Source organism: Arachis ipaensis, chromosome B1 (genome assembly GCF_059453495.1).
Source record: "Arachis ipaensis isolate K30076 ecotype BB chromosome B1, ASM5945349v1, whole genome shotgun sequence".
Lineage (NCBI taxonomy): Eukaryota > Viridiplantae > Streptophyta > Magnoliopsida > Fabales > Fabaceae > Arachis > Arachis ipaensis.
This window is the reverse complement of record NC_142436.1, coordinates 151,577,560-151,635,019: the sequence shown is the minus strand read 5'-3', so window position 1 is coordinate 151,635,019 and position 57,460 is coordinate 151,577,560. Positions and strand designations below refer to the sequence as shown.

General features: G+C 33.0%; 6 protein-coding genes across 13 annotated transcripts; 3 read left to right on the top strand and 3 right to left on the bottom strand.

Annotated features, from left to right (window-relative positions):
• The first annotated feature begins 3,617 nt into the window (after positions 1 to 3,617).
• LOC107615733 (ENTH/ANTH/VHS superfamily protein) lies at positions 3,618 to 7,379 on the top strand. Its single transcript, XM_021107061.2, has 14 exons — positions 3,618 to 3,816; positions 3,936 to 4,005; positions 4,238 to 4,335; positions 4,436 to 4,574; positions 4,679 to 4,812; positions 4,922 to 5,014; positions 5,228 to 5,344; positions 5,436 to 5,501; positions 5,587 to 5,667; positions 5,755 to 5,832; positions 6,002 to 6,187; positions 6,271 to 6,349; positions 6,482 to 6,597; positions 6,806 to 7,379. Exons 1-14 carry the CDS (start codon positions 3,727 to 3,729, stop codon positions 7,262 to 7,264), a joined length of 1,806 nt encoding a protein of 601 aa, XP_020962720.1. The 5' UTR covers positions 3,618 to 3,726; the 3' UTR covers positions 7,265 to 7,379.
• Positions 7,380 to 8,096: 717 nt separating this feature from the next.
• LOC107642761 (uncharacterized) lies at positions 8,097 to 10,105 on the bottom strand. Of its 3 annotated transcripts, none has more exons than XR_015902638.1 (4): positions 9,514 to 10,007; positions 9,064 to 9,223; positions 8,500 to 8,955; positions 8,097 to 8,422 (listed from the first exon to the last, which is right to left on the bottom strand). XR_015902638.1 is itself a non-coding variant. In XM_016346234.3 (3 exons), the coding sequence occupies exons 1-2, from the start codon at positions 9,941 to 9,943 to the stop codon at positions 9,093 to 9,095; spliced, it is 561 nt and encodes a 186-aa protein (XP_016201720.1). In that variant the 5' UTR covers positions 9,944 to 10,105; the 3' UTR covers positions 8,097 to 8,422; positions 9,064 to 9,092. The 3 variants fall into 3 exon arrangements, 1 of the variants encoding a protein (XP_016201720.1); XR_001620692.3 differs by having other exon boundaries at positions 8,914 to 8,955; XM_016346234.3 differs by lacking the exon at positions 8,500 to 8,955 and having other exon boundaries at positions 9,514 to 10,105.
• Positions 10,106 to 12,766: 2,661 nt separating this feature from the next.
• LOC107642752 (uncharacterized) lies at positions 12,767 to 17,690 on the bottom strand. Its single transcript, XM_088502288.1, has 6 exons — positions 17,592 to 17,690; positions 16,880 to 17,442; positions 16,221 to 16,324; positions 15,739 to 15,915; positions 13,199 to 15,045; positions 12,767 to 13,102 (listed from the first exon to the last, which is right to left on the bottom strand). The coding sequence occupies exons 2-6, from the start codon at positions 17,065 to 17,067 to the stop codon at positions 12,971 to 12,973; spliced, it is 2,448 nt and encodes an 815-aa protein (XP_088358414.1). The 5' UTR covers positions 17,068 to 17,442; positions 17,592 to 17,690; the 3' UTR covers positions 12,767 to 12,970.
• A 23,032-nt stretch (positions 17,691 to 40,722) lies between these two features.
• LOC107642738 (subtilisin-like protease SBT2.6) lies at positions 40,723 to 45,947 on the top strand. Of its 5 annotated transcripts, none has more exons than XM_016346210.3 (12): positions 40,723 to 41,143; positions 41,296 to 41,377; positions 41,509 to 41,717; positions 42,063 to 42,207; positions 42,311 to 42,705; positions 42,971 to 43,066; positions 43,152 to 43,224; positions 43,410 to 43,695; positions 44,147 to 44,472; positions 44,585 to 44,852; positions 44,932 to 45,213; positions 45,327 to 45,947. In XM_016346210.3, the coding sequence occupies exons 3-12, from the start codon at positions 41,542 to 41,544 to the stop codon at positions 45,731 to 45,733; spliced, it is 2,454 nt and encodes an 817-aa protein (XP_016201696.1). In that variant the 5' UTR covers positions 40,723 to 41,143; positions 41,296 to 41,377; positions 41,509 to 41,541; the 3' UTR covers positions 45,734 to 45,947. The 5 variants fall into 5 exon arrangements, with proteins under 5 accessions (XP_016201696.1, XP_020962710.1, XP_020962716.1 ...); XM_021107051.2 differs by having other exon boundaries at positions 40,805 to 41,223; XM_021107057.2 differs by having other exon boundaries at positions 40,991 to 41,223; positions 41,471 to 41,717.
• A 1,001-nt stretch (positions 45,948 to 46,948) lies between these two features.
• LOC107642706 (oxysterol-binding protein-related protein 4B) lies at positions 46,949 to 50,065 on the top strand. 2 transcript variants are annotated; one of them, XM_021107040.2, is made up of 8 exons: positions 46,949 to 47,005; positions 47,074 to 47,147; positions 47,744 to 47,902; positions 48,133 to 48,378; positions 48,723 to 48,819; positions 48,961 to 49,243; positions 49,319 to 49,421; positions 49,731 to 50,065. In XM_021107040.2, the coding sequence occupies exons 4-8, from the start codon at positions 48,142 to 48,144 to the stop codon at positions 49,983 to 49,985; spliced, it is 975 nt and encodes a 324-aa protein (XP_020962699.1). In that variant the 5' UTR covers positions 46,949 to 47,005; positions 47,074 to 47,147; positions 47,744 to 47,902; positions 48,133 to 48,141; the 3' UTR covers positions 49,986 to 50,065. The 2 variants fall into 2 exon arrangements, with proteins under 2 accessions (XP_020962699.1, XP_088358412.1); XM_088502286.1 differs by lacking the exons at positions 46,949 to 47,005; positions 47,074 to 47,147 and having other exon boundaries at positions 47,738 to 47,902.
• Positions 50,066 to 50,412: 347 nt separating this feature from the next.
• On the bottom strand, positions 50,413 to 51,447 carry LOC107642728 (uncharacterized). Its single transcript, XM_016346191.3, has one exon. The coding sequence runs from the start codon at positions 51,343 to 51,345 to the stop codon at positions 50,638 to 50,640; it is 708 nt and encodes a 235-aa protein (XP_016201677.1). The 5' UTR covers positions 51,346 to 51,447; the 3' UTR covers positions 50,413 to 50,637.
• Positions 51,448 to 57,460: the final 6,013 nt, after the last annotated feature.

Sequence of the window (57,460 nt, the reverse complement as noted above, 5' to 3'; positions counted from 1 at the left end):
AATTAATGCTTTTTTATTCTTCTATGAATAATGGACATATATTCACATATTATTGAAATAAAATCCACATTTTTGTTTTATCTAGTGATATGGAGATCATGTGAATTAATTAACATAAACCGTATTCTATCTAATACGAGAGATATAGCTACATATACATCAGAATATAATATATAAGAGTTTTTTTTTTACGGTATTCTGTACACAAAATAAAATTTAAATATTTAATATTTATTTAAATAAATTAATAAATTAATTATTAGACGAATTTAATAAATTAGTTTATATATATATATATATATATGATTTATCTACAATATATATTAATCAATTTGGATTAATTTAGATTTGATTTGATAATTTTTTTTTTAATTTTTAAAAATTATTTTTAAAAGATATTTTTTTTTAAAGAAAAAGTTTAACACTCATGTAGAATAAAGAAAGAAAAGACAAAAACTGTAAAAGACAAAATAACTTCTATGTCATTTTCGGCATAACCATCAACAACATGAGTTATTTATCACACCATTCAGTAACATATGAAAATGATTGATTTACACAATTTATGATCCCTGTTGTCTTGTTTTGAAATATGACATCATTCCGTCATAGCCAAATAATCCATATAATTGAGAAGAACCCAACTTGCCAATATTTGTACAGTTCTTTTTTCATCGGCATGGATCTCCAACTCTCAAAGTACCGGGAGCAATCCACGCCTGTCCAAATGCCAAGATCCATGCACACCACACCTACCAAGAGTACTCACAAGTAACAAATAAGATAGTTTTTTAAAAGTTATAGTATTTATATTTGCTAAATTAAATTAGGGGTAAGTATTGATTTGGTTCCTAACGTTTAGGGTCGGAATCAAATTCGTCCCTAATGTTATTTTAGATTTAAAATTGTCCCCAACGTTTTATTTGGTATTAAAATCATCCTTTTTGGACGATTTTACCCTTGGGTGTATCACAAGATAGAGAGAGAAGCAATACTCTTTTTCGTTCTTCACTTCTTCTCACTCACATTCAGATAAGAGAGAAGCAGAAACTTAGAGAGAGAAGGAGAGAAGAAAGTCTCGCCGTCGCCGTCGTGGTCGCCGACGCCTTCCCCCTCGACCTCGCCTCGCCTTCCCCTTCGCCCCTGCTTCACCGTGCCTCGCCCTCGCCTCTTGTTCCTCGTTGTCGTCGGGGAGGTGGTGGTGGTGGTCGTCGTCGTGTTCCTCGCGCTTCCAGCATCACCGCCGCACCTCTCTTCCCCTTCCCTCCCTACTCTCCGCTATCCAGATTCATTGCCACCACCACCACGCAGCTCCACCGTCACTGCCATCACAGGTAAATTAAGATTCAAGTTCCTAATTCCTGTTTTTATTCATCACAATTCCTAATTTTCAAATTCATCACAATTCCTAATTTTCAAACCCTGCAATGGTTTTTGTTGAGGCTGAAGGAGGTTGTCGTCGAGCTGCTCCCCTCTCTACGTTGTTGCTGCTACTGCAACCACCTTCTCTCTAATCTTTGTTCTTGTTTCTAGATTGCTGCTGCTTTTTTTATTTTCTATTTTTTTTTAAATCTAAATCTGTTGTTATTGTTGTTGTTGTTGTTGGATTTAAAGAATAATTTTTGTTTTTGTTTTTATTTTGTTGTTGTTTTTGGATTGTTTTTGGATGCTGTTGTTTTTTCATTCTTTTTGTTTTTTTTTAAATCTGAATCTGTTGTTGTTGGATTTGAGAATTTGATGTTATTAATCTCTAATTTCTTACTTTTTGTTCTTGTTTTTGTTCATCACAATCTATAATTTTGTTAATTGTATTTAAGAATTTGTAATTTTAAATGTTGTTAATGGAAGAAGAAAGATTTGTAGTTTGAATTTTGTTAATAGAAAAGTAGTAAACTGGTGAAAAGGGGTATTTTTGTCATTTAGAAAAAAATTATTAAAAAGGACGATTTTAATACCGTTTTAAAATGTTGGGGACAATTTTAAATCCAAAATAACGTTGAGGACGAATTTGATTCCAACCCTAAACGTTAGGAACTAAAACAATACTTACTCCATTAAATTAAAAATGACTTTTAATAAACATAAATAACAACAAATATATTTGTTAAAATAACTTTTAAAAATTTAAAATATTATAATAGATATTAATTAATGTAAAAATTAAATTTGGATATTAATTAATATATGATGTTATATTAGATTTCTTTTAATTTTTATAAGCATATGTCATTATTGAAAAGCTCCACTTTAAGGTTTAATTTGGTAAAATTTTTATTTTTTAAAAGTAGCTTGTAAAAGTTACTTTTTAAAATATGACTTTTTAAGAAGTGTAGCATTTATATTTGGTAAATTAAATTAAAAATGACTTTCAATAAACACAAGCAACAACAATTATGTTTTATAAAATAGCTTTTAAAATTTAAAAATACTATAAGAGACATAAATTTAAGCGTTAAATTTGAAAATTAATTAATATATGATATTATATTAGACTTTTAAATTTTTAAAAGTACAAGCCAACTTTGAAAAGCTTCACCTTAGGTGCTTTCAAAAGTACCCGATCTTTTAAAAGCACAAGGTCTTTTTTATTTACCAAATACAAAATAAGAAATTTGTGCTTTTACACTTCTGACGGCAACACCACCGGAACCCGTGGGTTCTTGGGCGGGCACGGAATGGGTCGGGTTTAGGTAATATCCGCCCTTACCCGCGCCGGTATATATATAATATATATAATTTTAATATATAATATATGTAAAATAATTAGTAAAATGATTAATAATATTGTATTATATTTAAATTTTTACTTTAATTTATGTTATGTACGTGATGATGGTTATATAAATTTTAAAATTTAATTTTATTTATTGAATTTTAATAATTATAGGGATGGATAGGGATAGAGCGGATTAGGATTCAACTTTTTATTACCTGCAAATAGGAGTGGGACGGGTTCTATGAGGGTTATTGTAGGGCGAGGTGGGGTCAGGTAGAGCAAAAATCTGCCTCTACCCTTTTCTGTTGCAACCCCTATCGAAAAATTTTACCAAACTAAGCCTAATTATTTTAAAAAATATTCATATTTTTCAAAAGTTACAAATATAAGTATATAATTTCTTTTATTTATCAAATACAAAATGATAAATTGTTCTTTTGAAAAACACATACATTTTTTTAAAAAAATTTTATCAAACTAAATTTTAATAGTTAATTTATTAATCCATTTAAGTAAAGTAAGAGTCAACAATTCAAAATTCGCTTTATATATACCACAATCCATTGTGTAAAACCAAAAAAAACTACCATATATGTTCTTCAATATTATAAATTGATTTTTTTAATAAAATAGTTATTAAATTTAGAAGTTTTTACTAGTATCTTATTAAAAGCACGAAGAGCTTATATTAGCTGAATAGCTGTATCCTATTATACATATTGTAAGCACGTTGAGAGAGAATGGGCATTTTGGGAATTATGTGAAAGCTAAGAGAACCCGCCTTTTGCTATTTATCGATAATGGAAAAAACAGAAAGCAGTCAAATAATTCATAAATTAGTTATTTGGGAGATGAGTTGAAACTACCAAAATACCCTTTTTTGATGGTAGCAATGGATTGTTTGCGAATTGTTCCCAGAGATTGAAGGAAGAACAAGCACGTTGCTGTTCCTTCTTTCTTACCTCCTTTCCTTCCAAAATCCAAGAAAGCAAATATATAATTGTTCATGAATGGGAACGTTTCAGAGTTGGAGAAGAGCCTACGGTGCTCTCAAGGATTCCACCAAGGTTGGCTTAGCCAAGGTCAATAGCGAATACAAGGTACGTTAATCATTCCAAATTATGCATGGATTTCATTTTCTATCTTAATTGCATTGCATGAATGTTTTGACGTTGATAAATTGTTAATTAATTGCATGCATGCATGCATTTGATTCAAGGAATTGGATATTGCAATTGTAAAAGCTACCAGTCACGTAGAATATCCCCCCAAGGAACGTCATGTTCGAAGTGAGTTCTTCTCAATTCGTTCATTTTTCATTTTCATATGATATATATAATCATCATCGTACCATTGTTTGAAATGAAATTGTTATGGCGCGCCGAATTTGAGGTATTATATAGATAACAGAGTGTTAGAGATATAATTATTGATACGTCTTTTCGTATTAGTTTAAGCTTTTGGGATAAGTGATTTCATAAGACGGATTTAATTTGGTTTTTCGTTGGATTATTAATGCAGAAATATTCTATGCCACAGCAGCACATCAACCACGGGCAGATGTGGCATACTGCATACACACACTCGCCAAGAGACTTTCCAAGACAAGAAATTGGATAGTGCGTTCTTTCATTTTTCATACTTAATAATAATTATTCGTTGGTAGTGCACTCAAGATGTTTGATTGTTTGACAGCCGCACTCATGCTTATAATTACAGGTTGCCATAAAGACATTGATAGTTATCCATAGGATTTTGAGAGAGGGTGATCCTACTTTCAAAGAAGACCTTGTCAACTATTCAAGAAGGGGACACATTCTCCAAATATCCAATTTCAAAGATGACTCAAGCACCCTAGGTAACTTATGTTTGTTTGGTACTATTTGATCATTATGTTGTGTCATCTTAACAAATGTTATATGTATTATTTCTCCTATTTCATGGCTACATCTCTCTGTGCAGCTTGGGACTGTTCTGCATGGGTTAGAACCTATGCACTGTTTTTAGAAGAAAGGCTTGAATGTTATAGAGTCCTTAAGTATGACATAGAGTCAGATCGTTTAAAAAAACCGACACAAGGGCAGGGTTTAGCTAAGGTGTGTGTCTATATATAGTTTGGTTTTATTCATAAACTAAAACTTCCATGCGGCTTTTACTGTTACTATATGTTTACAGAATATCAGTAACTACTTTCAGCTTTGACAGGTACAAAGCAGAACACGGTCATTGCCTACTGAAGATCTATTGGAGCAACTGCCTGCACTGCAGCAACTTCTATACCGCCTTATTAATTGTCGGGTAACAATTTGATGTGAAAACTCATATTCCCTCCATTCCCTTCTATTCTGTTAACTTTTTTAGTGCATTGACAGTGACAAATAAAATAGAACGGAATAGAGGGGGTATTCAGGATTTCTATGTTCCTAATTTGTTATGACATATATGTTACCATTGAAATTGGCGCTTTTGCTGTCCCTTAGACAACATTTGATTTGATTTAATATCTTGCAGCCTGATGGAGGAGCTTACAGCAATTACCTAGTGCAATATGCTTTGGCCCTGGTATTGAAAGAGAGCTTCAAAATATATTGTGCAGTCAATGATGGAATCATCAATCTTGTGGATGTGGTAATTGTCTATCTTAATATTTAATTTCTTGTTTTGATAACTTCACTTTAGCTTTAGTTTTTAAATTTATGCTAACCCATGAAATTTTCAGTTCTTTGATATGCAAAAACATGATGCCAGGAAGGCTTTGCTTATTTACAAAAGAGCTGGCCATCAGGTATACAATGATGCTTTTTTCAAATTGGAATTTAGCTTTTGTTCTCAAAAAACATGTCCATGTGATCATTGTTGCTATTATGTAGTGCGATCAACTTGCTAATTTCTATGAATACTGCAAGGGCTTGGATCTTGCTAGGAACTTCCAATTCCCAACTCTGAGACAGGTTCTTTCTTGCTTCTCAAGTAACCAACATTTCCTTTGATATCGTAAATGGTTTCTCACTAATTTATTCACTGCAACAAAACAACAGCCACCTTCCACTTTTCTTGGTACAATGGAAGAGTACATCAAGGAAGCACCAGAGGCAGGCATGCCTAGAAAGAACCTGGTAAGAAAGAATGAAAACACAAATTAAGCAGAGGTTGCATTATATACTATGTTTAGGTTTATTAGTTATGTGATATTACATATGACCCTGCCTCTGAAGTTTCTGCATTTGTTGTAACTGCAATGAGTTTATATCTTATGGTTGATTAATAATTGTGATGCAATGTCAGGAGCCTAAGGAAAAGGAGGAATCATCCAAAGAAGAAGAACCAGAAACCGAAGAGCACGAAGAGGACGAAGAGCCTCAAGAAAATGAGAAACAAGAAGAAGAAATCCAGGAAGAACCTGAACCACAGCCGGAGGAACTAGAGAAGGCCGAACCCGCTCCTCTGATATCAACTGGTGATGATTTGCTGGTATGTTTATTTGCTTAAATGATCTCAATCTTATGCAACATCATGAATGCTTGATTTGGCTCATACATTGTGCAACATTGAAGGGTCTACATGAAATAAATCCAAAAGCTAGAGAACTAGAGGAGACCAATGCTTTGGCACTTGCAATTGTACAACCTGGTGGTAAGGCCAAAGAAATAATATCTTTCTTCTTTTCTTCTTCTTTTTCCTTTTGCATCTCTGTCGTGCCGAACTGCCTATTAAGTCGATTTATTTGATGCTTATGAAGCTCTAAGATCTGCAAATTTTATGTAGGAAACAACATTCCGAGGGATCTTGCATTGAGTAACATTGGTGGGACTACAGGTTGGGAACTTGCACTGGTTACGGCACCAAGTAACCATACCAGCCAAGCAATAGACCGAAAAATGGTTTGTTTTCTCCGCGCTATCACTTGCTTATAATCAAACAGCGCAATGCTACCACATTATTCTGAAATCTATTTTCTAGCGAAAATTCTGGCTCTCTACTTTCAATCAAATCAGGACTAGTTAAGATTGTCACTGTGTTGTTTCATTCAATTCATGATGGTGATGGATTAATCTCTTACTGATCTATTAATCTAATATGCTGAGGCAGGCTGGTGGATTTGATAGGCTACTACTAGAAAGCTTGTATGAAGATGAAAACTCCAGAAGACAACTTCAGCTCCAAAATGCAGGTTATGGATACGGAGGAACAGCTATTCATAATCCATTTGATCAATATAATAGTAATCAGTATGATCCATTTGCAGTGTCCAACAACATAGCACCTCCAACCAATGTGCAATTGTCATTGATGGCTCAGCAACATCAACAGCAGCAAATGATGTTCCAACAGCAACAAATGATGTATCCACAACAACAACAACAACAACAACAACAACAACAGCAACAACAAATGATGTACCATCAAAATAACATGATGATGGTCCCATATCAGTCTCAATACCCTCAACAGATGCAATTTATGGACTCTTCTAATCCATTTGGAGATCCCTTACCTGTTCCCACCTATAAGCACACTTCCATGCAAGGAAATTACAATTTGTTGTAGAGTCCAACTATCTTTTAAGTAGGGTTAACATGAATTTTCTTCTCTTTGTTGGCCAGTGAATTGTAACGTGCCGTTTTGTTTTGTAATTATCACGGATCCATTGTTCTTCAAACGCACTCATGGAAAACTAATTTTGCTCAAGTATCAGTATAAAGTCTGAGATTTAAGTTTAAATGGGTTGACGTTGAACACATACATGTTAGTACTACGCCTTTGTTGTTGTCACATAATACTGCCACAAACTAGATACAGTTCACAGATTCTCCCTTGAAATTCATATCATGAACACCAGAACAACAGTAAGAATGCTACTGCTGATTATCTCTGTTTTTTCATCATATTTTAATCTTCCTACAAGAGTCTCGAGCCATTGTTTATCTTTTATTGTGGCCTCTACTTCTATAAATACAAAAACGCGTCCTTAAGAGCAATACTAAATGACAAGTTGACCAATTCGAACAAAGATTTGGGTTATCTAATTTTCATTCAGAAATAGCGAGGAAACAGTCATGTTAAATATATAAATACATAATATGGTTTGAATAGACAAAAAAAAGATGGACAAATCATGTCACTTTCTCCTGTTTAAATAACATGAAAAATCAAAATGAATGAAAAAGGAGTCACGAGCAAAAGGTGGCAACTTGCATCTAGATTCCTTGGCTGTCTCTAAACGAATGGAAAGTAGAGAGAAGAAAAGAGTTTATTGGGATTCATGCACCGCTAAAAACATAAGCCAGTGTGTAATTTCAGAGGCAAAAGATGAAGGTGTTTCCCCTTAAATATCAAGTTTACTACAGTCGTGTATACATCACTAAATATATGCACTGGGTTGAGGAATGCTCAAATAAGCTTTTCTTTAATAGTTTTCGACTTTTCATGAATACATACATAACCCATGTAAATAGGTTCAAAGTGACAAGCATTGAAATTATTCAACATATACTGGTTATTTAATTAACCTGTTCACTAACCAACTATGTACAAAACATTGAGACTAAGTAGAGAAGGTTAATCCCAAACCACCAGTACTGCACCTCAGCACCTGTACGATTTCCCAGTTGCATGCATTATCCTTGCTTCTCAATCTCTATCTTCAAATAGTTCAGAGTCCCCTCACTCCCATCTTGGCCTTCTCCATGAGATCAGGTTTTGACCCTGAAAATCGTATATAATTGAGCTCAGCTTGCTAGAAAGATATGACAAAGATTCTCCACACACACACACAATTTGACCTTTGCCTCTCAGATGAACCCAGATGGCAGATACCCAAACAGAAATCTGGGAGCAAAGTTAAAATCAAACAACTCTGAACATTTGCCAACATAAATCCACAAGTCAGGGTTGGTTGGCCACACATGTTTATGTTGTCCTCCTGTACAAATACTACATGCATATGAACTTTTCAGAATCTTCTAGGCTTTTCAAAGGGGGAAAAAATCCTATCCAATTGGTATGTCAACTTCTGTTTCCCAAGATGCAGATGCACAAACCAGCCGAAAACATTCTTTTGAATAGTTAAATCTCATTCAGAAACAACATGGGTGAAGTGAATTACTGAAAGCAGAAGCACAAAAAGCCAAACAATAGAAGAAGAAAGAAGAAAGAGTTTACAACAAATGTTAAAACCAACACTGTTAAGAACTAACATCTTGACAAATGCTGTTTCTGTTTCCATATCTCATCAGTCCCTATTTGGATAAAAAAGGAGGATGAGTAAAAATCCGGAAAACTTACAATACCAATATCAACAAATGTTAGAAAGGTAGCATGAAAAGTTGGAAAATTAAATATATTACCAGAGCAACGGGCTAAGGTGAATCAGAGATCATCCTTCCTCATCTTCTGAGAGAGTTATGTTCTCCGGAAATGTGAGAACCTTGACTTGCACTGACATGTCCATGGTTTCCGGGCTATTCAACTCCAACCCAGTATCCCCACCATGAGGAGATGCATTCTCTGAAAGTCATACGATCATATAAGTTTTTAAATATTTTTAAGAATCCATATACAATTAAAGAAAAAAATGTTGTGGTAATAGAAACTATTGAATGCTGCAATTAATATTCCCAAATTTCAAGTATTCAATTTAAGTCAGAAAAGCATCAATTTTGTGTTGATATATCATGAATTAATTCGAGCTACATGATGGATGCACAACACTAAGGTCAAAATGAGAATTAGATCTAGTCAATTTATTGAAAAGAATGAAAATTCAGAAAGAGTTAGGGTGAGCGAAAAGGGGGAACCTTGAATGAAGAAATGCTGAGAGGAGGGCCAACCACGGATGGTGGAGACGGAAAGAGGCTGCTTCTGAAGCTGCTTCTGCTGAAGATGCTGATTGGTGAGGTGGTTGGTGAAATTGTGAACGAACGTTGCGACGTTGGAAGCTGAAGGCGCCGGTGGGACCCAAAACGAGGATCCCGGAAGAAAAGGGAGCCAATCGGGCGTTGCCTTCTTCACCAGAATCCGGTGTATGTGATCGTCTAGAAGCTTCAGAGCCACATCGTATTCCTCTCCCTCTTTCTCCTTCTTCGATGATTGGGGTTTCAATTTCGTGGCTTGGGACGATCGGTGCCGCTGGTGGGTCACCGCCACGCGGGGGGCGGAGCTGCCGTCTTTCAGGGAGTGGGCGCCGGTGGCTTGACGGAGGAGCGTCCTGCCGATGAACCTTGCCATTTGATTCTCTCTCTCAACACAGGAATCCAGAGATAACGAAAGATGAGAAGAACTGAAGAACCTTAATATATGAATTATGAAATAAAAAATAGAAAAAACAAAAAAGCTAAATGGATAATAACTATTAGTTACTTTTTTAGAATTACGGGGTGGTTACCTAACATATTTTTCTATTTTTAGAAGTAGGCAGTAGGGCTGGTAATTTATATTTTATTTGCGAATATTTAATCCGGTCCAATTCGTTTGGGTTGGGTAGAGTACAGGTTTAGGGTGTACCCTATCCTACTTTATAACCTTCCTTATGTAATGACTTATAATAAATAAATAACCACTAAAATTAGTTAATTAATTTAGTAATCTAGAGCATTAATTTTTTATTTTTTATGTTATTAATATGTATAAAATTTGAAATGATTGAATTTTATATTTACTTTAAAAAAATTTAATATTTCTGCGAGTATGATAGGGTAAGATTTAAAATTTTAGAGTGCGAGTAGGGTTAGAGTTAAGAGATTCTCAACCCACAAATAAGATAGAATATAATTTTAATAAAATTTTTAACTTACGGGTAAAGTTAGGGTAGGATTACCAGCCTTAGTAAGCGGCACTTTTTTAATTACTAACTCCGTCTCTTTTTACTGAGAATAAATTGGTCTAATTTTTTTTAACCATTTACGTTAGTATTTAATGTCTATCTCACCAATTTAACAAATTCATTGAAGGATTGCTTTGTCTCATGAAAATTAAAAACAGAGATAGAAATAACTCTTTTTTCATCAGAAATCATATTATTTTTTATAAAAAAAAAGACAGAAATTAAATTGATAATTCACTCATTTTTAGAAATAGACAATACCTGATAATTGTATATAGTATATACTATACAAAAACTATGTAAATGTTTTTATTTCATTTATGGGATTAATTAGTATTTAATTGATTGTTAATTTATTTTAGTAAAGCATTCATATAAGAGGTGAGATCTGTATGAAGTTATAATTTGTTGACGTTGACCTTGACTATTACGATATAATGTGAATGGATTAAAATGGAAGGTGGAGTGTTTTCCTTAACCCTGTTTATAACAAGGGAATAGTATATACAACCGTCTCAGCAGTTCACCGAATTTTATGTTGATTGAAATTCATCAAAACTGCTCAGATTGCGCCGCCACATGTTGATAACTTGTGTCTATCTCTGCTTTGTTTGGTTGAAGAAAAGAAAATGGAAAGAAAGAAAAAGAAAGAGAATGAATAGAAGGGAAAATAAGGAGAGAAATATATTTTTTTGTTTACATTATAAAAGAAAAGAGAATATAAATTTAAAAGGAGAAAATTAAAACTATGTAAAGCGATACATAATCTTATTGTATCATAAAATATAGATGCTATATTTATTTATATTTTAATTCCATGTCAAATATGTAATTTAATATCCAAATTAAAAATCTAATTTCTTGTCATTTTTTCTTGGAATTTCTTTCCTTCGATTTTCTCCTAAACCAAAAGTATAATATGTCTACCTTCTTGGGTTTCTCATGTCTATTCATTTGGATTTTCCCAATTAGAAAGGGTGAGGTGGTACAATGTTGTTCTATATTATTGTATAGAGTAAAGTTTTGTTTTTGTTCTCAATATTTGGAGTAAGTATTAAAGTTGTCCATAACGTTTGAATCATTCTATTTAAGTCCTTAACGTTTTAAAATTGACTCAATGTTGTCTGTTAGAAATCTGTTAACGGAATTGACGGCGGAATAAAATTGAGACGATTTTAAAATGTTAGGAACTTAAATAAGACGAAAACGTTGGGGGCAAAAATGATATATAGAAATAAATTTTTTTATTCTTCACTAATATCAATCTTTTACGGTACATAATTATTCAATTATTTTTTAATCATATTTAAATAAATTACACTTAATCACATTACTTTGATTCTAAATAAATTTATTTTTTTATAATTTTACTCTTAAAAATTTTACTCATCATGAAATATTTGTAAAATGACTAGAATCACATTACTTTATTGTATATGTATCATTTTTTTCCCATAAATTTATGTACTAGTCATTCTACAAACACTTTATGATGAGTAAACATTTCTAAGAGTAAAATTAAAAAAAAATAAATTTTTTTAGAATAAAATTAATGTGATTAAGTGTAATTTACTTAGATGTGATTAAAAAATAATTGAATAACTATGTACCGTAAAAAATTGATATTATTGAAGGATAAAATTAAAATTTAGTTCTATGTATCGTTTTTGTCCCCAACATATTCGTCCTATTTAAGTCCCTAACGTTTCAAAATTGTCTCAATTTTGTCCCGCCGTCAATTCCGTTCACAGATTCCTAATGGCAGGACAACATTGAGTCAATTTTGAAACGTTAGAGACTTAAATAGGACGATTCAAATGTTAGGAACAACTTTAAGACTTACCCAAATGCTAGGGACAAAAACAATACTTTACTCTTCTTGTATATTATCTACGAAACATATACATTAGGTTTTACGTTTTAAATATATACAAATTAATCCCTTAACCTTTTTATTATGACAGTTAAATAGTTAAATATAAAGTAAAAACTTACGTTCATTGTTTTCATGTGAAATTAATAATTAAAAATTTTTAAATAAAAATTTAGTCCAACATGTCAAATCATTTAATAGTTTTTAACTATTAATTTCATATGAAAACAACTCCATATAAGTATTTAGCTAAAGAGCTAGATCTGTACAATAAAAAGAAAATTCAAAAATGTAAAAGTCAAAGTAAACATAAAGTTTACAAGTAAAATGTTATATTTCCTTTGCTGAACCAAAATACTCAAAGAAGGATAACTCAACCATTAATAATATGAATCATCACATAATTTAAGTGATGTTGGTGTGTATTTACATAATCATCTCGCTCATAATCTCTAACACTCTGGAACTAATGAGCTGTGAAAGAGAATCAAAAGAAACTCAGCCTAAAGAATTGTAATTACAAATTACAAAATATATGTACAGCTCAACCTCAATGTCCTCACATCTCAGACAAAAGATTACTAATTTTCCGAAGTTCATCCAGAGCTGCTGTCATGGCAGCAAGCTGCCCTTTACCAACCACAACATCTTTCGAAGCTCCCTGTTCTTGTTGGAAAGAAGACTCAATCACCTGCCACATACAAATACATAATTCAGTTTCAGGTGGTCACAGCATTTCATGCACAAACACTATTGAAAATTCGAGAATGGTAAGAAAGAACTTTACCTGAATATGCTCAAGCATAGACTGCCCAATATTCCTAATAGTTCCGACCATATTCTGGTCTATCGGAGAATCCCCTTGGCTTCTAACAGGACTACAATGCCCATTTGCTATAGAAGAAGAGGGTATCATTACATGACTTTGATTTTTGCATTTGGCAGGTTTTGCATCTTGAGAAGGACTTCCACCCTTGACAGATGTACGTTCATCACTGTTTCGTCCAAGCCTTGAAAAAAACCACTGGAATTTATTCAGCTTTCCCCACTTCTGATGTGAGGCTGAATTTCCCATGGGATCATTGTTGAAGGAGGATGTGTGAGATAAGTTCTCAGGACAATCAGAGACTGGAAGAGGTGAACCAGTTTCATTGATTTCAGTTTCAAGAAAGGACAAATTATAATTATACGGAATGCTACTTTTCTCAGAATAGTTTCGACGATTGACATCCAAACGAGGACTAGCTAGGCCAGAAAATATAGGTGAATTTCCCTCACTTCTAGTACTTACACTTAGACCTCTAACATCCGCAAAGTAATTGTTGCAGCATTCAGAGCCGTCATCTTGTTGTTCCCTTTCAACTACTACAGGACGATTATCCTGCTCGAATACATACAGGTTTTCTGTGTCTACCTCTGAGCCAAGTTCCTTACAAAGATCTTCTAACAAACTGCGTCTAACAGCTTCCTTACTTTCCTTTTTTCCATCATTAGTCGTGGATGGAGAAGGGGCAGATTCTGTTCTCTTTAAACTGACATTTACCTTTTCTGTCCATTTCTTTTTCTGAGCTGGAACCTGATTTTCAGCTCCATCTTGCTTAAGTTCTTCAGTACTGTGGGCAACTCTCCACTTTTCTTCCCAGTAGCTATCAGTCAACAGTTTCAGAGGAGTTCTCGGAGAATCTGAGTCAGATGGATGAGTAGTAGATCTTGCACTAATTGATTTTGCTTGGTTATGAAACCACACAAATGAAGGTATTGATGATGAAATTTCAGTACTTAATGCAATAGCCTGCAAGGATTTAGCCTTTGCTAGTAGTTTATCGATATCTGTGTCCTCGGGGAAGTTTAATAACCTCTGGAGACAGATTGTGGGATTTTCAGTTGCCAGTAGTGAAGATCTTAATCGAAGTAACATTGCTACAGCCATAGCCGTGATAAAGGCTCCACGAGGTGATTGTAATATCATAAAACCAGATTCTGTATTGTCCTCCGCAAGCTTCTGCTTTTTACCATTATCTGATAAAAATATCTCATCCCAGATGATCAAGAGGTTGTCGAGTGAAAATTCCCGTCCAAATAAAACTCGGAACCAGCGGAGAGCAAAGTACTGGGGTTCAACCCCAAGATCAACAAGATGACTGTGTAGAGATGAATCAACGTGATACAACAAATGATACAATGCATTTGAAGCTTCAATTACAGGAGGCAAGCCGGTATTGGACCCAGCCACAGGTGAATAAGAGAAGAAATCAGCCATTGCAACTGAACCATGAGCACCACTCATTAATGCCTCAAACATGCAGTAAGCATCATGTTCCATGAATTTATCGGACAAAACAACACCAAGTTCACCTTCAGCCCCATAAGCATCACCTAGCAATACAAGCGCTCGTATACTAGGATCAAGCTCATCGAGACTCTGGATTTTCAATGCATCTCCACAGGAACCAATATCATCCTCTGAGTCTGTAGATTTTCTCATATCAAAGCTGTAACGATGATCATTCTCCTGACAGAAAAGGCCATCAAATCTGTCTGTGAAGTGATCTTCATAAAGCTTTCGTATTGCGGAAAGATGTTCCACATCAACTTGGAGAACATATAGCAGCGGGGCAAGTAACTCATGCATTCCTATAAAATAGATGAATGAAACTCAATAATGTGAAGTCAACTATTTCATAACTTATTTTATTAGTAGAAAACAAATTACAAGGGAACCTGGAAGCTAAAGTAAGGGAATTTGTTTTTTGCCAAGTAAAAGGTTTCCAAACAATGATTGATTAATCAGGAGGAATGCTAATAATTTTCTCATAGAATATGCACAATTTAGATGATGTGACAAAAGGAAAATAATTAATGATAGAAACATTAATTAAAGTCCGTTGCTCATAACATGAGATTGGCTATTAATAAGCACATGATGAACCTTCATGTGAGATGGTGGTAATTTTTTTTTTCATATTAAATTAGATGCACTGTAGTTTATTATAGATATATGGCAGGAAAAACAAGACACCTGTCATAAACAAGAAGCTTACTAAACTATAGATCATCCTATAGTTTCATATATGTAGTTAGAAAGAAAAACAATGCAACCATACAAAAGGATAAAAACATACATAAGACGAAATAACCAAGGTATATTTCCTCAGAGAGTGCCTTTTTTAGTTTCATTTTGGAAGGGGCGGGAATTTGAAGAGTAAACTGGACTTACAACTACTCTTCAAATCCCTTATCTTCCATCCCTTCTCCAAAATAGAACTCACAAACACACCCATAAGTGATTGTCTGCATCTACAGATATTGCTTGGATGAACAACTTACCTTGTCTATAACCACATTCTGGGTGTTTGAGACACCACAGCAATAAAATCCGTCTCAATAAGCCTTGGAATCCTGGTGTCTGGAAGTAGCCCCCATGTTCTGGGTATAAACGTGATAAATCCTGATCAACCATCCTCTCCAACTCAGCATTGCGGAAAAAGCGACTCCATGTACTATCTGTATATAAAAGGCCATACTCTTGTCATCAGAGATAAAGTTTGCAAGATGGAGAACATTTCGTAGACTAACTAGAAATCTACTTGACGGAAGTCCAAAGTCTAGGGACAATACAATACTATTACAAGATATGCAACAATTTACTTGCTTTCTTTTACATATGCTACGATTTCCACGCATGTTCTTATTTCTGTTAACTCTTTGCTTAAACTTCTTATCAGTTGAGTTGCCACAAAATGAGCAGGAAGCATGGCTATATTGAGGCAGAAGGAAATGGTGTAATATGAAAACAAACTTAGATTTACCTGGATTTTGTGAAAGTGGATTGTCCATGATAAGATTGGGTGGACTACCTCCATCTTTTGGAAGATGGGGATCAACCAGGAGGCGACCTCTCAAATTGGCATATCTGACATAAAAAACAGAGGTCATGTTTACCAAGCAAAACATGGGGAAAAAATATATGAGAAGACAAAGCCACTGGCAGAATAAATATCCAACTGCATATTTTAGTTCAAAATAATAATGAATGCCAATGCCAAATCCAAAACCAATGCCAACAATTTGAATTAACCTTCAATGCAATTGAAGAAACAACTATTTTTCCCCAAAATAAAAACAGAGAAGATATAGAATAGTAATCACTTTCTCGAATTAAAATTCAAAAATCCTCTTTTATTTTCGTATCACTATATCCATTCCCATATATTGAGAATTGAGAAACAAAACCACTAGCATTGTTACAATGTTACGTATGTAGAATTGTTACTTTTATCATCAATACCAAGGATTCAATCTAGAACTTGAGATAACATAAACACAACATTCATATTCTCGAAAGGATCAAAAGAGCGTAAATTGGAATTGAATTTTAAAGAAAAACAAAATTTAATTTATATCCACACCAACAAACAATAATTAAAAAGAGAGTATATAAGGCATGATAATTGAGCATGGTTATTACCTCCTTCTAGAATTAGCGGTGGCACGACGAAGATCATCAATGGAATTCGAAGAAGGCAAAACCCCGAGACTGATACGCCACTGCAAACCTCTGATATCTCCGAATCGACGAGTCTCCGGCGGAGATTCCGGAACTGAAAGCACCGACGGGGATTCCGGCAATGGCGAAAGCACCATAGCTGGTGGCATGGTTATGCCGGAAAAAATTCCTCAACGAACAAGATGATCAAACGCAAAGAGAATCGAGAAAAATTTCCGAAGCTCAACCCCGAGAAACGAAATGAATTAGATGAATCGTTTTTTGAGTCGGAGAATTAAAAATCTGAGCTATATAACACTGAATTCACGAAGAATGAAGAGAATTTGATTAATGCGCAGGGGCAAAGAGAGAACAAAAAGGAGGGAAAGGGAAATTGAAGGAGAAGAAGCTGAATTGAAGGAAAAAAATGATGAAATTACGTGAAAAATTGAGAGTTTGGGGAAAGAAATGGAATGATTTGGTGGGAAGTTGCTTTTCTTCTTCTTCTTCTTCTCCTCCTTCTCTTCTGTTCTGTCTCTGCGTTTCTTCAACAACAGAGACAGAAAGAAGAGAGAAAAATTAAAAAAAATAAGAAAGAAAATGTTATGAAAAAGGAGAATTAAATAACAGAGGATTGTGACTTGTGACAATTATAATGTGTGAATTATAAAATAGATTAGAATTGAGTTGTCACCTTCTTCAAATTTCTACCACTCCTCTCATTTCTGCCATTTTCTCCTGTGGAATATTCTGCTATGTGACGTTGACCTTCAGGTTTATTTTGACTCAATTCATTTCTTTTGTTTCTATTATTATCCATTTAAAACAATAACTCTCCTAATTTTCATTGTTGGTTCAATTGTTATTAATTAATTAATTAATTAAGGTAAAGATTTAGGTGAAGTCGACTTCACGTGAAATTGATATTCGAGAGCCGTTAGATGAAAATTTAGTCAAATCATTTAACTGCTCTCAGGTATCAACTTCACGTAAAATCTGCATCTGAATTTTCACTATTAATTAATTGCTGTAAAGAAACGTTACTATTTTTGTGATAAATATTAAATGAAAGAGTATATATTCAAATATGTTGCTATAAAATTTTGCTGTACAAAGTTTGGTTCTCAACAAAATTTTATTATATTAAAATTTTTTTATTTTTATAAAAATAAGATATATATATCTTTTTGTTATACTTTTAAAAATTTATTTATCCAAACAAAAATAATAAATTTAACTAAAAATAAAAATTTATATATCTTATTTTTATAAAATTCAAAAACTTTAATATAATAAATTTTTTTAGAAACAAAAATGGCCGAAGCAAAATTTTTTAAAGACGTATTTAAATATATATTCTAAATTAAATATATATACATTCATAAACTTTTCTAATTTTCTATACTTTCTCTATTAGCTAGTAGTTATTACTTATTACCAATATTTTGTTTACACGTGTTATAGAAAAGGAATAAAGCTACCACCACCTTAGGCAAATCATTTTCACATGGACTTTTATAAAATACATTTGACATAAATTTTATTTGACATGCCTAAATTTTCTTATGTCGTTTAACCCTATCATGATGTGACATGTTTTTGTACTCAAGCATGTATGCTTTCTGTGAAGGATTATTATTGTTACATTTTGTACACCAAACTCATGGTAGAATAACTATGAAGAGAGTATCATATGATTATGACATCGGAAGAGTTTTAAGTATATCGGAAACACCGGTGTTTCTATTATTTTAACCGTTGATTTAAATTATAAAAAATATATATAATATATATTAATTAAAATCAACGGTTAAAACAACTGAAACACTGTTATTTTCTGGTACACTTGAAATTTTTCAACATCTCCTTGGTCATCAAATCATCTTTGCTAAGTTCCAATATTCAAATATCAGCAATACATATAGGTCTGCTCTCTCATTTTCATTTGCTTTCCATCAAATATTGTCAATTGTGACTTAAAAAAAAACTAACTGTGTCTTGCTGAGTTTTAAGTTTTTTATGGCCCAAATTATTTTGTGGTTTTAAGGCCCAATAATTTATTTGAGCCTGACCCAATTTCATGTTTTGGCCATAGCCGATATATTGGATCAAAATGGTAGGATTTAGTTTCATATTTTAGTGTATTCTTTTTTGGTTAGAGTATAAATTTTTTAAAATCAATTTAAAGAAAAAAAAATATGCATATCAAAGCAGTGAAAGTTGATCATTTAAATAAACAAAAACATAAAATATAAAATCGGAGTTAATACTCTTGTTTGTATCATCCAAACAATTCAATTATTAAAAGTACTTCATTCCAAACTTTTCAACTTCAACTAAGTCATTTAAAATATGCTATGTAATATATTTTTGTTAAGGTCCAACAGTTAATTTAAGCTTGACCCAAGTCCAAGTTATTCCCCAAGCCGCAGCTATCTTGTTTGATTATTGGAAATTTTAGTGTGTAGCTCTCTTAACATATTAACAAATAGGGTTCAAAACAAGGTGTTTTCCACTGGAAGAAAGAAAATATAAATAGTTACTGTCAATAACATTTTTGACTATGATACCAGTCATTTTTCATTTTCTTCTTGAAAATATTTTTCATCAACATAGTTAAATCCATTTTTAAAAATGAAGTTTCGACTGTTTTTTCCTTAAAAAGACAATTTAATTTAAAGGAAAAGATTTTGCTCTTCATCGGAAATTTAGAGGAACACCAGTATTAACTCGACGCAATTGTCGACTACTTTGGTTATCACTCATTCGATCTTGAAAAATGATATTTCTATCACGGCCTCGAGCAAAATAACTGTATCGAGTCTGTTGCTGTTGATATTCTCTCATCTTCTCAATCACCAAACTCTTGCCAATTCTTGATCTATCCAATTCCAATAGCTCTTTTTTGTCGAAATTGATCTTCAATGGCTTGATCAATTTGAAACTGACCCCAATAATTATTTGATCAATTTCATATATTGTACAAATTTTTACAAATATTTTTTCGTAGTGCATGACAAAATATTAGTGAAGTATCATGCCATTCTTGAAGAGCCAAGGATAATAATTTTTTTTTCAATTTATCAAAAAAAAATTATCTTCGATATAAGAAATGTCCCAAGTATTTGTTTTCGACCTCTTGAGGCAAAGTGGCTGTTTGTCGAACTATTGGATCTTCGACATTTTGTTGAATATTTTCAGCCGTATTCATTTTCGATATCTCATCAAATTTTTTATGACAACATATTACCCAAATTATGGTAATTTTCCTTTTCCTTCTCGAATCATTGTGGTCAAAGAGTTGTCATATTTGATGATTCGAAAATATCATAATCAAATTTTTTTTTTTTCAAATTTTCAACTTCACAATTTTCAAAGTGAATAAAGAAGCTTTTTTGTTTATCTGAAATTAGATCAACTTTATAGAGTTTCAAAGTTGAATAAAGATTTTTTCTCTTTTCCACATTTATATCTAACAACTGCCAATAATCGTTACTTAAGAACTTCTTTTTACAGACATACTTGTACATACCTTAATAGAGTACGCAACTTCTTCCAAAGTGTTCCAATATGCACCTGTAACTTGATAAAGTTCGAATTTGTCGAGCATTGGCTTGTCGAAAATATTATTTTTGATGATTTTTTTTTTGCTAGATGGACAAAAGCAAAAATACTTATCATCATTGAATATTATTTTCGACAAACTCATATTCAACCATTTCTCTTTCTTTCTCCTTTTCTTCTTTTATTTTTTCAACTTGTCAAACTCTCTCAATCAAATAGGCTAAATCAAGAATATGCATATTGAGTAATTTTCGACGCATATACAAGCCAAGACCTTTGATGGCTATTTTGATGATCTCGCTTTCAGGGATCGACACATAACATCGATTGCGAGCATTTTTTAATCGAATTATATAGTCATCTATCGATTCTCCATCGTCTCGTTCTATTGCAAGCAAATCTATCAACGAGACATTTAATTCTACCCTATAAAATTGAGCATGAAAATCATTTTCCAATTGTGCCCACGTTAAAATCGAACTGGGTCTCAGATTTGAAAACCAAGTGAAAGCATTTTTTGTTAATGAAGTAGGAAAAAACTTCATTCTCAAATTTTTATTATTTGCCAAATTTCCTAATTCGACCATATAGCGAGCTATATGCTCGACAGTTGACTCTCCAGCCTCTCCTGCAAATTTTATAATTATTTTGAAATCTTTTACACCCATTGGCACTTCTATCATTTGCACTGCAGAAGGCAAAGCAGAAATAAAATATGGTCGATGCATGAGAGCCACATTGATACCCATTCTATTGAGGACATCCTTGACAATTCTTGTTACCTGGTAATGATATCCACGCTGTGTGTGAAGTCTATTCAAAACTTCACCAGCATTTTGATCTCCTCGAACGAGATAAGGGATATTTTTTTCGCTTTCAGGATTGTTAAATACATTCTCCTCATTATATCCTATGTTCTCCCGGTCTACTACCAAATCTTGCGGAATAGGCTGTCCCTCATCATAATCGACAATTCGAGCAATTCTCTCGACTTGTTTAATTAGTCGATCATATTTTGACTCATTGTCAGCCAGGATAGGATTCAAAATAGTAGTTATCCGGTGAGTCAACAGGTTGACTAAATCATGGTAACTTTCATCAATATATTGTTGAAATTCAACAATCAATCCTGAATTATTTGACGAAGAGCCCACTTGATAATGACTAACGTCAGAATATGAAAAAGAAGGTTGGTTAGAAACCATACCTGGCACATTTCATATCTGACTGGAAATGTTAACTGCTCATAGGAGGCGTACAACCAGGAAGAAGGACAAATGGAGGCCAACCTGCAGTTATTTATGGTTTATTTTGCACTGGGGTGATCCTAGGGCGTGAATTTTTTCCACTACCATCAACACTTGCATCAATAACTGCAATATTCTCCGTAGAATTATACTCTGCATGTGGAATCAAATTTGCAGAAGTTTGTGTAGTAATTATTAGGGTATTATTACTTGTTTCTGCATTGCCATTTGAAACTTCGTCAAACATGGTAACAATTCTACCACTTCTTGATCGCATGCACCAAATATCAACACTGCATGCACAATGCAACAGTTGAAAGCAACAAATTTTAACATAATTAAATTTTAAAACAGTCTCACCAGGCGTGCCAATTTGTTTTGTCGATTTTTAGCAAATCGATGGTGGTTCGATCCTAATGGGTTGGGAGCGAAACCTACTCCTCTTTGTGAGTACCAGTTTTATTTGCATCAAAATCCATGCCTTTAACAATGACGAAGAAGAAGAAACTAAACTTTGCAGAAATTCGAAATGAAAATTAAAACATAAAAGATTTGAATAAAAGGAAAATCAAATTGCAGAAAGAAAAAGTGTTTGAAAAAGTAAAGGACAAATTAAAAGGTAAATACTGGAAAGGATAAAAGTTGCTGAATTTAAAGGAATTGAAAATGACATTGCAAAGAAGATAAATTACATGAAAAAAAAGTGACAGGAAATTTAAACGAAAAGTAAAGACATGGAAGGAACCCTTCAAAAAAAGACTCTTGACTGACTCAGAAAATCGCTGGGAATGTAAGTGAGTGTGAGTGTTTTCTCTGAAAAGATTCCAACTCTTCTTCCTTCGAGTCTTCTCCTATTTATAAGACTCTTCAACCAATCCGATTGAAATGTAACTTCCACGTACATTAATCTATGAGTAACCGTTTTTGCTGTTTGAGTGCTGTCTGTAACTGCCACCAACTATCTTCACCTATTAACTTCCTTCGATTGTTTCACTCTCTCTCGATGAGTCATAGTCGATCAACATTCTCTCTTTTATCGATTGACCATCCTCGATGACTCCACCTCGAAGTTCACAACTTGTTATTTTTCGACTAACAAATTACATTGCTGACCTCTTCTTCGACACAGTTGACCACTCAAGTATGTCACTTCGACTTCTATATTTGTATCAATCAATTAATAGAAAGTACATAATAAACTATGTAATTGACTTCAATCCAAAATTAATTGTAACACATATTTAAAAATTGATCGAAATATTATTTTAGCACTTGACAATGATCAAAGTCTAAATTTATCAAATATTAACTTGTTAAAAAATTCAATAACATTTTTATCGAAAATAATATTTTTCGATATAAGACAAGGAATATTAACTAAGGCTAATATATCGTCTGTTACTCTAACTATTGCTCATATGTGTCGAGATGAAGCCTTCATATTTGTTAACAATTTACTTCAAATATGAGAAAAAGAGACCAAATTTACACATACATTAAAGCATATCATTATTATCATTATCATTATGCTGATTTTGTCAATATATGTTAGGCTGATTTTGTGTTTTGCAAAGAACGATTAAACAAAAAGTAAATCGTAGTTCGAATTCTAATATTTTGAGAGTAAAACTTTTTTTTATATATAAATATTAATTTTATGTGCATCAAAATTTATGTTTTGTCAATAAAAAATATGATAACATGCAGAATGGTAGACAAGCAAACAAACAAAAGCTACTTATAGAATTTAGAACACATTTGCAGAAATTTAAAGTATTCAAACATACAAAAAAAAATTGCACATAATTTCAAAAAGTTCAAAAGTAATCGGTACAAGACTTGACAAAATAATAAAAGAAAGTTATAAATAAAATTGAAAACAAATAAAGATGGCATAAATATAAAGTACAAAATAACAAAGAATAATAGAAAGAAAAATAAAAGAAAACGTATAAAAAATTAATTTACGATTCTATTTTATGGGGAATTTTAATGAGATTGTTCAAGTGGAAGAACGACTGGGGGCCATGTCTCTGCCAAGGTCTGCAGCAGAGTTGGATTCATGATATGGAGTTGATGGATCTAGTTTTATCTGATAGGCGGTTCACATGGTTCCGGGGCCAATCATGTAGTCGTATTGACAGGGTCTTGGTTAGTTTGGAATGGTTGGAAGAATTTCCTGAAACAAGGTTACGAGGAGGCCCAAGAGGGCTGTCAGACCATTGTCCAATGATTATGAACGTAACTAGGTTGGGAGGGGAGCCGAGACCGTTTCGGAGCCTGGATTCATGGTTTACTCACGATGGGTTTTTGAGAATGGTAAAGGAGGAATGGAGGAGCCGAGATTCAGTTCATGGATAAATTGAAGGCTATGACAATCCCACTGGGGAGATGGCATAGAGAGCAGTTTGGTGATCTGGACATGAAGATTAACAAGTTTGAGGAGGAGATCAGGAAGGTAGATGATATGGTGAGTCATGGAGTATATGATGGAACAATGGAGGCGAGAAGGAAGGCGCTTGTGAGCTCTTGTAAGAAATGGTATATTAGAAAAGAAATCCATTGGAAGTAGATGTCACGGTCTAGGCATGCTAAGGAGATGGATAAAAACACTAGATACTTCCACAATCTCGCCTCAGCTCGTAGGAGAAGCAATCGGATTGAAGCCTTACGGATCCAGGGGAGAGTAGTAAGGAATCAAGCGCGGATCAAGGTATAAGAGATTTCTATAAAGAGTTGTATCACCAGGAACCTTCACCTAATATTGGAATCCGGGATGGGCTGGTTAGGCGAATAACTAGGGAGGAGGCAGCAGAGCTAGAGGTGATGCCAAGTGCAGAAGAAATAAAGGCTACAGTGTGGGATTGTGAGTCTTCAAAAGCTCCTGGAAGTGATGGGTATAATATGAATTTCATTAAGAAGTGTTGGGCAGAGATTGGGAGGGAATTCACAGAAGCAGTGTTGGGATTCTTCCAATCAGCTATGCTACCTAGGGGCTCGAATGTCACTTGGGTGGCGCTGGCACCGAAGTTCGTTGGAGCTACAGAGATAAAAGATCTTCGGCCGATTAGTATGGTGGGGTGCGTTTATAAGGTCATATCTAAGGTCATGGTTCGAAGGATGCGGCATGTGATGCCAGGTTTAGTGGGCGAGACCCAGAGTGCTTTTGTGCAGGGTAGGAAAATCCATGACGGGGCTCTGATAGCGTGTGAAACTGTGCATTGGCTAAAATCCAGAAGACGTAGCTCAGCACTTATTAAACTGGATTTTCAGAAAGCGTATGATCTGGTCAAATGGAGCTTTGTCGACATCGTTCTGCAGAAGATGGGTTTTGGAAATCGTTGGCGGAGGTGGATCAAGGAGTGTGTATGTTCTGCGTCCATGTCAGTTCTAATCAATGGAGCTCCAACTAAGCCCTTCAAAATGGAAAGGGGGCTACGACAAGGAGACCCTTTTATCTCCATTCCTGTTTGTGTTAGTTGTTGATGTTCTTCATCGAATGATAGGAGAGGCGGTGAGGAATGGCCGCATACTTCCGCTATTGGTTGGACGGGATAACATTGAGTTGTCACACTTACAGTTTGCAGACGATACTATTCTTTTTTGTCCTCCAGAGGAAGAGACCATTAAGAATTACAAGCGTCTACTGCGGTGCTTTGAGCTGATGTCGGGGTTGAGCATTAATTTTGAGAAGTCAAGTTTCATTCCGGTTAACTGTGAACAGCGATGGACGCGGAAGATGTGTTGCTTGCTGGAGTGTAAGGAGGCAGCCCTCCCTGTTCGATACCTGGGCATCTCATTGGGAGCAAATCCGAGGCTTGTGAAAACATGGCAACCAGTGATTGACAAGGTGGAAGACAAGCTGGGCCTGTGGAAAGCAAAGACACTCAATAAGGCGGGTAAGCTGGTACTCATAAAATCTGTCCTTAATAGCTTGCCTATATACTATCTGAGCTTGTACAAGATGCCAAAGGCAGTAGCAGAGAAGTTGATCTCCCTACAACGTCGTTTCTTGTGGAGTAAAGAGGATGGGAGGATGGGGATGCCACTAGTGAGGTGGGAGGTAGTGATGGCACCTAAAAAGGTGGGTGGTTTGGGAGTTGGAGATGCAGTGCTTCGGAATCGAATCTTAAAGGATCTGTCATAGGGGATTGCGGGTTTTGTGATGGGTTGGAGTGGATATGGAGCTTCCAGTGGAGGAGACAGCTATTTCAGTGGGAGCTAGACCTTTTGAATCACCTCCACGAGATACTACGATCGGTTAAGCTAACAATGGAGAGAGAGGATAAGGTGATTTGGAAATTTGACAGAACTGGTATTTTTTCAACTAACTCCTTTGTGAAGGGGTTGCAGGAAGCAGTACTCCCGGAGGAAATAACTAGCTATAGCTTCACTAGTGTTATTTGGAGGGGATTCGTCCCGCAAAGGATTGAACTGTTCGCTTGGTTTGTCTTGATTGGGAGCGTGAATACTAAAGAAAGGCTTTCCAGGCTAGGGGTGATTGGTCAGCTCGATAATATGTGTCCTTTATGTTGCAAGGCTGTTGAGTCGGTTGTCCATCCGTTTATTGGCTGTGAGCTCACTTGGCAGGTGTGGTGTGCATGGTTGTTCGCCCTTGGAAGGTCCTGGACCGTACCAGGAACACTGAAGCAACATTTTGAGAGCTGGACGCATGCTTCACATAGAAAGGTTGAGAGAAAGAGGTGGTTGATTGGATTCTTTGCTGTAATATGGGCAATTTGGCTAGAAAGGAATGATCGTGTCTTCAATAATCATGGCTCAGGAGTAGTGGAAGTCATCATCAGATCCTTTTCGCTATCCGACGAGTGGCTTGGTGGTACTTCCTTTGGTTATTAATGGCAATGCCAAAAATGTTGAGGGGTTGATGGCTCTGTATTTACGTTGTCTTATGTTTTTTATCTCTGTTTGTTCCACTTTATTGTATTGAGCACTTTTTAATTCAAAAAAAAAAATTAATTTATGATTAAATCTCAGAAAGTCGCTGAAGATGTGATAAGTGTGTAAGACTGTTTTTGAAAAGAATTTTCAACCTTCATTCTTTCGTAGAACTTTAATTTATAATCATAAATGACACGTTATTACTCGATGATTATCAAGATGTAACTCTTTGCGATTTAGTGTCTCTTCAAGCACTATTTCAATAGCTTTTTTTCCCATCACATCCAAACTATCATCAATTCTGGCTCATCGATGCCAATAGCTATATCAATCGAGTAAGAATATGTCACAAGTCACTACATTAAAACATATATATTTTTCATTTTTTCCGTGATTTATTCAAATTAGAATAATGAAATTCAGAGCCCACCTCACATGTTTGATAGATTGTTTATAACTTTATATCACAACTCTCTAAGCATGGACCAAATTTTAAAAAATTAACATGTTACTAGTAGGGACTAACCAGGGATTGCATTTACTATAATTCAGTGAATGACGGTCAAAAAGGGGGAAAGAAAAATCCAATTCAACTATATATATATTATGGCCAACCAATTTATTATAGTCAATATATAGAAAATTAATTAAATCAAATGCGCTTACTTTCTTTTCTTTGCAATAAAAATAGTAAAAAGAAATTATTTAATATATATTGGGTAAAAAATTATTAATCACTTAAATTTCTTTTACACATATAAGTTGGGTGGTTAATGTAGCAACGATGAAAATTCAGAAATCAAAATGATTAGTGAATAATATTCCTAAAAAGAATAAATAGATAGCTAAGAATTTAGATACAGTTAATTTTATATAAAATTAATAATTAAAATTATTAAATAATTTAATTAAATTTTTATTTAACGATTAACTACACTTGAATGGATACAAATGAATACATTTGTAGAATTAATTAGGATGATTATGTGCTCTTAATTGGCATAAAAAAAGCATATTGCCTTTTGTCACATTTGCAACCACTTTTGTCCCCATTTATAATAACCGAAGATGAACGAGTGGACATCAATTATTTATTTATTTATTAGTTTTTATAAATCCATGAACTATGAGTGTCCTATTACACACGGGAATAAACAATATAAAAGGGGAAAGAGGTGGACAAGTAAAACATATTTAACCAGAGTAATCTATTATATATTTTTTATTTTATAATTAAAATGTATATTGTAATTAGAATCAAATTTTTTTTTTCAAAATTAAAGAGTTTTTCTCTACTTCTTACTAATTTTACAATCAAAATGTACCACATGTCACTTCTTTATTATAATTGAAATTAAATCTTTCTCTCCAAAATTAAAAAAAAAAATTCTTCCCTCTTCCATACTAATTTTACAATCAAAATATGTCACATGTCACTTTCTCATTACAATAGAACTTAAATATTTCTCTCTAAAATTAAAGAATTCTCCCCTCCTCCTTCTTCCTTTCTCTATCTCTCTCATTTCTTTGACCACTCTATCTATTTTATATATCATTATCAATATCAATTACTAATTACTAATTTGAAAATCAAAATGTACAACATGACATTCTTTAATTGCATTAAAATTAAAATTGAAATATACCTATATTACGTATCATATATAACTATCTAATTTAATAATCAAATGTGTCACATGACACTCTCTTATTAAAATTAAGAGAACATATTTTTCTCCAAAATTAATAAACTCCCTTCCTAAATTCTCTCATCTACCTCTCCCTATTTTCTATTTCTCTCTACTATTTTTACTCTATATATAATTTATATTTTATATTAGTAATTTAACAAATCAAAATATGTCATCTAATATATTTTTATTATAATTAAAATATTTTTTTCCAAAATTAACAAACTCTCTCACTCTCACTCTCACTGTCACTCTCATTCTTTATCTTTATTTTTTTCTCTCTTTTTTCTCATTCTCTATTTTTTTACCTTTTTGTTCTACAGAAAACAAAATTAACAAAATAATATAATTCAAATAAAAAATTAGACTTTTTCATATTAAAATAATAACTAAAAAATTTGTTATTTGATTTTTTATCTATAGAGACCTTGTGTAACACCCTACCACATAGAGCATTACACCTAGGATGTAACACATAGGTGGTGAGGCGCTACGACCTCTAAAATAAAATGTGTACATATAATAGTAGAAGAAATATAATAAACTATGAGTCTTGAAAAAAATGGGTAAAACAAAATCGTGAAATAAAAAGCGCAACGCTCTGGAAACAGAATAACTTGTGTGTAAAGAAAACTATATCTATCAAACATAAAATAATAAAAGTAGGAATAGAGAGTCAAAGATACAAAACAGCAAGCTCCTAACTCAACATGCGAAGTCAAGACTGGCCGGAGAATACTTACACACACACATACACACACACGCAAAACCCAAATGTACATAAACAAAATCATGTTTCTCCATAAACCTCTAAGAGGATAAAAGGATACATATACATCACTGTACAACAAAATAACCCAATAACCACTTCGCTTCAGGAGCTTAAACGCCTAACGAGACATCTATCGACCTGCATTTGAAAAACAACAATATAGTATGGAATGAGAACCGGAGGTTCTCAGTATGGTAAAGGTGCCACACACATAATAGATAAGGTCCTAGGAATGCCAATCCTAGAACGGCGACACTCAGATTATAGAGTTTAAAGTATTAAACAGAAGCCATAAAAGGTGGTTTTCTAGAAGTATTAAAGTCTAACTTAACTTAACCTTAAATCTAAGTCCCATACTATCATTCCTCCATACCTCCAACTCCGTCATGCATTTCACAGACAAATAAACAGATAAAGGCAAGTACAAGAAGATCACAAATACTACAGGTAACAAATATACATTTAGCATAGCAAGTACACTTAGGCACACCCAGTTAATGCACAACAAGTAATTCAAGTAAAATGCATATGATGCATGCCTGTCCTATAGCTGATGAGACTCATCTGTCGGTTATCCAGCCAACTCGACAAGTCCAAAAATCTTAGACTGTCCCCCGACGTGCATCCCCAAGAGTCTATGCATAGATTTTTCTCAAATAATCAATATTGCTCAATGGGGGTTACATTCCCGGAAATTTATAGTGCCCGATCACACTTACGTCATATGATCAATAGAGTATCAAGTTTTCAACCTGGTACACGTGGTGGCAAGTCACGGCACTTTATCCAGGGAATCTCGTATCTCAGATCATTTAAATTCATAAGCCATATAAATAATTCAATTATAATTCATCAAAATTCACATCATTCTCAATCACATCTCATTCATCATCATACATCAATCATGCTCAATCATTATTTTTTATTATCACACCTCCCATTCCGTTCGTCAATAGTTCTAATTCAAAACATAATTCATTCTTTTCTAAATAAATCAAACTTAAAACATACTCATCTTTTTAATAACTCAAAATCAAACCATATAACCTTTGAATCTAAATATTTTTAAATAATCATCTAAACAAAATCTCTAATTTTTATAAAATTTCGTCAACATCTCTTCTAAAACTCGGACTTTGCCACCCTTTTCGAGTCCAAACCTGCATTCTTTTCAATTCAACATACCCTTCCTTATCATCATAACAATCACCATAATAAATCTACCTCAGATCAATAATTATACTCATACAATATTCAAATCCAACAATCAAAATTCAACTAAGAATCATAGTTCACAAATTCTAGGCTCATAACACAAAATACCTCATTATCACAACAACCTCCACAATAGTTATACCTCAAATCAATAATTCACCAAATCACCAGTTAGTCAACAAGTACCAAACCAACTATGTTCATCAATAGGATACTAAGTATTAAATATACACATGTAATCCAACTTATCCTATGGTCATCTAGCTAAGTTTTCACAGAACATTATATATTAAATGCAAGAAACCTAAACCATACCTTAGCCGATTTCCACGTAGCGACCAAAGTAATTTAATTAAAATCAAACACAGCCCCAAAACCTCCACTACACAGCTTCCTCCGAGTTCTGGTATTTCCAATTTCAAGTTCCAATTATTTATTCACAACCTAATACACATTTATAACACATATATACCCAATTTAATACTCAAAGCTCAAATTCAATGAAATTAAAATGGAATTATGGCTTCCTCACCTTACCCAAGCTTCACATAAGTAAGAGTGAACGTTTTCCTCAAGTTAATTGGATACTAAAACATCAGAAATTAAATAAATTTAACATTCCTACTCAAAATTCAAAAATTGGGGGAAGAGGAGGCTGAGTGTGAAATAACAAGTTACCTATGAAATTGTTCCGGTAGAAATGTAGAGGTCGACGCGGTGGACGCGTGGCCGCAAACGGCAGCGATCGGAGCTCGGACGGAGAAGCTACGGTGAATTGAATTTTGCCGACGGTTTTCGGCGTTCCTTTCTCTCCCTGTATGCTTCATGTTGCTGCAGCCAAAACGAGGAAGAAAAGGAACGTGAGCTCATTTAAAGGCTGGCCTGGTTGGGCCTACGGGTCCGGTTTAGGTTCGGTTCGGCCCATTCAGTCCAATCTTGGACTGTTTTCTTTGAAATTAGTGTCAAAATTCTTGTTTCGACGAGTTCTATCATAATCTAATATAATATTCGTATTTCTAATCTTCTTTATTAAAAACTAATTTATTGGCTAATTATCTACTAATTTAACGGGGTTTACACCTTGGTTTTCTTAACCAGAGACTTTTGTCAATTTACGACTTTTTTTTGTAAAAGTAGTTTAATTTTATAAATCTTTTGCGACATGCATAATCTATACTATTAGAACAAAGTGGACCGTAATTTTAAAAAATTTATATTTCTGTAATATTATTACAGGTAAAAATACTAATTTATAATATTTTTTAAATATTTAGGATGTGAAATGAAAAGTTTTAGGATTGAATTTTGTTTGAGTTTTATTATTAGAAAAGTAAAATTTTAAAATTTGTTATTGATTAACCAAAGCTCTCTCCTCCAATTCAAATTCTCTAAAATTGAGAGATTTTATCATATTTTAATTTCATTTATATTTTTAACTTCAATAATTAAATTATTCTAATAAAATAACAAAACTAAAGAATTAAATTCTTCGTCCTTCATCTTGTTACAAAATTTTCTATTTTCTTAGCTTCAAAACATGTATATGTATCACATGATAGAATGATTGGCATGAAAACTATTTAAACTTTTGTGAAATAAAAAGGATAATATAAAGCGAGGGGGAAAAAGGTAATCCATTCACAGAGATGAAAGTAGTATTGCACTTATGTTTGTTAATCATGGTACTTTGAATTCTAATCACTAATAATAGATTTTTCAACCAGACAGCTATCGTCAACTGCCAATGAAAGTAGATTTTCTTTTCGGGGAAATAAAAAAAAAAATTTGTTTTTGCCCTTTTTCCATGCTTTTTGACAGAGGTCATAAGACCATCTCCAGTAGGGAACTCATCCCAGTTTCTGTTTATGGCCCACCTGTCATAAAAAGTAACTCCACATCAGCTTTTGCGTCATAAACAGTAAATAGGAACTCAAAATATCTCTCTCTTCTCCATTAGGAGGAACTGACTTTAGTCCCTGTTGTGGTCCCACCTAATTAATTAATTAATTAAAATACTTGAAATTAATGTAATTAATTTTTTTAATAATATAATTTAAATATTTAAATTTAAAAATAATTCACTATTAAAAGATATTAATATTAAATAAATTTATACATAACAACAATACACAATATATAATTCGGGATTACACAAATTTGTAAAATTACTTAATACAAAAAAAACATAATTAAATTCTACAGTTGACGACAAGCATTGTAAAATTGCCATATGTGTTCAATCAAGTCCTCTTTCAATTGTCTATGCTGCTGCCTATTTTGAAGTTGGGCATTTCTTTGGAGAAATTGATGGTATGGTGCAAAATCTTCTTCTCCCAGCTGAGGTTGTGATAATCCATTTTCAACATCATCATACTCTAAGCCTTGAGCAAAATTTCCTGCATAAGTGTCTCTTTCATCCTCAACAATCATATTATGCAATATAATACAAGCTCTCATTATGTTGGCAAGCTTCTTCTTTTCCCAAAAACGAGCTGGACCACGTATAATTGCAAAGCGTGCTTGCAACACTCCGAATGCTCGTTCCACATCTTTTCTTTGCCCTTCTTGGTATTGTGCAAATAACTTGCGTTTCTCCCCTTGTGGCTTTGAGATTGATTTGACAAATGTGGCCCATTCAGGATAAATACCATCTGCTAAGTAGTATCCCATTGTATAATTATTACCATTAATAGTATAATTTACCTCCGGAGCACGATCATTTAGAATGTCATCAAATACTGGAGAACGATCTAACACGTTGATATCGTTGTTTGAACCAGAAACTCCAAAGAACGCATGCCATATCCAAAGGTCTGAAGATGCTACAACCTCAAGTACAATGGTTGCAACCCCACGATAACCACTCATGTACATACCTTTCCACGCCTTTGGACAATTTTTCCATTGCCAATGCATGCAGTCAATACTACCCAACATGCCAGGGAAGCCACGACCCTCCGCCATTTGTAGCAGGCGGTGTACGTCATTTGGATTGGGTTTTCGCAAGTATTCATCCTGGAACACAGAAATGACACCTTCAACAAATTTTTTCAAGCATTCAATTGTAGTGCTCTCGCCTATGCGCACATAATCATCAACAGCATCAGCTGCTACGCCGTATGCTAACATCCGTATCGCAGCGGTACATTTCTGAAGTGGCGACAAGCCTCTTCTTCCAGTTGCATCAACCCTCTGGTGGAAATACGGATAGACGTTTGAGAGAGCGTCTACTATCCGAAGAAACACATCTCTTCTCATTCGAAATCTCCGTCGAAAAATGTCAGCATTATACACCGGTTCATCTGCAAAGTAATCTTGAAAAAGGCGATCATGTCCTGCTTCTCGATCTCTGTTGATCCATCTACGAGTAATTGGGATAGGGCTTCTATCGATATCTTCTTCTTCTGAATCTTCGAGTAAATACTCATCGATCCAATTATCTATCAGTGTGTTATCTTGCCGTCTTCTTTTGCCATACAAAGCCTCATTAAACATATCATCAAAATTTTTAGCCATATGGAGAAATGTAATTTTTAGTTCTCTGTCGAGGTGAGAAAGAAGAGTTGAAGTGGAGTTGTGAAGTCATTGATAGTTGATATTTATAAGTGGAGAAACTAGTTTTGTAACGGCTAGTTTTGCAACGGCTAGTTTTGCAACGGCTACTTTTGCAACGGCTAGTTTTTCTTAACGGCTACTTTTGCAACGGCTACTTAACGGCTAGTTTTGCAACGGTCACTTTCATGAACAATAACGACACAATAATATTGACTAATTTAAAAACTTACATCAAAAGTAAATAAAACAAACTACATCACATAGCAGTAATACGCAATAAATAAATAAGAACATACTACATAACACTACGAATACAAGGAACCATTAAGTAAACCACTTGGCCATTATTTTCTCACATGCAATCTCATGAAGAGCTCGTCGTTTCTCACTCATTGTAGACGTGTCAGCATTAAGTATTTGCATATCCATTTCCCTTTCTTTTGCTTTTATCTCCATTTCTTTAATATACCTCTGAGTTTGTAATTCTTGTTCTTTCATTGCCGCTTGAATTTGTATCTCCTTCTCTTTGATTGCCATCATCTTTGCTCTATGTTCCTTCTCCTCTTCTCTTTCTTTTTCCCTTTCCATTAGTTCCTTTTCTCTAACATTCTTAATATCTTCCATGAGAGATAATTTTTTGACAACCGATGATTTTCTTTCGCTAAAATCTTCAGACATCTGTGCTTTTCCCTTACCTCTTCGCTTGCTCTTCTTTGATCCTTGTGGGCGAACGGGAGAGTCCACACCGGGTTCGTCAGCCAACGGTGTTTCTGGGTTTGATGAGGATGAGTATGCTCCAGTTGCACTAACCTTGGTTCTCTTTGAGCCGCCACTCTGTGTAGGTAGTTGGCTTCTCCATTTTTGCTCCAACCGAAGCATGTTCCAATGCCTCTCAAAAGTGAACTTTTGACCATAATTTGTGGAATAAAGTTTATAAGCCAACTCCTTTATATCATCAGCGTTCGAACCACTCCTTATGTTTCGACTAGCTTGATCGTAGCAACCAGCAAATTGTGCAACAGCCTTGTTGATCTTATACCATCGTTTCTTACATGCAACTACCCCCCTTGTCATGTCGGTGCAAAATTCTACACAGTAGCTATGAATTCGACTCCAAAATGTTTCTCCCTTTTGATCGGTACCAACTATAGGGTCAGTTGAAACATTTAACCACGCACTGATCAACATCTCATCCTCTTCCCAATGCCAGTGTTGAATACTATCTTGCCTCCGATCTTCAATATCATCATCATTGAGGTCGATAGCATCTAATCCACGAGGGTTGGCAAAATCGGAATATTGCGAATTTGGACTAGATTGTATAGGAGTCTGAGAAGATGGGTTAGAAGAGCCACCAACACCAGATGAGTTATGTCTTGATGCACTGAATTGAGTTGGAAACGGCAAGGAAGTTGGAGTAACATTTCCGATAGAAGGGTTAAATATGGATGAAAATGGAAAATGAGGTGTTTGTAAATTTTGATTTTGCGGTTGGAATATAGGAAACTGATTATTATATGGAGCTTGAAAATTGAAATTAGAAAGATTTTGTGGATTTGGATTTTGAAATGTATTTGGTAGTGTGATGTTTTGATTTGGAACTTGAGTGTTTGAGGTTTGAGATTGTTGGGTATTTGGAATTTGAGGAAAGTTTTGTAAGTAATTGAAGAAAGAGTTGAGTTGGTTTGGATCCATTTTTTCGAAAAAAAATAATTGTAGTAGAACTTTGATTTTGTAAACTTGGAAGAAGATGATGAAGAGTAGTAGAGAGTGTGAGAATAGAAGTGTATCTAAGTGGTATATATAGAGTAACAAAATATTAATTTATTAATAATAACAGTAACATAGTAACGGCTAGTTTCCAACAGCTAATTTTACAACAGCTAATTTAATGTAATAATATAAATTATTAATTAAATAAAAATTTAATCATTTAATTAATTAATTATTATAATTATTAATAATTATAATAATTAATTAATATAACGTTAATATGTATGATATATATGAAATATACTATATGTAACGGTTCAATACATATATATATATATATATAAAGTTTTAAACTTTTAATTTTATTAATAAAATATCATTTTTTTTGGAGAGAGACCGAGTCCCTCTGAGCAGGGCTTCACCTGCTTTGAAATTTGTGAAGGTCCTCATTTGATATTTGCTCCAACGGTAAAGCCTCTTTTTTTACTGACACACAGAAAATGGGGTTCATAATTTTTGAACCGTTGGAGTTGTTCTAATATTGCTCATTTTTTCGGTTATGAAAATCACGAATGTGTTGTGTTTGGTTATGAAATTTTGGGGTGCTAGACTAATGTGTGAGACAGTTTTTTTTGAGCTGCAGTTTGAAGAATTTGGACCATACGAATTGTGTATATGGAAAAGATGATGATCAAGTCGGAGGGTCCGAGTTGTGAGTAGAAAAATTTTGAATCTTCGACAAAGCAAATTAGACCATCGGTGTATAGTTAATTTTTTTTTTAGAAATCCGTGTTATTGGAGCAAATCGGACCGTCCGACAAGGCTCCTCCCACTCACACAGTTTGATTTCTCTCCTGTTGACACCATATGCATGTAAAGCACACCTAAACTCCATAACAACTCCATAACGAAATCCTACCCCATCCTTACCTCTATAATAAAATTAAAAAGTGAGTGAATAATGTTCAACCTTATTCATCTGTATAAAAAGAAAAAAAAAATCAATTATACAAAGTATATGCACGAGATGGGATTATAATCCTACTTATAAAGTCACAAATAAAAAATAAAAATAAGAACATTGTAGGGTAGAATGGATGCAAGTATATTTTTAATATAAATTATACTATATATGCACTGAAAATCAATATTTATATAAATATATATTAAAATACATTAAATAATATATATATAAATATACAAAAAATACATAATAATTAATTTATATTGGTAGTAATTAATTTTTAGTATGTATATAATATTTTTATTTTATTTTATAATGTGTATGAGATTATATAATATATTTTTCAATATTTAGTTATTTCTTGTATTATTTATCCTTCGCTTCATCATATTGTTTTGCAAACATTTAAGTTTAATATATAATTGTTATTGACAATACAAGTAAAGCAGTTAATGCAAGTTATAAAATTAATTTGCATGACATGTCGCATAAGCTAATTAAGCATAATAATACGCGAATTTTTCTTTTGGATTTAGTTAAATTATATTTTAAGAGTATATATTAAGATTATAAATTTAAATTTTTTTTTAAAATATAAAAAATTAAAAGTTTAAAGTATTTGTTTTACATTTATTAAAACAAAATTCACTTACATAATGTGAGAGAAAAATCAGAAAGAGAGGCCATACTTGCATTGCAACATCTACATGTTCTGTTTCATATATATAAATATTTAATTGCTTTCGTGATATATCTATAATATATATAACTATTATATAAAGGAATATAGGATGTTTTTAGTATACAATTTTTTTTTTGAGATCCCTTTAGTTATATATAATTTTTAAAAAATATATTTTTATTATCTCAAAAATTCAAATTCAAAAACTCATAATCATAATATTAGATATTTATCATCTTAATTATCGTCACGTTTATTATTATTATTATTTAATTTATATAAAAGAGAGTTGGTGTATAATAAATTTTTCTAAAATATCCATGATCTTATATATGATTTATAAAAAATATTTTGTTATATATATATATTATTAATAGTAGTAATAGTATAATAGTATTATCTATGTCTAATTTATAAAAAAAAAGTTTGTTATTAAATAGGTTAATATCCATTAATATATTATATATAACCTTAGTAGTTAGAACCATCCATATAAATGTGTTTTCTTTTATTTTATCTTAAGGAGGATAAGGGGGCACCTTAGGTTATTTGATCACATGTGGTGTTATAGGCATAAAGACAAGGATGGTAGGTCTCTCTCACATGTGCTACCCTCACAAAAATGATATCAATATCAAGAAAGAGAACCCCCTTTGTCTATTGCAACCAAACTTAATTAGTGAATATTTATCTACATCTTACAATGTTCCAAGTTACATGAACCTAGAAGTGGAGGTGGGCCGGATTATTTAACGGAGACTTAGGTAGTATTTGGTGGAGAGATAGAGACGGAAAGATCGAGACTGAGAGACAGAGATTAAGAGACAGAGATTGAAATAAATTTCAGTATTCTGTTTGGTGTAAAATGGGAGACATAAATTGAAACAAAAATGAAACCCTAATTTAATTTGTACAAATGGTAAAATTGAAATTAACTAATTAAAATGAGGATATTTTAGGTATAAAATGTTATTAAAGTTTCAGTTTCTATTTCTAAAAATTTTAGTCCCTTATGTCCCTACTTTTTAGAAGTACTGAAATACTGAAATTTTAGAGACAGAAACAGAGACAGAAATTTTAGTACTAGTTTCTGAACCAACAAACATGATACTGAGTCTCAGTCTTTCAGTCTTTGTCTCAATACCTCAAAACAAACGCTATGGCACGATTCGTTTTAGATTAGGTTCGACTCAACTCATTTTATTAAATAAGTTAGATTTGAGTTTTTTAAAAAATTTATTAGCTAAAAAAAATCATATTATAAGTTTAAAAAAAAACTTACTAAGTTTGTTAGATCGACTCGTTAAAATATTTCTTTTCCAAAAATAAATTATTCTTAGTTTGAATTTTTAATTATTCACTCGTATAAAACAAAACAAAAAGAAATTAATAGTCAATACTAATTAAGATTGTAATTTATTTTTAAAAAAAAAATATTTAAGATTATGAGTTATAAGTATGATTATGATATATGATTAACGATTGATATATAAATGAATTATATTTTACAAATGATAAATTATAAATTCTAAAATATATTTAATATTAATTTAGATTTTTAAATTTATTATTTTAAATTATAATTCACAAAATAGGTTTTTAAACTAAATTCGTAGACTTGTCAACTTTTTAAACAACTGAATTTGAACTTAAAAAGAGTCTAAAAAAATTTAATAAACCTAAATTTAGGCTATTTTTCTAAGCCAAAATTCAACTCGGCTCAACTCATTTTCACCCCCAATATACACCATATGACAATGAATCATAAATCCATTTTCATGTGTTGGCTCATGTATGTTGTTCTTGTCGTGGGGCATATATACATGTTCATCAATTTGCATTTGATAGTGATTTTCTGAAAATGGACTTCGCCAAATTAAATGTCTTTTACTAGTCTTAGACCACTTTCCGAAAGTATGAATATTATAATTATATTCCATTTTTCGCAACTTTCATGTTTTAGTTCCTTTTTTTTATTCATTTATATGCATATTTTTAAATGCACATACACCAACTAATATTATTGCGGATAAAGTATTAAATTAGTTTGGGCGTTATCCTGTTTTGGTCCTTAAGGTTTAAAGTGTCCTATTTGAATCTAAAAAAGTTTTATTTAACTTCGATTTAGTCCCACCGTGAGGTCAAAGATAAATAATTAACGAAATGTCCTATATGACAACAATATAAAAACAAGGTCGATAATTTGGAGAATAGGTACAAGCTCCAGAGGCACAAAATCAACCGTAGATGCATCAATACATGTATTTAACATTTTTTTTAGTTTTATAGAAAATATTTCATTTTAATTATAAGAAAAATGATAAATAAATGTATTGATGCATCCACGATTGATTTTGTGCCTCTGGAACTTGTACTTATTCTCTAAATTATCGACCTTATTTTTATACTGCTGTCATGTAGGACATTTTGTTAATTATTTATCTTTGACCTCCGGTGGGACTAAATTAAAACTAAATGAATTTTTTTTTAATTTAAATAAGACACTTTAAACCTTAAGAATCAAAACAGAATTATGCCCAAATATTATTTTCGTCCACTTTGAAGAACATTAATATTTCAGTCTACTCACCTAAAGGGTCCTTTTTTAACTATCAATACTATGAAATCATTTCTCAGCAGAAAGTTCACATGAACAAAAGTTAGATATTACCACTAATTTTTTTTAACAAGATCTTAAAGGCCAAATTTGTAAATCAACATGCAAAAATTAACGTTGAAATAGTTCATCTCATGCTTTAGTAGGAGAATTAAAACATTTTTATTTTGGAATAAAATACATTCTTTTTTTTATTCAGAAGAATGAGTTGAATAACTCTCAATTTTAAATATTATAACATCATAATACTCATCACACTAATAGTTTTTTTTATCATTGTTACCTTCAATCAAATTTTAAATCCAAATATATTTATGTAAGATAAAAATTCTCACCGCTAGACTAAGACTTTATATGCAAATCAAACAAATTTTTACTAAATCAATTTTTATTTATGATAAAGACTCAAAGACAGTTATTTCATATAAAATTAATAATTAAAAATGAATAAATAATAATTTAGTTAAATTTATTAAATTATTTAATAATTTTTAAATATTAACTTCACATAAAAATAATTAGCATTCTAGTTTTACTTTTATTTATAGATAAAACAATAAATAGGTCTTTAATTTTTTATCTCAAAGACACATAAATTTTTAACTAATTAAAATTATAAAAATGTTTTTCATTTTCTAAAAAACGAAACATTTAAATCTCTCTAAAAGACTTATTTGTTTTTATATATTTTAGACAAAAAAAATTTAAATATCTCACATTTTAAAAAATAAATGATATTATTATATTTTTAATTACTTACAAATTTATGTATCTTTAAATTAAAAAGTAAGTTTTAACCTGATATTAATTAATTAATAATAAAGGAATATTGATTTTCTCCAGCCCTATGATTTCGGACACGCGTTAACTCCACCAACCGGGGAAGAGGGGCATTAGCGTCTTTTCACCTCAACTGTCTCCGACAGCCTGCGCGCGAATGTCACCTTTCCATCGCCATATATTAATTCTCCGAGATGCAACGAAAACCACAGCCTCCGAATTTTGATTCATTTGAGTAAAAATAAAAAGTAACAATGATTTGATTAATTAATAAAATGCGAACATCGCAAACAAAATGATATCCATAATGATGATAAATAATGAATAATTATTTAATTAATTAACTTTAATTTAATCTAATATTTCTCTGCATCAGCATCATGTTCGGGTCATTGTCTGCTCTATGATCTTGCTTTACTCACTCACTCACTCCCAAACTCATACTTTAATCAAACCCTAAGTTAACACTCTCACTCTCTGCCATTGTTTTCTTCTTCATGCTCATCTTTCACCGTTAGATCTCTCAAGATCAGTGTTTTATTGCAATGTGAGTGAGTCAACTCGTTGCAATTAGCGTGTGTGTTAATCATCAAACTTTTTGGATTTCACTCTTTTTCTGCTTTTTTGGTACGATCTTATGCTTTGATTCTTTGCTTCGCCTTCGTCATTACTTAACTGTTTGGTTGTGTCTATTTTCAGCTTCACGTGCTTCTGTTTTTTGTTCCTTTTTGTTTGGAGTAGATGTGAGCTGGAGCTTGTTACTCGGATCAGTGTCACATTGGTAAAGTTTGTTTCTTTAACTGATTTACTCAAATGTGGTGTTTCTATTTTCAGCTTCAGATATGGAACTAACCTTCTTTCTTTGTTTTTTCAGTCTAACTCAACTGTGTCATTATTTGGATTGTGAAACAGATCTCGTGGATGTGAAGTATTGGAGTTGGCACAATGAGGTTGTTGGAGTTTGGGTGTCTGGTTGCAGTTCTATGTGGTCTTCTTGTGTCTGTGAAAGCTGAGATTTACATCGTAACTGTTGAAGGTGAACCTGTTATTAGTTATGGAGGTGGAATTGATGGTTTTGAAGCTACTGCTGTTGAATCTGATGAGAAGATTGATACCAATAGGTAGGTACTTGCAATTACATTTCCTATGAATTTTCCACTTTTTGTTTTTTCCAATGACATGTAAATATGTTTTGAGGAGGCTAATTAATATGATGAATTCTCCTTGGTGAAATTAACCTTCCAAATCTAAATTATATGGAGAGTTTAGATAATTATTATTTATATGTAACTCGTGAACAATTTATTTGCAGCTGATGCTCTCTCTTATCTTTAAGGAAAGTAATACAATAATCACCTAGCACTCTGTTATGAACCAAGATCAATTATGTTTTTAATGAATTTGTTTCCAATGCTATTTTCTCCTCTAGTATGTGATGAACCAATAATATTATAAACTTCTTCCAGTGAATTGGTTACTTCATATGCTCACCATCTTGAGAAAAAACATGATATGCTTCTGGGGATGCTGTTTGAACCTGGGACGTACAAGAAACTCTATAGCTATCGGCATCTGATAAATGGGTTTGCTGTTCATATTTCCCCAGAACAGGTGAAGTCTTGTCTTATCTTTTTACTAATGTAAGTCAAAAGTAAGATATTTTAAATTTGTTTCCTCACTCTAATTTCCTTGTTTTTTCCCTGGATATTAGTAGGCAGAAACTCTAAGACATGCACCTGGAGTGAAATCTGTTGAGAGGGACTGGAAAGTGAAGAGACTCACAACACATACGCCGCAGTTTCTTGGGCTTCCAACTGGAGTGTGGCCAACAGGAGGTGGCTTTGACCGGGCCGGAGAAGACATTGTGATTGGATTTGTGGATTCAGGGATCTATCCTCACCATCCAAGCTTTGCAACTCATAACACAGAACCATATGAGCCAGTTCCAAAGTACAGAGGAAAATGTGAAATTGATCCAGATACTAAAAAAAACTACTGTAACGGGAAGATTGTTGGAGCACAACATTTTGCTCAAGCTGCAATAGCTGCCGGGGCATTTAACCCTTCGATGGATCTTGCATCTCCTCTAGATGGAGATGGACATGGAAGGTTAGGCCTTGCTACCTTCTTTAAAATTACTAACTTGTTTCCTTGGAATCCCTCCGACCTTACCATGCCTACAGCATGCATTGAAAGAGAACATAATGTGTCATTTCCAGCTTATGAGCAAATCATGAAATCAACTTACTGTAGTCCTTCTTGAAGTTGATGGTTTTGTTGTATTAACATTCATGGAGTTGTGCTTAAAGCCATATATTCTTTGATAGCATTTTCTTAACAATTCCTGTGTTTTCCTTGCATCTTAATCTGGCAGTCATACAGCCTCTATAGCTGCTGGAAATAATGGAATTCCTGTGAGGATGCATGGCCACGAATTTGGTAGAGCAAGTGGAATGGCTCCTCGTGCCAGGTGAGGAATAATGCCCCTAACTGATTAAAAATCAGGAACTACACTCCTTCCTGTTTCACTAGAGACTTGGTGTGTTTGTGTTCAGAATTGCTGTGTACAAGGCACTCTACAGATTATTTGGAGGATTTATTGCAGACGTAGTTGCTGCAATCGATCAGGTATATAAGTATTTTCCTCCTTTAATTAAGAAATCTGGATTATTTATTAAGAACTCTATCACATAAGCACTTTTAAAAGGCTGTAAATAAATATAAGATTAAAAGCTTTCATTATTGGATTATCTTGTACTTTTTGTGTTATTCTATCTCAGCATTCCTAATTAAAAAGTTTGGAGAGTCAACAGGCTGTATACGATGGAGTGGATATACTCAGCCTTTCAGTTGGACCGAACAGTCCTCCAGCAGCCACCAAAACCACATTTTTGAACCCTTTTGATGCTACACTTCTTGGAGCTGTGAAAGCTGGTGTATTTGTTGCACAGGCTGCTGGAAATGGTGGTCCTTTTCCTAAAACAATGGTTTCATATAGCCCATGGATAGCCTCTGTAGCAGCTGCAATTGATGATCGTAGATACAAAAACCATTTGACCCTTGGAAATGGAAAAGTCTTAGCTGGAATTGGGTTATCACGTAAGTTCTCTATGCTTCTCTGCTTATCTGATCACACTAACTTGTATTGTTGTGTACCACACAAGAATACAAAACCAAAAGAAATAGTATATACATTATCATTGTAAGTAGATTTTACAGGCAAAGTTGTATCAAACTAGTTACCATAATATATATCTTCTGGAGATTTATGATCAATATATACATTTTTCACAATTTGCAAAATCATGCACAAAGTGCTATGAAATGTTAGCAAGTAGGGATTTCCTGATTTAGCTATGAATTATATGTTGCTTGCAAAGTAAATTCTTTAGTTCCCCCTCAAGTGTTTAGGCCACTTCAATATTATAGCTGCTAACACCCCAAAGCATAATTACATGGCTGTAAACAGTTCTCTTGTTGGTAGTTAGTTTCCCTTATACTCTCACTAGTTAATCACTACTCAATCTGTCACCTGTATTGGCTTGTGCAGCTGCTACACATTTAAACGAATCGTACACATTGGTTGCTGCAAATGATGTGCTGCTAGATTCTTCAGTGATGAAGTTCAGCCCCACAGATTGCCAGAGACCAGAACTTCTAAACAAGAGACTGATAGAGGGCAAAATTCTTCTCTGTGGATACTCTTTCAACTTCATTTCTGGTTCAGCATCAATAAAGAAAGTCTCAGAAACAGCAAAGGCCCTTGGTGCAGTTGGATTTGTTCTTTGTGTTGAAAACGTTTCCCCAGAAACAAGATTTGACCCAGTTCCTGTTGGCCTTCCTGGGATTGTTATCGTAGATGTCAGAAACTCAAAGGTCCCCCTATATTTAGTTCTCCTTGTTCCACTTTTTAATCAGCAATTTCGGTTTTGTTTTGATCACCAAGTATACCTCATTGATAATGTGATTTGCTATTTGCAACTTTCAGGAACTTGTTGATTATTATAATATTTCTACACCAAGAGATTGGACCGGACGAGTTAAGAGTTTCACAGGGAAAGGTAAAATTGGAGATGGTTTGATGCCTATCCTCCATAAATCTGCACCACAGGTAGCTTTATTCTCGGCTCGAGGACCGAATATAAAGGACTTCAGCTTCCAAGAGGCAGATCTCCTCAAACCAGATATATTAGCTCCCGGTTCATTGATTTGGGCTGCTTGGAGTCCAAATGGTACCGATGAGCCAAATTATGTTGGTAAGTATGGATGAAAATCAAGAGAAAAACTAAATTTAAATGATTTTATTTCTTTAAGCACTTTTTGTGGTTTGAGCAGGTGAGGGATTTGCCATGATATCCGGAACTAGTATGTCTGCGCCGCATATAGCTGGCATTGCTGCTCTTATAAAGCAGAAGCATCCACATTGGAGCCCTGCTGCCATTAAATCAGCCTTGATGACGACAACATCGACATTAGATAGAGCAGGGAATCCTCTTCTAGCTCAACAAGCTTCTGAAACAGGAACTACAAAGCTTGTTAAAGCTACTCCATTTGATTATGGAAGTGGACATGTTGATCCAAGAGCTGCATTGGACCCTGGGCTGATCTTTGATGCAGGTTTGATTTCTTCTTCTGTAAGTTAACTAATTTCTTTTGCTTTTAGAGCAAGGAGGAAAGCTAAAACAATGTTAAATGCTTCATCAATTTGGCTGTTCATATTCATTTTGCAGGATATGAGGATTATCTAGGCTTTTTGTGCACAACACCAGGCATTGATGTTCATGAGATAAGGAACTACACTCACACACCATGTAACAAAACAATGGGCAAACCATCAAACTTAAACACCCCATCAATAACAATTTCCCATCTTGTGAGAACTCAAACCGTCACTCGAACTGTCACGAATGTTGCCGAGGAAGAAACCTACGTGATCACAGCCAGAATGGATCCGGCTGTTGCCATTGATGTCAACCCTCCTGCAATGACCGTCAGAGCAGGCGCATCGCGCAAGTTCTCCGTGACGCTCACCGTTCGAAGAGTGACCGGAACCTATAGTTTCGGAGAGGTTCTAATGAAAGGTAGCAGAGGTCACAAAGTAAGGATCCCAGTTCTGGCAAATGGATACCCTCGATAGCTTGGTTCCATCATCAAGGAAAAGCAATGTTTGTAATATTCTTTATAACTTGTGGGGAATAAGGTGTGGTGCTATATTTATTCTTCTACATATAACATAATATCATGTAATATTTAATAGATGTAAAGGGTAAGAAGGGGTGAGGGGGGTGGCTCCTAGTTTCTTCCACATATAAAGTTTTGCTTATATATCATTGTCTAGTGATTTGTTGCAATGCTTCTTGATGATTCCCCCATAGTTTCTTACTTGCTGCAGAATAATAAAGTATCAAATGAGGTATAAATGGCTATTCCTAACATGAAAACCTCTTCCAAAGTTTATAGTGAGTTAAAGTGATGGTTGTTGAAATCCATGGCAACTAAGCCAAAAACAGCACTAGGAATTTGTAGTTCACATGTAATTTATAGAAGTCTGTAATAAAATGAACATAATCTTGCTTAACACTCAATCAACATCCAATAATCTGTTATGAAGTGTTCACTGTTTTACTGAAGAATTTTGAGGTTAACCAGCTAAAACTGCTTAAAAATCCACTATTTATTTGATGAGAATTGAAATTGTAATGTGAAAGCCATCCACGTGAAAAGATACTATTAAAAAGCAAATCACTTGTTTTTTTTAATCAAGACAAATTACCTTTTATACTATTAAAAATAGAATTTAATTTTAATGTACTATCAATATAAATTTTTTTTTTATGTACAATCAATTACGTATTTAAATAATTAATTTTTTAATTTTGTTACTTAAAAATTCGTTAAAATTCATGAATATGATATAATTATTATGTAAAATTCTTGGCGTGTATTAAAATTAAACTCTTAAAAAGAATTTAAAAGTATGAATCCACGCTTAGGTAGGTAGAAGCTATACTTTTTTTTTTTTAATCAAAGATATGAGACTCGAACCCGCAACCTCTTAATTGAGTATGGAGAGACTATACCATTTGAGCTATTACTCATTGGCAGGTAGAAGCTATACTTATAGTATAAGAAAAATTTTAAATGTATCGGGAATACCGGTATTCTAATTATTTTAACCGTTGATTTCAATTAATATATATTATATATATTTTTTATAATTCAGATCAACAATTAAAACAACTGAAACACCGATGTTCTCGATACACTTAAAACTCTTCCTATAATATAAAATAGTGGAGCTTTAATCTCACACTTCAGTTTCTGTCTCAATTTGGTGACAGAACAGAACAGAACAAACCTGCTTCTTCTCCTTGTTCTCCTCCTTAGCTTCTCCAATAATTTTGAGATGGTATGTCCTCTTCCTTTCTTTCAGTTTCCATGTCTCTTAACTTATGCATACATGTTTACGTATATCAGATTTGGATCAGAATAAGTTATGTGAATGAATTAGTGGCGGTTTTCACTTTTCCGGCAGTCAGCTAATCAACAAGGTTGTTTTCCTTTTGAAATTCGATTATTGCTAATGATGATGAGTTGTATAACTTTGTATTTCAATGTATGATTAATTAGTTAAAGAAAAAGCATAGAAAGCAACTTTTAGTTAGTCAACTTTAGAGTTTAGAATTTATGATTTAGGGTATAGGATGAAGCGTTTATAATTTAAAATCTAGAATTTAAGAGAAAATATGATTACTTAGTATTACTGTTAATTAAACAAAAATATAATGTAGTGCACGATGGACACGTGCAACTGCAAGCTTAGTTGTTTAATTAATGATTAATGCAATATAATATAATATATATGTGTTAGTTCAGTGAAAGGCACACCTACAATGTAAAACTTGTTTAGTTTAATCTCCATTCTCCAATTAACCATTTTCACTTCATGTTTAAATAATATTGTTGAAGAATGTAAGTAATTCTATAAGGTCAAACTTTGATTTCATGGAATTTACTTTTGTTATCTAACATAATCTAATTATAAATATGGTATAGCAAGTGTAACATGTCTGCAGTTTGTGAAACTGCAGAATCCATATTTGTTGAGAACTATGAATAGGTAACATTTGTAGTGGTGGGGATGCAGGTTGCAGAACAGAAGGACACAAAAGTTGTTCTGACTAAGCCATTCTCATTAGGAAGTGGATCAGTTTCAGACCCAGCTTATGGAGCCCCTAATCTCCTAAAACATGTCTTAACCCTTCTTAAAAATGTGAGGCTAGGATCAGATCTCACAAAATTCCAGGCAAGTTCTCTCATGCATTTTTACTTTAACTAAAAAACAATGCATATTGTGTTTCTGTAATTGTTAACAACTAACACTGTCTCAAGATGATAGTATTTCTATCTTTCTCTTGCATCTTACAATTTTCACTGCTTGCCATGTTTCTTTTGGTGATTTTGGCAACTTACATTTGGCACTGTAAACAACACTTAAGTGTAATTGTGTCACATGTTGGCTTGTGTATAATGCAGCTGCCACCTATGTTTAATATCCCAAAGTCTCAACTTCAGTGCTATGGTGAATCAGTGTATAGCACAGGTTTGGATATGCTGAGCAGATGCAACAGTGGGGAGAGTCCTCTGGAGAGGTTCACCTCTGTGGTGGCATGGAGCATATCCACCACACGCCCTTCTCCTTTTGGGATTGCACCCTATAATCCTATTCTTGGAGAGACTCACCATGTCTCAAAAGGAAATCTTCATGTCCTACTAGAGCAGGTACATTGCATTTATCTCTCCTCGAGTTTGGCTATATTGCACACTACTTTTCTGAGATTTAGATCGTATGACAGTTGAAAATCGTTAGATTGTAATTTAGTCAAGCATGTCAAATCATCTGACGATTTTCAACTATTAACTTTACATTAAGACAATTGCTTGTGTGAGTCTCTAGTCTCCACCTTGTATGACGCTACACTCTATTAGGTCTAACAAATGAAGGAATGTTGTGTGTATTATTACTGAAAATCTTAGAGAAGATCGATGTATAATCTGCTGAGCTTATCTTTAATTAATGAGAAGTTTAGATATGGTAGGATTCTTACATTTCCATCTCTTTTAAGGTTTCACACAACCCTCCTGTATCAGCCCTCCATGCAACAGATGAGAAGGAAAACATTGAAATGATATGGTGCCAGCAATCCGTTCCAAGGTTTCGTGGTAATCTTATTCCCTTTCAATTTTCTAGGAACATATCTAAAATCTGCAGAAGCTCATTATCAGAAATATGTAGTGAGTAAAATTTCATAATCTGAATGTAGCAGTTAATTAATCAGAAATGTTCTCAAACTAACTATGCAGGTACATCAGTTGAAGCTCAAGTTCTTGGTAAAAGGCAGCTGAAGCTCCTAAACCATGGTGAAACATATGAAATGAATTCTCCTAATCTTTTCATTAGAATTCTTCCGGTTCCTGGTGTTGATTGGGTCGGCAATGTTAACATAAAGTGCCTAGAGAATGGCCTAGTGGCTAAGTTATCTTACAGATCAAGTTTATTTGGTGGACATGGTAGATACATCAGAGGCCAAATCCTTGATTCTTCATCAACAAAAGTTTTGTATGAAGTTCATGGTCATTGGGATAGGTATATTTTTTTTTCTTAATGTCACAAACTTGGTTTGATTTTTCTGTACTTATGCTAAATTTCAGTACTATGCAGTATTGTACAAGTGAAGGATACTAATAATGGGAAGGAGAGAGAGATATATAATGCAAAAGAAGTCATTTCAGGGCTCCAAGCTCCTATTGTCAAAGATGCTAAGGTAATTAACTTCTATTCTAAAGATATATTAGCATATTATTATTTTAATGATGAATGTACTCACAAGTCAGAAAATGATGTTTCTTTCTCTTTGAACATTTTCAAACTCACGTGCTGACATATCAAGACAATTAAAATGAAAATAGGCAACTTCTATTTTAAATATTCAGCATACATTTGAAGTTGGACTGGTAGCTGCATGTATAGTCTGTCACAGAAACACCAAACAACTCAGTGTTAGAGATTTAGGTGTACATATCATGGTGTCTTGAATGTGACATGAGATGTTTGTGCTGTGTTGATCTATCAGAGTGTGTGGCCAACAGAATCAGGAGTTGTTTGGGGTGAATTGAGCCAAGCAATTCTAAACAAAGAGTGGGAGAAAGCAAGGGAAGCAAAACAAGCTGTGGAAGAAAGACAGAGGAACATGTCCAGAGAAAGAGAGACACAAGGATTGTACACTTGGACTCCTAAGAACTTTGTGGTGTCTTACAGTAAAGAAGCTGGTTGGGAATGTTCACCAATTCATAAATTGGTCCCTCCTGCTCCCATCATAGCACAATAATTATTCTCCTTCATTATATGTATTATCATATGATATCATTTTTTTTTAAATTATACTGTGATATCTTTAATTAGCCAAAATTCCATATGATAGCTCAAAATTTGAAGATGTCTTTAGTTTTTGCTCAAACACCAAAAATGAATTATTAAAATATACAAAGATGAAAGTGGGGCATCTTTGTTAATTAGCAGTATATGTTAGCTGCAAAATTACAAACTACAAATGGAATATAACTTTGATATTGTCAAATTTCATCAACAACTAACCGAGTTGTTTTGTTGCAAAATGGAACAATTCTGCCTGATATGTATATATTATGCATGTTTATCAAATAAAAAAAATTGAATAATAATTTAAAACACCATAATTTCTCATTGAGTTCATCATGTTCAACAAGACATTATTGAACTCATCAAGCAGCTAGCAGGATAAACAATAACAGCAGCAGCATCATACTACTCCTTCAATTCCATATTGATATTAGTTTTGAAATGTTTTATTACATTCATAAATCAATACATTTGTAAGACTCTAAGACATTAACCAATATATTGGTAGCAAATACATTGATTTATGAATGTATTAAAAAATGTCAAAATGATTACAAGGAATATATAGAAAGAGTGAACAAGGAAATTTATAGTATTATATATCATGACATGTACTTTATGCACCTCTTCCTATCTGGTTGTCTTGATCCATTAATCTCTTGCAGAAACAAATCATTCTCTTGCAAATCAGATTCACTTCTCCATGTAAAAGATGATATCAGAGAACCATTCTCTTGCAAATCTGATTCACTTCTCTTTGTAAATGATTTCTCCTTTATAGTGTCCAAGATAGGCTTCCATGGCTGCTGCATCACCCTATAAACACTCCCTTTTTCTTCACCCATCACCCCAACAACACTATTTGAAGGAGAAGAAGTAATAATAGGATTCCAAACCTGTGTTTGGCAAGACAAAAAACCATCTTTCATGGACTTATGATTATTATTATTATTATTATTACTATAATCCAAACATGGTCTTGTTCTGGCAATTGCATTGAGCCTCTTAGCAAGTGAAGCCAAGTCAACAGGGGAAACATCAGCATGAAGAATTGAATATGGAAGCATGAAATAAATTTGACCAGGTTGAAGTTGTGCATCTTCCTTCAATGACATTGAAGATGAACAAGAAGATAGAAGCTGAATTGCTGTGCAAACAAAGTACTGCTTTGTGCTGCTGCCTACACCAAAAATAACTTGTCCTGCTGAGATTGGTTCATCAAATTCTTCAACATGTCCATTCAGATGAACCACACGGATGCTCTTGAAATTTGAGGATGATCTTGCTCCACAAGAAAAATAAGCCCCCATTTTTTTTCCTTTCTTCTCTCGGATAAACTGATATGATGAATTGATGATTCTTTAATTTCACAAAAAAGTTCTATTGAGTGTTGAGTTTTATAGTGATGCCTATTCGGCTTACATATGATAGAAAACTATGGAGGCCGTTGACTTTTTAAACTGAAAATATATACTTATCAACATGTTACGTGTATAAAAAATATTAACTATCGAATAAAATACGGTGAAAACTCACGTGCAGTTGTCTTCATGTGAAGTTGATAGTTAAGAATCGTTAGATTACAATTTAACTAAATCTATCAAATTATTTAACCGTTCTTAGTTACTAACTTCACATGAAAATAAATGTACGGGAATCTCTGTCATAAAATATATATTAGTATGTATATAATATTTTTGTAAATTTTGATGCACTGACCATCTACATCGTCGTGCAATCACAACCATTTTTTTGAATAATCATTCATGCGGTTAATATAAAAAGTAATTATTTTTATTAATGTAACGTTATATAATTGGTTGTACGTGTTGCAGTACATCAAAATTAAATTCAAATTTTATACTCAAGGTAAAATTCGGATGAATAATACTAAATGTACAATAATAAAATTAGTTACTAATATAGAATATATCTTAAAATATAAAATATATATTAAAAATAAATTAAATAATATATATTTATATATAAATATATAATAACTAGTATAATTGGTTGATTTTAGTATGCATTTCATTTTTGGATTTGAATTCTTGATATTATACTCTTTTACCATTTAAATACTATTAAAATTTAAATATGAGGCTTATTTTTAGATATACAAACAGTAGGTTTAGTGTTATTAATTATTTGATATTTTGAATGGACAGATAAAGTGGATAAAATTTTCCTTTTTGGAAAATGAAATGGATGGCTTTTTCTTCTGACTTTGTCAGTGTATGTATATCTACCTCCATGCACCAATCAGTGACACGAAAGGCTACCTTTCTTTTTGTGCAACTTGCATGTCAACATGTGGTTCGTTTTTGACTATGCTATGTGTATACTAAAAATAACTATTAAAATTAATTATTAATATAAAATATATATTAAAATATAAATATATATTACAAATAAATTAAATTATATATATATTTATATATAAATATATAAATGACTGATTTTAATGATTGATTTTGATATACAAATAATATTTTTGTTAGGCTTTATATGATTATTATTATTGTGCATTATTTTATTAATAGAATAAGAAAGCTTAGCTTGTTGCCAAAAGGGAAATGGAGAATAAGCAACGACATGATCTCTAGGTTACTTGTTTAATTTACTAGTGAAGTTGACATCTTATCTTGTTTCATTAATTAATTCTGTTTTATTATACATGTGATAATGTATGTCAAGTTTGAATAGTAGTGTTATTTTAATGATTATATATTCAAGTTTCAAAACAACATAGTACTTTTTTTTCTTTTTTAAATTGGTGGTGTAAATCAATTCGTTCATAAACAAGATTGCGTTTAGCACTTGTTCAAATACAATCAACTAACAGGCATTGGTTTTTTTTTTTCAAATATAAGAGTAAGATTCGAATTCGTAATTTTTAGGTAAATATCTATGTTATTTGAGTTATAAAAATGGTTAACAGACATTAATTTAAATATTTATAATATCACATATTTAATAAATTTAATATTATATATTTGTTTATTATCGTTTTACTGTAATCATATTTATTTTTTTATAATTATTTATATAATTAATATAAAATATAATTATTTTTATTAATATAATATTATATAATTAAATATATATATAATTATTTTATACTGATAATAATTTAAAATTAAATTTCACATATAATATGCAAAAATAGTATGAAAAAAGAAGAAGAAATCATAGGTAGTAGTTTGTATGGTTGCGGCATTGAAACCAATTATTAAACTTAGTTTGCATGCAATGATTTAAGTATCCTCCACCACTTGGCTTTTGACTTTTTGTTATTAAAAGGTGGAGAAGGGATAGAATCAGCAAAGGTTAATTAAACTTTTATCATTAAAAAGTTAGGTTTACTCGAAAACTTGACTTGTTAACCAGCTTATTAATAAACGAAACAATTAAATAAATAAGTATTAATAATTTTTCTTCATATACTTTTGACAAAAATTAATAAATAAATAGTAAATAATGAAAATTTTAATTTAAAAATTTAGAATTTAATAGTAAATAATGAAAGTTTAGAATTTAGTATGGTGGCTTTTGAGATTAAAGAGCTTGCAAATTAAATGTAGCTCAATATAACATGTATATTAATAATTTGACAAACTCGCAACTTTGTCGGTTTTGTGTTGCTTGCCCTTGGACTTGGTATCTAAATTTGACCGATATGGACATGCATTAATTAGAATCGTGATATATAGTGTGAAAATGAATATACTTATTAATTAAAATATACAAAATGGACATTATGAGTGTGGCCGCCTAATTATTGTATTTTGTTTGTAAGTTTATGATTTGATATTTTGGTTCAATCTAAGGACTTGTTTTTATTTTATTTTATCATTGTACATATATTAAAAGTAAATGGTATGCTCTTGGTCATTTCGTATTTAATTATTTACTACTTAGCCTCAGCAAGTTAAGTTCCGAAGTGATTTTTGAGTTGACATTATATATCAAAATAGGTTTTGAAATTTTAATTATATTAATTATATTTTTAAAATTGTTAAAAATATATTATATTAGTCTTTGATTTATTTTTTATTAATAATATATTAATATAATTTAATAATGTAGGCCATTAATAACACATGTCACTTCATGATTTGATTACGTATAATAGTATAATAATGGATCGATTAATGACATGTAATATGTTGACGTAGACAATTGTATCACGTGTCACAATACTATTTTAGTCGACCACATATCACCCTGTCACAAATATTGTTCGTCTACTTGTCTTCGTCATTCTCACAGATATACCAAATTAGTTATTGGACTTGTATTAAGAAACTCATTTTAGTCCCTGAAATTAAATAGCGTATACTAAATTAGTCTCTTTACTGATTTTTTCTCATTTTTTTTATAAATCCAAAATTTTTAATAATTTTTTGCACTAATTTTAATTTTATTTTTCACATATTATTTAAATACTGTTACCTATATTTTTTTTATCAATAATATGCTTACCATTGTAATTATCTTTTTAGTGAGAGTACATAAAAAGTGCATAATATATAAGATGTAATAACTCAACAAATATTTTTTAAGGGGATTTTTCATTCTATTGAGAAGAACTCATTTTTCTCCCTCTCTTAATCTCTTCTGGTTCATCAAACCATCAACATCACAGTTTGAATAGCTTAAGAAATGAGAAAAAATTTTCTTCATGGTGTTTGAATATTTGATCGTCATCTGGCGCAACATCACACGTGGCGCATTAACAGGAATGCCATGTGGCGCAGCAAGATCGTCATCTGGCGCAGCATCAAGATTGTCATCTGACACACCTCCAGGATCCAAGTAGAGCTTGTAGCCTCTAATGGCAGCATCCCACAACTCTACGCGCACCTCAGCAGCCAATAAATGTAACGGAATTCCCAGGAGGTGACAAATGGTAAATCTCACATCATCCACTGGTATCCCAATAAACCACATACAATACATTGTACTCCTCCACGTTCACCGCACCATGAAGAAAATTTAATGTCTTAAGTTATTCAAGCTGTGATGTTGATGGTTTGATGAACTAGAAGGGATTAAGAGAAGGAGGAAAAATAAGTTCTTCTCATTATTGAAGAGAATGAAAAATTATATTAGAAAATATTTGTTGAGTTATTACATTTTATATACTATGTACTTTTTATCTACTCTCACTAAAAAGATAATTACAATGGTAACCCTATTATTGATAAAAAAAAAATATAGGTAACATCTCATGCCCTAAGCTGTTCAAGTTGTGATGTTGATGGTTTGATGAACCAGAAGGGATTAAGAGAGGGAGAAAAATAAGTTCTTCTCATTGTTGAAGAGAATGAAAAATCCCCCTTTAAAAATATTTGTTGAGTTATTACCAAGGTTCGAAAAATCGGACCGGTCATCGAATCGCTCTAGTCATTGGTTTACTGGTTTATTGGTCCAACCGGTCTAACTGGTGGTTCAACCGAAAAAACCGTTTTAGAATAAAATAATAAATAAATTATAAATAAACATCCTAAAATATAATTATAGTCTAATATAAATCTTAAAATATCTTCGAAATTTAAAACACTACATAAAATATCAACCAAATCCATATGATCTTATCAAAATACAAACTCAAAAATTAAATAGTAAAAAAACATATTTAAATATTAAATCCCAACATCATGATTTATCAATCATCAAAATCCGTAAGAACTTGTTGAAAATTTGCTTTGGTGGATTAGGATTAGGATTAGAAGCATCAATCAGCAACAAACAAAGCCAGCAAAACCAGCAATAATTAGGAGCCAGCAACAACAAATCAAAGCAAAACCAGCAACTACAAAACAAAGAAGTATCCATAACCAGATATGAAAGTAAAGACCAGCCACAGCACATTGAAAAATCAAAAAATTATCAACATAACCATATCTAAATTCTGCCACCAACATTCAGCAACAAACAAAGCCAGCAAAACCAACAATAATTAGGAGCCAGCAACTACAAATCAAAGCAAAATCAGCAACTACAAAACAAAGAAGTATCCATAACCAGATACGAAAGTAAAGACCAGCCACAGCACATTGAAAAATAAAAAAATTATCAACATAACCATATCTAAATTCTGCCACCAACATTCAGCAACAAACAAAGCCAGCAAAACCAGCAATAATTAGGAGCCAGCAACTACAAATCAAAGCAAAACCAGCAACTACAAAACAAAGAAGTATCCATAACCAGATACGAAAGTAAAGACCAGCCACAGCACATTGAAAAACCAGCAACTACAAATCAAAGCCATTAGCAAATGTCAACAAAAAAATTAGGAGCCATCAGCAACCAGTAAACCAGTAAAAGTGTAAAACACTAGCCAACGAGAAATTAGAAAACACTAAACAGAGTAACAATAAATTTGAAAACAGAGAAAACACTAAAATAGAGAAAACACTAAAACACTAACCTGGGTAATTAGTTAATTACAGATCCATCAAAAAATACATTCATAAATTAGAAGAATCTTGTGACTGACTATTACTCAAACAGGCATTATCAGCAACTGCTTCTTGATTAATACTTTCATCCATAACTAAAATCAATAAATCATAATCCAAATTAAAAACAGCAACAGAATGGCTAGATATCAAATAATCATCCATAAGACCATAGAACATAATCAGTAACAAATCCATTACTCAATTTCAGAAACAAATCCATTACTCAATTTCAGAATCAGTAACAAATCAGTAACAAAAGCACATATTAGAACAGAATCAGTAACATACCAGAAATCAATCACTAACTTCAGAGTTCAGATTCACAAATCCCTAATTTTGGAAATTGCATATTTGAGTAATTTGAAATTTTAGAGTTCAGACCACTAACCTTGAATGAGAGAAGGACGGCGACGGCGAGACGAGAAGGACGGCGACGGCGAGACCACGGCTTGCAGCTCGAACTCGAGCAAGAAGACGACACGAGTACGTGCTGAGCTAGGGGTTTCGGTCTCGGACAGGGGGAAGGAAGAGGCGCCTCCGACGGATGGTGGCGGCGGATCCGTGAAAGAGGCTAGGCTTTTGGGTTAGGGGCTAGGGCGGTGGCTGGGGAGGGAGAGGGAGACCGTGTGAAGTGTGGCTGGGGCTAGGGCTAGCACGAATGGGTTTGGGGGGGTGAAGTGTGAGTGTGTTTTTTTTTTTTCTGTTCTAAATGGCAAAACGGCGTCGTTTCTAAGAACCGGTCGGTTTCCGGTCCGGTCCAACCGCCCGGTTCTCGGCCGGTTCAACGGTTTTAGAACGGTTTTGTGTTTAACGGTTTTAGAGGGAGGACTGGACCGTTTTCTTTGCCGGTTCCCAGTTGAACCGGTTCAACCGGCCGGTCCGGTCCGATTTTCAGAACCTTGGTTATTACACCTTATATATTATGTACTCTTTATGTACTCTCTGTTAGTAT

Coding starts and splice junctions, on each gene's coding strand:
- LOC107615733 (XM_021107061.2), top strand. CDS start 3,727: ATGGGAACGTTTCAGAGTTGGAGAAGAGCCTACGGTGCTCTCAAGGAT. Junction 4,575..4,678: donor AGATGACTCAAGCACCCTAG/GTAACTTATGTT, acceptor CTCTCTGTGCAG/CTTGGGACTGTTCTGCATGG. Junction 6,598..6,805: donor AAGCAATAGACCGAAAAATG/GTTTGTTTTCTC, acceptor ATGCTGAGGCAG/GCTGGTGGATTTGATAGGCT.
- LOC107642761 (XM_016346234.3), bottom strand. CDS start 9,943: ATGGCAAGGTTCATCGGCAGGACGCTCCTCCGTCAAGCCACCGGCGCC. Junction 9,224..9,513: donor TCAGCATTTCTTCATTCAAG/GTTCCCCCTTTT, acceptor TATGACTTTCAG/AGAATGCATCTCCTCATGGT.
- LOC107642752 (XM_088502288.1), bottom strand. CDS start 17,067: ATGCCACCAGCTATGGTGCTTTCGCCATTGCCGGAATCCCCGTCGGTG. Junction 16,325..16,879: donor ACCGCTAATTCTAGAAGGAG/GTAATAACCATG, acceptor TTTTTATGTCAG/ATATGCCAATTTGAGAGGTC. Junction 15,916..16,220: donor TCCACTTTCACAAAATCCAG/GTAAATCTAAGT, acceptor TTTTATATACAG/ATAGTACATGGAGTCGCTTT.
- LOC107642738 (XM_016346210.3), top strand. CDS start 41,542: ATGAGGTTGTTGGAGTTTGGGTGTCTGGTTGCAGTTCTATGTGGTCTT. Junction 43,696..44,146: donor AGCTGGAATTGGGTTATCAC/GTAAGTTCTCTA, acceptor TGGCTTGTGCAG/CTGCTACACATTTAAACGAA. Junction 45,214..45,326: donor TGGGCTGATCTTTGATGCAG/GTTTGATTTCTT, acceptor TTCATTTTGCAG/GATATGAGGATTATCTAGGC.
- LOC107642706 (XM_088502286.1), top strand. CDS start 47,738: ATGCAGGTTGCAGAACAGAAGGACACAAAAGTTGTTCTGACTAAGCCA. Junction 48,379..48,722: donor TTCATGTCCTACTAGAGCAG/GTACATTGCATT, acceptor ATCTCTTTTAAG/GTTTCACACAACCCTCCTGT. Junction 49,244..49,318: donor GTTCATGGTCATTGGGATAG/GTATATTTTTTT, acceptor AGTACTATGCAG/TATTGTACAAGTGAAGGATA.
- LOC107642728 (XM_016346191.3), bottom strand. CDS start 51,345: ATGGGGGCTTATTTTTCTTGTGGAGCAAGATCATCCTCAAATTTCAAG.